This window comes from Ranitomeya variabilis, chromosome 5 (genome assembly GCF_051348905.1).
Source record: "Ranitomeya variabilis isolate aRanVar5 chromosome 5, aRanVar5.hap1, whole genome shotgun sequence".
NCBI lineage: Eukaryota > Metazoa > Chordata > Amphibia > Anura > Dendrobatidae > Ranitomeya > Ranitomeya variabilis.
The window spans coordinates 263,182,758-263,254,846 of NC_135236.1; positions in this window are offsets into that span (position 1 = coordinate 263,182,758).

The following is a 72,089-nucleotide window of genomic DNA, read 5'->3' on the forward strand; positions in this document are numbered from 1 at the left end:
GCGGAACCGTATACCATTCTGCCATCTGACTTCGACAACACGAAGGTCTGTCTCATCAGCAAGGACAGAGGGGAGACCTCGACAGCGGTATCCAGGGATCACCTTAAGGTCTGCCCCGATAAGTTGAGAGAGAGGGACACGGCCCCAAGAATCTCCCCGCCGGTGGAAGAGGAGAAGATGATCCATACCGTCCTTGGTGACTTTCCCCAGTCCTGGACTCAGATAAATCAGGCCATCGTGGCACCTGTTCTAACGTTTCAACAGCCGGACCCACCAGAAGCGATGGTGGTACCAGATCATCTGGCCCCGCAACCTCAACAAGCCCTACCTGAAGATGCCATGCCAACCGTTGAACCGGCAAATCCTCCCTCTGCTATCGGTGAATCTGCTGTACCCACTGTTGATAGCAGCAGCTCTGAGAGCCCCAACCTGCCAGTGCTACCCAGACTCACTAGAAGTGTAGCTAGAAGACAGTGCACTACACCAGCAGTAGCAAGCATAGCGGGCCCTGTTAGGCCAATAGCAACCCCTGCGCTGCGAAGGTCCACACGCAGCACTCAGAACCAAACTCCCCTCCGCTACAAAACTTGGAGGTATTAGCGAGGGCTGCTATTTAGTTGAAAATGTTTGTGTGCATATCTTTTGTTACAGGTTTTAAAATGGACAATAGAGTAATGGATGGTGAATTGCTCAAAAACTTTCAAAAGGGGGACCCCTTTGTTTACCCGGGGTCCCCGCTGTTTCAACCATTGAACTGAGAGTCCTAAACTGTGCATGACCTAACTTTTGCAGCTTTCAAGAGTCCTCACCTCCCATAAAGGGAAGCACTGTTATGTTTAATTGTTTATGCTATTTCAAAATTTTGTGTGTTTTCTGTTAACATGTATTGTTGTTCTTGTTTTCCCAGTCCGGGAGTACTGGATTTAACCGGGGGGGAGTGCAGCACCCCAGAGTCCTGGTCGTTGCAGTAATGTCGCTCTGCCACTAAGGGGAGTGATGTTACGTCTGATTGCACTAAAGGAGTTTCTCTGACCAGGTAACACTCACACTACACTTCACACTCCGGCCACCGGGGGGGGTGGTTCTATCTAGTAGGCCACTCCTCACACTCTGGTAAAACTGGGGGTTGGACAGGAAGACAGGGAGAGAAGTAACTGGGAAGAGCTAGTGAGAGGACCTGTCAGGGATGGGATCCTGGCAGACTCCTAAGAGCAGAACTAACCAGTGAACAACGGGAATACAGAAAAGAGGCATTAGGACCAGAAGGAGTCGTGCTGTTAGACCGAGGCAACATCCTTCTGAGGCGCAAACAGTCGGTGGCCGGAACGCCGAGCAAGTAAGAGACTCTAAGTACTACTGCAAACCACGGCCGGACAGCCAATTATAGGTTGGCTGTCTCACACAAATCACCTAAGCAGACAACGGAGGCAGCTGTGGGAGAGGGGCGACTCTAGGGTCCCGGAAGAACTCCAGGCCTACCCCGTCATACGGGTGCGTCCTACCATATCACCTGGGGGACGGAGAGAATGAACATCAGAGACAGACAGAATCAGTTGTGAGGACTATCCCGGGAGCTCAGCAGGGAAGGACTACAACACACAGCGCTAGAAGGTAGACACTGATTCCCACCTGTAAAGAGAACTCCTGATGTGCCTTTGGACTGGCCGGTCTCAAACAGCCCTGTTGACAGCGCTCTGGACTGAGGATTCTAAAACCTTCAGTAAAGAGGTAAAGAGACTGCAACCTGGTGTCCTCGTTATTTACTACGACCTACACTGCACCGCAATATCACCACCATTTACCACCACCTTTCACTGGATGCCCCTCAGCAGGGTCACGGACCGGGTCTAGCCACCGTGACAACCCCAGAACAGAGACTCAGAGGCCCGGTACCGGGTACCCCTCGGCCCTGCGGCAGTGGGGGCGCTCCAACTGTATAAATAAAGTTTTGTGAAAGTCAGATACCAGGAAGTATCAAAAACAACACAGTTTTATTTAAAACTTGACATGCTGAAAAGAGACAAGAACCGCGGTGTCAAAAACGCGATAAAAATGCATGTATAAAAGCATGTACTAAAAACGCAATGAAAAAATCACAAGTGACCTAATTTAGCCAATAGGCTTGAAAAAAAACCAGCACTCCGGCTTCCTTAAAGAGGTATGGAGCGCCCCCACGTGTAGGGCAATGTGGTACTCAGTACCGGGTCTATCTTTCTCTCGGTTCTGGGGATGTCACGGTGGCACGACCCAGTCTGTGGCCCTTCTGAGGGGCGTCCAATTAAAGGTGTAGTTTGGTGTTCGTGACGCCACCTGTGGTATTCGGTCAGGGTGACCGACGCTGCTTAGGGGTCCGCTGAGGTGATGGAATGGCAGCTAGATGGTATACCTTCCCACAGGTGAAGTATGTCCCCAGGGCTTCCCAGATGTGTAGGTGGTGATGGTGGACGATGTAAGGCGCAATGAATAACGAGGACACAAAGGTTGCAGTCTCTTTACCTTTTACTGAAGATTCAGCATCCACAGTCCAGAGTACCGTTCACAGGGCAGGCAGAATCCGGCCGGTCTGAAGGCACATCCAGAGTTCCCTTATCCAGGTGGAAATCAGTAGCCTTCCTACTAGCGCCTATGTGTTGTAGTACCTCCCTGCTGAGCACCATGGGATAGTCCTCACAACTTTCGTGGATGTTTCTGATGTTCTCTCTCTCTCTGTCCCCCAGATGGTATGGATAGGACAACCCGTATGATGGGGTAGGCCTGGAGCTTATTTATAGGGACCCTAGTGACGCCCCTCTCCCACAATTTGCCACCGTGTCTTCTTAGGTATTAAGGTCGGGCAGCCAACTTGGAATCAACTGTCCTGCCGGTTTCTGAAGTAATGCGTAGAGTCAATTACTCCCTCGGTGTCCCAGCCACCGGCTACGTGCCCCAATGGAGGCTGCCGATCTTGGGGCAGAACTCCTCCCGGTATTATCTCCTTGTGCTGTGACTTCGTTTCTCACTCTCCACAATACAATTCCTTTCTTGTCCTTCCTTAGGATGCTGCCGCATGTGGGGCAGGTGCAGCTCCGTATCTTTCTGTCTCGTGCTAGGCCTCTGTCAGGATCCCACCCCTGACAAGGGCCCTCTGTCTGCAGCTCAGATGTTCCTCCTTTCCCCCTGTCTGCCTGACAGGTCCTCTCTGGGTCAAACCCAGGCAGCTTCTCTCTCTCTTCCTAACCAACCCACCAGTTTTACCCGTGTGTGAGGAGTGCCCTAATAGATAGAAGCAAGGCTCCCACTGGTGGACTGGAGTGTGAGGTGTAGTGTGTGACTTGTGATACCTGGAAAGATGAACTCCTTTAGTACCATCAGACGTAATATCACTGATTTCTAGCACAGGAGTTGAATGACATGAAATTACCATTCAGGGTGCTTGCTGACACACAGAAAATCATTGCAAAATAAAGACATTCAGGATCCAGGGATAGCTGTGGATATTCACTGCATACCTTTCAGGGTGCTTGCTGACACACAGAAAATCATTGCAAAATAAAGACATTCAGGATCCAGGGAGAGCTGGGGATAATCACTGCATACCATTCAGGGTGCCTGCTGACACACAGAAAATCATTGCAAAATAAAGACATTCAGGATCCAGAGAGAGCTGGGGATATTCACTGCATACCATTCAGGGTGCTTGCCGACACACAGAAATTCATTGCAAAATAAAGACATTCAGGATCCAGGGAGAGCTGGGGATATTCACTGCATACCTGTGTGAAGAGAGGATAGGAGATGGATATTAGTTCTTTTCCATGGAATAACTGCTATAACTTGATGCTTAGCTAATGTGATGCTTTGCTGAATGCGTGCGACCCCACACATCATATAGAAAGGTGGCTATATTGGTCACTATTTTTGGGGGGGTTTTGTTTTTGCATGTCAGAAATGTTTATTTCTACATTTTGTGCAGTTATATTGGTTTACCTGGTGAAAATAAACAAGTGAGATGGGAATATATTTGGTTTATATTACGTTGCCTAATACTTCTGCACAGTAATAGTTACCTGCACAAACAGATATCCTCCTAAGATAGCCAAATCTAAAAAAAAAACACTCCAACTTCCAAAAATATTAAGCTTTGATATTTATGAGTCTTTTGGGTTGATTGAGAACATAGTTGTTGATCAATAATAAAAATAATCCTCTAAAATACAACTTGCCTAATAATTCTGCACACAGTGTAGATGGTTTGTGTCTCAGCTCTTTGGATCACTAAAATCAATCTGAAACACCTGTGATAATTAGTTTGCCAGGTGAGCCCAAGTAAAGGAAAACCACTTAAGAAGGACATTCCACATTATTAAGCTGGCCACAGGTTTTAAGCAATATGACAAAGAAAAAGATCTCTCTTCTGCCGAAAATCATCAAATAGTACAAAGCCTTGGACAAAGTATAAAACTGTAGTTATTTCTCTTAAATTTAAGCTTGATTATTGGACTGAAATTATCAGCAAACCGTTCATCAGAAAATGTAACTGATTTATCAATACCTTCTCGCGTACATCATTTCCTGCTGTTCGACCGCACAGTGTCCACATTGGAACGCACGCATTAACAGCTGTATCATTTCCGGTCCTTGGACCGCAAGATTCTCCTATCGGAGCACCTCTATTAAAATACCATGTACTCTCAGGTAAATTACATGATAGCTGCAAGCTCCATCATAACATACTCTTACCCATTCCCACTCTGGTTAGTCTGGATATATTAACACACGGGATATACTTGATAATCTAATTGCTACCACCAGTACATTTGGCAACTTGTCTCCACTTTTATCTGTCTCTCTTTTATTCCACAGTGGGTTCTGAGAGTGGGGGAGGGAGAAAAAGGAAAGGGGGTTATGGAGGATAGATTTATTTATATGCATGTAACACCGAGCTATCAGATAAACTAGCTCCAGATCCTATTATTTATTTTACAAAAAAACAACTAGAATTGAATTGCTCATTTAACCCATACGGTTGTTATGTATCCAACTGAAAAATCCATCGGGACTCTCTTTGCAGTATCATCTTGTCAAAGTTCCCCCCCACTGATGGTTTAACTTTGTCGATCCCCATAAATTTGATAACCGCAATGCTTCCTCCATGCTGTCCATTAATGTGTTTTGGCAAAGGTGTGTCTTTACCATTGTGAATATGTAGCGCCCCCACCGCCGCAGGGCCGAGGGGTACCCGGTACCGGGCCTACAAGTCTCTGCTCTGGGGTTGTCACGGCGGCTAGGCCCCGGTTCCGTGACCCTGCCGTGGGGCGCACAGTGAATGCTAGGTGTGGATGACGGATGATGTAATAGTGGTGCGGTGCAGTAAATAATGAGGACACCAGTTTGCAGTCTCTTTACCTCTTTACTGAAGATCTCTGGGTCCTCAGTCCAGAATACGGTTCACCAGGCTGCGCAAGTCCGGCCAGTCCAATGGCACCTCCAGAGTTCTCTTCACAGGTGGAAATCGGTGCCTTCCTTCTAGCGCTATGTGTTGCGGTCCTTCCCTGCTGTGCTTACGGAAAGTCCCCACAACCGTCGTGTCTGTTTCTTAAGTTCCCTCACAACTCGATTAAATGATGTTCTTCTAATCCTCCGTCCCTCCATGATATTCTGGTTGGAACGGCACCCGTTTGACGGGTAGGCTCGGAGCTCTTCCGGGACCCTAGAGTCGCCCCTCTCCACAGGTTGCCCCCCAAGACTTCATAGGTGATATGTGTTAGACAGCCCGCCTTAAACTGACTGTCCTGCCGCTGTTTAGAGTATTGCTTGAAGCTGATTATTATAATACTCCCTCGGCGTTCCGGCCACCGGTAATGCGCCTCAGTAGGGTGTTGCTCCGGTCTTACAGCATGACCCCTACTGGTATTCTCCTATCGCTTGATCTCGTTTCTCACTCAGCACAATCTATCTCGCTTCTAGTCCTTTCTTGGGTCCCGCCGCTTCCCGGAGCTGGCGCGGACCCGTTACGTTCTTTCAAGTTGCCAAGCCTCTGTCAGGATCCCACCCCTGACAGAGACCCTACTGTCTCTTCCTCCACAACACCCTCTGCCACCAGGTGTTGCTTCGTCCAATCCAGTCAGCTTTCTGATCTAACTTCCTGCCTGACCCCCAGTTTACCCACTATGGTGGGGAGTGGCCTAATGAATAGAACCCTTAGCTCCCCCCAGAGGCCCAGCTGTGAAATGTATTGGTGTCTGTGATACCTGATCAGATGAACTCCTTCAGTGCCATCGGACGCACCATGGCTCCCCATAGTGGCGGAGCCACAGTACTGCAACGACCAGGACTCTGGGGCGCTGCACTCCCCCCTGGTTAAACACAGTACTCCGGGACTGGGAAGAAAACAACAATACAAATTAGCAAAAAGACATACAATTTTGTTGAGTGCAATAACAATAAGCATATTTGAACAGAGCTTCCCTTTATGGGAGGTGAGGACACTTGAACGTTACAAACATGGTAAAATATCATAGCAACATGCTATAATTAACTTTTCTTACCCAACCGGGTATTCTACTAAGTGCAAAAATTGTTGAACAATAATTTAACTTTGCCTTTAAGGACATACACTCTTAATCCACTAAAGACCTTCCTATAATCACATTATAAGGTATTTTAACTTTTTCATTCTCCTTCTTTAAATCTGCAGGACCGCCTGTCCTATCGGCACCAGACCTACTGCCTCTCCTTTCCGTTACAGGACCGCCCCGTTCAGCCAGGGCCTACTGCCTTTTCAACTACTATACACAGTATAGAACATAACATTACTTTCAGTTTAAGAGCACTAAGTCATCTCTACATGACTCCTAGGAGGACTCAGGGTTTACCTTCTATCCTAACTATCTATCAGCATTATCAAAACATTTTCTATCGAACATTAAGCCTTCTCATTATCTTTCTTCCTTTCATGCATGCTGGACACCACGTCTATCCCTACGGGTCCACTGCATCCTTCTTCTTTCTTTCACCTTTTACTTCTCAGAGCACATCATCAGTATTTCTTCACATTTAACTAATTAAACACATATAACTTGCTCGTACAAACATTATCATCACTTTTCTCTCATCCACATTATTGCTACTTGTCTTAAGCAATATTACTATTGAAATGCGGCAAATGAACATCCCCTTTAAGAGGGGACCAAGTCTCTGTGAGGTAGGATATCTTCTCAAGCTACCAGTCCATACTCAGCAAAGGTTCCAGTGCGGTATCTTCGCAAAGAGTCCTTCTTTAAGTAAAACCAGTAGGGAGCGCCTTTAAGAAGGTGCAAACTATGTACAAGAAGTTCGGATCATGCACTGTTCATGATTTCAGCAGTTTTTAAATAACATAGAAAAATAGAAAATAACCAAAAACAATAGGGATCCCGGGTCAACAAAGAGATCCCTTTAAGAGTTTACCCTGAGCGGGTTTAGCAGCCAACAGGAAACAGTAACTATTTACAGATTCATGGTACCGAGGTTTATCTTCATAGTAAATCACAAGACATCAGCCGAAAGTGGGCACCTTCCGACTGTGCAGACTTTGATCCTAGGTCAGCAGCTGATGCTGCGCCGGTATCACCGATGGATTTCCCTGGTGCAGTCAGACCACCCGATGTCTGGACCCGAAGGCGGACTCTAGCCGCCAGCTCAGTCGCTGCAATGAGACGTACGGCAGCAATGTTGGTAAGATCCGTGATGTCTGGTTCCATCATGGTTGAAGTACCAGATGACGCTCCCCCAAGCTCACAACGGCGCACATCCCGGGCATACCACCCGTATGCATTCCGATGACGGGTGTAAGTCACCGGATCTCCCCTTTGTAGCGGATCACCACTTCGGCCACAGCAGGGAGCCTTCACGTTGCAGCTGGCAACGAAGACGTCAGTTGGTAGCCCCGGTTCCTGTATGGAGCCCCATCCTCTCTTCGGGTGGAAGGCCAACACAGTGCCCCGCCTCACCACGTCCCGGTCATCACCTGCAGGAGGTGGTTGTCGTACCCTCAGTGGGGCAGTCAGCTCTGCCTCTTTCTGCCTTTTCCAATGTAGGATCAAGCATTGTTTGTATTGCTCCCAGGTAAGCACAGCAAGGGTGAATCCTTCTTCCCGAACTCCATCTGGCCCAACCCGGGGGGTGTCCCACTGGAGGGTCACCCCGTCTGGGCCCACGTCTACGGGTTCCCCCATCCTAGTCGGCAGCGGTGGCACCAGCTTCCCCATTGCATCGGGGGGTAGCACCACTAGCTCTGCCGATAGTAGATGGCTTTTACTGGGGCGAGGGCCGGTCGTGGGAGCGGGATCGAGCAGGGGAGCAGGGGCGTCTTCCATACCTGCGCCTGATGTGGTTCCACCGATGTCGATCCGGTCCATTAACGAGAACGCTGGAGTCGGCCGCAGCCCGGACCGCGGCCCCTCCAATGGGGTCCCCGGATGCGGCTCCGCCCACCAGGGTTCCTCCTCCGCTAACTCCGAGGACGGGATGGGTAAGCTCAACTCCGCGGCCGGTTTCAAAGAATTCAGATCCTTCCGCTGCAGTGGACATAGGTCCGCCTCTGGTGAAGGAGGGCAAGCCGGAATCGCTCCTTCCTCGTTCAGGCACTTGCTGTTCGTCATCGCTGCCTGATACTCGGTGGCAGTGCATGCACCTAACTCCGCCATTTCTCCAGGGCCGGGCTCCTTCTTCACCTCGTTCCCGCCGTTGCAGATCAGGAGGCGGTTCTCCTCCGCTGCTGGGCAGGTCGTTCTCTCGCAGCAGGAGTCGGAGGGGGCGGTCGCTACTTCTGGCGCCGCTTTGGTAGTCTCCTCCCATGGCACGCCCTTCTTCTCCCTCTGCGCTCCCTGTGGCGCTGCAATGATGGCGACTTTTGGCGGGAGTTTTGGCGGTAAATGGCGCAGCACAGTCTTTACAATAAAGTACAGTACAAGCACAATAAATCACAGTTCCAAGGCACACATGACCTGATTCTTCAGGCTTAAGTAGATCCTGTTCGTGACGCCAAAATTTGTAGCGCCCCCACCGCCGCAGGGCCGAGGGGTACCCGGTACCGGGCCTACAAGTCTCTGCTCTGGGGTTGTCACGGCGGCTAGGCCCCGGTTCCGTGACCCTGCCGTGGGGCGCACAGTGAATGCTAGGTGTGGATGACGGATGATGGTAATAGTGGTGCGGTGCAGTAAATAACGAGGACACCAGTTTGCAGTCTCTTTACCTCTTTACTGAAGATCTCTGGGTCCTCAGTCCAGAATACGGGTCACCAGGCTGCGCAAGTCCGGCCGGTCCAATGGCACCTCCAGAGTTCTCTTCACAGGTGGAAATTGGTGCCTTCCTTCTAGCACTATGTGTTGCGGTCCTTCCCTGCTGTGCTTACGGAAAGTCCCCACAACCGTCGTGTCTGTTTCTTAAGTTCCCTCACAACTCGATTAAATGATGTTCTTCTAATCCTCCGTCCCTCCCTGATATTCTGGTTGGAACGGCACCCGTTTGACGGGTAGGCTCAGAGCTCTTCCGGGACCCTAGAGTCGCCCCTCTCCACAGGTTGCCCCCCAAGACTTCATAGGTGATATGTGTTAGACAGCCCGCCTTAAACTGACTGTCCTGCCGCTGTTTAGAGTATTGCTTGAAGCTGATTATTATAATACTCCCTCGGCGTTCCGGCCACCGGTAATGCGCCTCAGTAGGGTGTTGCTCCGGTCTTACAGCATGACCCCTACTGGTATTCTCCTATCGCTTGATCTCGTTTCTCACTCAGCACAATCTATCTCGCTTCTAGTCCTTTCTTGGGTCCCGCCGCTTCCCGGAGCTGGCGCGGACCCGTTACGTTCTTTCAAGTTGCCAAGCCTCTGTCAGGATCCCACCCCTGACAGAGACCCTACTGTCTCTTCCTCCACAACACCCTCTGCCACCAGGTGTTGCTTCGTCCAATCCAGTCAGCTTTCTGATCTAACTTCCTGCCTGACCCCCAGTTTACCCACTATGGTGGGGAGTGGCCTAATGAATAGAACCCTTAGCTCCCCCCGGAGGCCCAGCTGTGAAATGTATTGGTGTCTGTGATACCTGATCAGATGAACTCCTTCAGTGCCATCGGACGCACCATGGCTCCCCATAGTGGCGGAGCCACAGTACTGCAATGACCAGGACTCTGGGGCGCTGCAAATATCCCCCAGGTGCTCCCCCACCCTCCTCCTATATTCCCTTGTCTGGTCGTTTTCCCCACATAAGATTTACCACAGCCACACGTGGCTTTGTAATAATGCCCACAGTTTTACAATTGATAAAATGTTTCACCTGAAATTTCTCATTTGTACGGCCACTTAAAAATTCCTTGCCAGTTTGAATGAAGTCACAAGCCACACACATGCCACATTTATAACATCCCTTAGGTTTCTCCGGTAACCAAGTTCTACCACCACAGGGTTGTGCCAAATGACTATGTACTAGTGTGTCGCGTAATGACTTACATTTTTTGTATGTGATCTGTGGGGTTTCCCCATTCACAGCTGCAATCTCTCCACTGATCTGGAGAACCTCCAAAACTTTTTCAAGATGTTCCTAATCATAGGGGTCCCATTGTCAAACATGGAAATCAGATGGATAAACTTTCCTATATCTTTGGCTCCCTCTTGTGGCACCAGCAAGCTCTCCCTTTTCTGCCGCTGCGCATGGTAATTACTATTAGTAATAACTAAGTCCAAAAATGGTATACTGCCTCTATCTCAATGGTAAACCTGAGATCGATCTCATTGATGTTAAACAAAGCCACAAAGGCTTTAAATGTTTCCTTTGTGCCCCTCCAAAGAATTAAAACATCGTCAATAGATCTTAGCCAGACATCAATGCATCTAGTGTACTCCTTAAGGGTTTCCGAGAAAACCACAGTGTCCTCCCACCAGCCCAGGAACAAGTTTGCAAAGCTAGGTGCACATGGATTACCCATAGCTGTGCCTCTGAGCTGGTGGTAGGTTGTCCCATCAAAGGTGAAAAGGTTATTCCCTAGAATAAATTCTAGGAGGGTCATCACAAAGTTGTTAAGGTGTACGAACTGACATCCCCTTGCACTCAAAAAGTGTTTAACTCCTTTGACGCCTAACCCATGAGGAATAGAGGAGTACAGAGCCTCTACATCAATACTAGCAAGCATTGTTTCAGAGTCAATAGGGGTCCACTCCAGTTTACGAAAGAGATCCATGGTGTCTCTAATATGGGAAAGGAGTGTACTGACAAAGGGTCTTAAAATGTCATCCAAGTAGGTCCCTACAGGATTATTCCTCACCGTTTTATATGTTACACCATGTTATGTTATAGATATTCTTTTGCCTGGCCCTGCTGTAATCTCTCTGATTAATGGACTGTGAAGAGAGTTATGGCTGATACAGAGCACAGACAGGTTCCTGCAGATAAAGGCATAATGAGGAAGGTTTCGGCCAGACAATTTAATAAGCGACAAAAACTACAATAAACCAAATTGACAGTATTCCCTGCTGTAACTAAATAAGTAAAAAAACAGAAGTGCATATAAATAACATAGAGTTCTTAGTAAACACTGTTTTTGATCAGTGTTCGAATTGGTCCTATACTGTCAATTATTTAAAACCTCACCATATGTCACAGTTGACCTCAATGTGTATAAAGGCAGACAAAGGAATGGGTCCAAACTGTGGACACCAGCAATGGGAAGCTATTTAAGGACTCATACCCATCAGCTTTAATAAAATCAGTCCAATGTTGTTCCTGAAAAGTCGGACGTGTATCATGCAAGAGTCATGCGGGTGTTGTGTGAGTACACTGCGATTTTCCTCACATATCATTTGTATGACATCTGTATGACATGCATATGCAATCTGTATGTAATGCGATTTTAGCATTAGCTTTTACATAGAGTAAAGATAGTTTTCCAACAAAATGTTCTTCAATACATAGATAGAAAGGTAGAAAGGTGGAAATATGTGAGTGAGACAATGTGGAAGTCTCTATATTTCCATTGACAGATGACGGACCTGAGTGAGGACTTGCTTTTTTGTGGATTCAGTTGAAGCTTTTACTGGGAACATTTTACATAACATTTTGGATCACATTTATCCAGTGCTTTACGCTGAGCACTTGCATCGAGGTTTCCATCTAAATCTCCAAGTGACATAACTCAGATGAAACCCTTGTGGGATCCATTCACTATAATAAGGCATACAAAATTCGGACAATTGGAGTCAATGCTAGTGTCTTAGAATAAAAAGATAATATTTATTAAATAACAAAATCACATATTATGGTCACCATTTACAACAGTACATTAAGTACGTGTAGTCATCTCAAAGTAACTACATAAATGAAGGACACAGGTAACAATATCCAAAAATCCACACTAATAAAAGAAATCCAAACTGAGGTATCAAGTTCTTAAGGTATATAAGCCATATAGTAACAATCAGTGTATGTCCCAAAAGACACCTAATCACATAAGTAGATACAAGATTGATCCTCACCCATTGTGGTCGTAGTGTGGAAATGGACTGCCAGCCCCTACGCGCGTTTCGCATAGGCTTCTTCGGGGGGCCGTGTCAAAGTGTGTCACAAGTGGTGTTTTATGTGCCTAACCCACCTGATGCCAATTATGGGACAGATGAAGCGGTGCATGCGCACGCGACACAAGCGTCGGAAATTGCCGCTAGGCTTCCCACGTGACGCGAGGGGTCAGGGAGTCATTCCCATGGCAACCGTGACCCGCAAGCGCCATGCATCTGGCGCCAGCAGCGATGCTCCGGAACGCAAGCGTCACGGACATGCGCACAAGTCCAAGGCAGAGGAATCTGAGTGAAAAAGTAAGTGTGTGGAAAATGCTTGCTACAAGTGAATGCAGTCACATCATTAAGATTATAAAACATGAAATATAAAGTGCATAGTGCTGTGCATAGTAGGAATAGAAATATAATATACAATATAAAAGTACAAGCATAATATTCCATAGGTTATACGATATAAACAAGTGCATATATTGTCCAACAGTGGAAACATGAAAATGTGAGACAATAAATCAATCAATCCCTCCACAAATTATACATAATAGAGAATATAACACTAATGTACATCAATATTACAATACGACCACAATGGGTGAGGATCAATCTTGCATCTACTTATGTGATTAGGTAAAAGCAACATATTCTAATATGGAATACCATAGAAGAAAAGAAGTGAGGTAGGAACATGAATATAAAATAGTAAATTTATTGATAAATATTAAAACAAGTTTGACAAAAAACAAATTAAGATAAGAAGGGGGGAAAATACCACCAGAACAAACAATGAGGGAATTAGCAAGGTACAAAAACCAAACATAGGAATATCAGTAAATTAACCAGTACCCTTGTATGCAGTGCAGAGAAATGGCGGTTATATATTAGAAAATAAAATGTAATATAATAAATAAGGTAAATAACCAAAAATTAATATTAATTAACCAAAAGCCAAATATGCAAGGCAAAACAGGTGGTTGTGTCGGTAAATTATGGGGGCACAGCCAGATATAGATGAACCTATACCAACATTCTACCATATGTATGTGAATAAATCCCTAAGAGGTAACAATTTCTAAAAGAAAAGGCACCAGGAAAGATCATATGTCCAGAAAATGCAACACCAGGTTGCTAAAGTACTGGAAAGTAGAAGCTACATGTGTCAAAAAATGCCAGAAAATAAGGAAGGGAATCACATGGTAGAGGTAAATTACCTGGAGTGTGAGTGTGGATCAAGGAATGACCGTGCCTCAGAGTTGGAGTACCTGTGCTGATATCCCGAAGCCCGACGAGCGCCGTTTCGCTAATGCTTCTTCCGTTGGGACCTTTACCTTATTTATTATATTACATTTTATTTTCTAATATATAACCGCCATTTCTCTGCACTGCATACAAGGGTACTGGTTAATTTATTGATATTCCTATGTTTGGTTTTTGTACCTTGCTAATTCCCTCATTGTTTGTCCTGGTGGTATTCTCCACCCTTCTTATCTTAATTTGCTTTTTGTTAAACTTGTTTTAATATTTATCAATAAATTTACTATTTTATATTCATGTTCCTACCTCACTTCTTTTCTTCTATGGTATTCCATATTAGAATATGTTGTTTGTATTGCTGAAGTGATTTCGCCATTAGTGATCTAGGACTATGGGAATAATTATGTGATGTCTTTTGGGATATACACTGATTGTTACTATATGGCTTATATGCCTTAAGGACTTGATACCTCGGGTCAGATTTCTTTTATTAGTGTGGATTTTTGGATTTTGTTACCTGTGTCCTTCATTTATGTAGAAGACAGTAGTCTTGACTCCAATTGTCCGAATTTTGTATGTATTTGGGAGTTTTTGTCATGGTTTGCAGATTTTTCTAAATGATTGTGTTGCCCTGATCTATATAATTATATTAACTACTAGATTCTAACGCATCGGGTATTCTAGAATATGCATGTCCACGTAGTATATTGCACAGCCCACGTAGTATATTGGTCAGACACGTAGTATATTGCGCAGCGACGTAGTATATTGCCCAGCCACGTAGTATATAACCCAGCCACGCAGTATATAGCCCAGCCACGTAGTATATTGCCCAGTGACGTAGTATATTGCCCAGTGACGTAGTATATTGCACAGCGACGTAGTATACAGCACAGAGCCACGTAGTATATTACCCAGCCATGTAGTATATTGCCCAGTGACGTAGTATATTGCCCAGCGACATAGTATATAGCCCAGCCATGTAGTATATAGCCCAGCCATGTAGTATATAGCCCAGCCACGTAGTATATTGCCCAGCTGTGTAGTATATTGCCCAGTGACATAGTATATTGCCCAGTGACGTAGTATATTGCCCAGTAACGTAGTATATTGCCCAGTGACGTAGTATATTGCACAGCGATGTAGTATACAGCACTGAGCCAAGTAGTATATTGCCCAGCCACATACTATATTGCCCAGCCACATAGTATATTGCCTAGCTACGTAGTATATTGCCCAGCCACATAGTATATTGCCCAGCGACATAGTATATTGCCCAGCCACGTAGTATATTGCCCAGTGACGTAGTATATTGCACAGCGACGTAGTGTACAGCACAGAGCCACGTAGTATATTGGCCAGCCACATAGTAGATTATCCAGCCACGTATGTCACAGGTTAAAAAATAAAAAATAAACATACTCACCTTCCGATCCGAGGGCCCCTTGTAGTTCTAACATACTCACCATACTTGTAGTTTTGTCGCCTGTGCGCGGTACAGGCGGCAGCTTCCGGTCTCAGGGTGTGATGACGTCGTGGTCACATGACCGTGACGTCATGGCAGGTCCTGCTCGCACAGGTCCTTCTGCCATACGATACTTGGTACCGGAACCTGCTGCTTGCACAGAGCGGTTACCGGAGGGTGGCGAGGACCGGGAAAGGCAGCGGAAGGTGAGTATATAATGACTTTTTATTTTTTAAAATTATTTTTAACATTAGATCCTTTTACTATTGACGCTGCTTAGGCAGCGTCAATAGTAAAAACTTGGTCACACAGAGTTAATAGCGGCGGTAACGGAGTGAGTTACCCGCGGCATTATGCGGTCCGTTACCGCTGGCATTAACCCTGTGTGAGCCGTGACTGCGGGGAGTATGGAGCGGCCGGCCGGCACTGACTGCAGGGGAGTAGGGAGGGACTAATTGGACTGTGCCCGTCGCTGATTGGTCGCGGCAGCCATGACAGGCAGCTGGCGAGACCAATCAGCTAATGAATAACCGTTACGGAAGTTGCGGACAGACAGACGGAAGTGACCCTTAGACAATTATATAGTAGATAATAAGGCAGCAGAGTTACTCTGGCCTCTGTTCAGTGGTATCCTTTTCAGAAGGGCACAAAACTGTGGCTGAAGACACTTTTATGCAAGCCTAAAAAGACAGACACTGCCAAATCACAGGTCAGACGGCATCCATAGTACCTTCATCTGCCTCATTACAAGGAATCTTCTTCCAGGGGTTCCATCTGAATCACTTATTTCAGAGATTTTCATGGAAACCCCAGTGTAAGCACTCAGCGCAGAGTGCAGGGTAAATGTGAGCCGAGCCTTACTGCGATCTTTGAGAGGCAGAATGAAAAAATCAACAACAGGTGAAGAATTGGTTTTATTTATTTTTTACACCGTTCCTGGTATGGTATAAGTGATTAGATGACTTTATCCTTCAGGTTGGTGCGATTACAGCAATACCAGATTTATATCGGGTTTTTACATTCAGCTGCTGTCACACACTAAAAAACACTTTTTTAAAAAAAAAAACTGCATGGCCATATTTGGAGAGCTATAATTTTTCCATATTTTGGCTAACAGAGTCATGTGAGGGCTTGTTTTATGCGGAACGAGTTGACATTTTTATTGGTACTGTTTTTGAGCACATGACTATTTTTGACCACTTTCTACTAAGAATGAACAAAACCCAGCAGGAATTGTTTTGGGTTTTTTTTGCCATTCCTTGTGTGGTAAAATTGATAAGACAGCTTTATTCTACGAACTGTAGGATTACAGCGATACTACAATTATATAGTTTTTTGTTTTTTTTTGGCACTTTTACACAAGAAAAACTATTTTTTAGAAAAATTAATTAGTTTTGCATCGCTAGAACTGTTTTTTATTTTTCTGCTGATTCAGCTGTATGGTGGCTTGTTTTTTTGCCGGACAAGTTGACATTTTTAGCGATACCAATTTTGTTTTGTCTTTTTGATCACGCTTTATTCCACTTTTTGTTCGGTGGTATGATGAAAATGCAGTTTTTTGCCTCGTTTTTTATTTATTTAGTTTTTACAGTGTTTACTGAAGGGGGTAACTGGTGGGACAGTTTTATAGGTCAGATTGTTCCGGACGTGGTGATACCAAATATGTGTACTTTTTTTGTTTATTTTTTTCATAAAAATATTTATTTACGGGTACAATATATATATAGATAGATAGATAGATAGATAGATAGATAGATAGATAGATAGATAGATAGATAGATAGAGATATATAGTGGGAAATAAGTATTTGATCCCTTGCTGATTTTGTAAGTTTGCCTACTGACAAAGACATGAACAGTCTATAATTTAAAAGGTAGGTTCATTTTAACATTGAGAGAGTATGAAAATTAAAATCCAGAAAATCACATTGTATAAATTATATAAATTTATATGCATTTTGCATTGTGAAATAAGTATTTGATCCCTCTGACAAACAAGGCTAAATATTTGGTGACAAAACCTTTGTTGGCAAGCACAGCAGTCAGATTTTTTTTGTAGTTGATGATGAGGTTTGCCCACTTCAGGAGGAATTTTGGTTTGCTCCTCTTTGCAGATCATCTCTAAATCATTAAGATTTTGAGGCTGTGGGGTAGGGGTTGTGGTTAGGGTTGGGGTTGTGTTGGGGTTTGGGTTGTGTTGGGAATACAATTGTGGTTTGGGTTAGGCTTGGGGTTAGGGTTGGGTTGAGGTTAGGGTTGTGGTTTGGGTTGGGATTAGGGTTATGTGTGTGTTGGGGTTAATGTTGGGTTTAGGGCTGTGTTAGTGTTTGGTTTAGGGCTGTGTTAGGGTTGGAGTTAGAATTGGGGGTTTCTACTGTTTAGGCACATCAGGGTGTCTCAAAACGCGACACGGTGCCCACAATCGATTCCAGCCAATTTTGCGTTCAAAAAGTCAAACAATGCTCCCTCCATTCTGAGCCCTGCCATGCGCCTAAATGGTGTATTTCCCAACATATGGGGTATCAGTGTACTCAGGAGAAATTTCACAACAAATTTGGTGGTCCATTTTCTCCTGATACTCTTGTGAAAATAAAAATGTTTGGGCTTAAAGTAAATTTTTTGTGAAAAAAGTTCCACATTGCTTTAGTTCTCGTGAAGCACCTGAAGGTTTAATAAACTTTTTGAATGTGGTTTTGCACACCTTGAGGGGTTCAGTTTTTTGAATGGTGTCACTTTTCAGTATTTTCTGTCATATTGACCCCTCAAAGTCACTTCAAATTTGATGTGGTCCCTAAAACAATGGTTTTGTAAACATTGGTCAACTGATCAACTTTCAACCCTTATAACTGCTTAACAAAAAAAAGTTTCCAAAATTGAGCTGATGTAAAATAGACATGTAGACATGTTATTTATTAAATATTTTGTGTGACATGACTCTCTGATTGAAGGGCACACAAATTAAAAGTTTGAAAGTTGCAAAATTTTCAAAATGTTTGCCAAATTTCCATTTGTTTCACAAATAAACGCAGGTAATATCAAATAAATTTTACCACTAACATGAAGTACCATAAGTCATGAAAAAACATTCTCGGAATCAGTGGGATACGTTGAAGTGTTCCAGAGCTGTAACCTCATAAAATGACAGTGGTCAGAACTGTAAAAATTGGCTTGGTCATTAAGTACCAAATTGGCTCTGTCACTAAGGGGTTAAAGGATGGGCTGCTGGTCTGGAGACATGAATCTGACAGATACTATATTTCTTTATTATTTTTAACACTATAAAGCTTTGTAAAAATAAATAGGAAAAAAGAGAAAAAAAAACAATTGTTGACATGTACAAGTCTGAAAGGTGTCAGATACAGTACTATGTACATAATGCTTCAGTTCATATGCTCCTTTGCATTTTTGTGAATGTGTACACTTCATGAAGCTTATTTGCACTAAAAATGCCTTGTTATACACAGAGTAGTTTGCAGTACTTGTTTTGTGTGAAAGTATCAATTTGTTCTCCTGTGAAATTCCTGAGGCAGAAGGCATTTCTTTTTCTCTCACACTGGTAATGTTTGCAATAGATGTGATGGATAAATTGCTTCAGGGCATAGGAGTATGGAGTATAGAAATTACCATTAGAGAGGATCAAATCTTTTTGAAATGTGAAGTCATCAGCTTCTGTTAGCCAGCAGCAGGGATAAGCTCATACACTATGGCCTATGAAAGAGCAACAGGACCCCAACAAACACAGTGTGGCAAGATCAGTTTGGAAGTTGCTATTCTTCCTCCATTCCTTGTTGAATCCTTATCAGAGTTTTCCCAGTATAATGAAAGAGGACCTTTCATCAGTTTTGGCCGGTAGGTACTTCGGATTCTTTGAGGGTACAGGTCACCTTGGAGTTCCTAGCTAGGTTGCATGCTGCCGGGGTGTCAGGGGCGGTGGCCCGTAACCGCATATCGGGCGAAGCTTTTCATTTCAAGCTGCGCGGATGGTCCGATTCAACTAAGCACTTTTTGATCGGTCAATTACTGAAAGGATGGCGTCGGGTAAACACACGGAGCGACCGAAGAAGGCCCATTTCCTTCCCGCTCCTGGCCAACTTAGTGAGGGCCTCGAGAACAGTTTGTGATTCCGGTTACGAAGCCACGTTAATATCAGCGGCTTTCGGTCTGGCGTTTTTCGGGGCCATGCGGGTCAGCGAGATTCTTCCCTCGGCCCGCCACAAGGCAGGTGGCCTGCTGCTCGACGACATAGTGATTTGCGACGACGGTCTGAGGGTTAGAGTGCGCAGATCAAAAACCGACCAAGAAGATAGGGGTACCTGGTTCCCGCTGTTTGCCATAAAAGGAACGATTTGTCCATTGGCTTTAATCAACAGCTATATGCAGGTCAGGAGTACTGGGGCTCAATTTTTCATGCATGAGAACGGCTCTCCCTTATTTTTGGGACAGTTTCTTGCGGTCCTAAGGTGCACGTTGTCATTTTTAGGTCTTCCCGCGTCAGATTTCGGCACTCATTCCTTTAGGATCGGTGCGGCGACAGAAGCCTGCAGGGCGGGTTTGTTTGAATCAGGTATTCAAAGAGTTGGTAGATGGAGGTCCCGTTGTTTCACTAGGTATATCAGGCCTGAATTAGTCCTGTAAGAACATACCATTAGGGTTATACCTTTCTACAAGTTTTCCTGTTTTCTTTTCCCTGGCTCATACTCTGTTTTTCTTTAATAACAACTTTTAATTTGTTTCAGATGGTATGCGGCCCAGCATATGGCTGGTGGGTCATTGGTACATATATTGGGCAGCTCGGCGTGCTGAATTGTGCCCAGGAGGACGATCGCTTGGCTTCACGGGAATGGACGTCATCTGGTATGGCACGAGGGGTCTTACCTGGTCACAAGTCCTTCCGGAGGTTGTTCGCATCGCGAGAGTTGCGTCTTCCCCGACAGTGGTGGTCATAAATGCCGGAGGAAACGACCTGGCTTCATTTCCCCTCGCTGAACTGTTGACTCTTATGAGAGCTGATTTGGATAAATTTCCGGGTTTCTTTCCAGTAATGCGGTTGGTTTAGTCAGAGCTGATTCCTAGGCGGGTTTGGCGAGGCGCCCGGGAGCTGAACGCCATGGAAAGATCTAGACGTACTTTAAACCAGCGAATATCTCGTTTTATCAGATTTAAGAATGGTGTTGTGGTGAGACACCACCGGTTAGAGGGGGATAATTAGGGTTTTCTCCTACCAGATGGGGTGCATCTCAATGATGCTGGTTTGGATATTTTTCTGGATGGTCTTCGCGAAGGGGTGGTTCAGGCGCTTCATTCTTTGGGTGGGTCGTAGCTTGGGTCCCAGGCTACTCCGTGGCAGAATGGGTGGAGATTCTGGTGGTGAAGATACCTGCACCGGGAGACCGGAAGGCAGTCAATCTCCCTGCACCCGATTTGTTGGCAAATGTTGCCTGTGTTAAGCTGCGACCATAATTTTAAGCCAAAGAAAAGATGAAAGTTGTTTTTGAATAAATCTTTCCTAAATAAACAAGTTATATTTGAATAAGCAGGTGTGGCATCACTTTGTGGGAGAGGAGGTTTTCTGGGTCGCGGCAGTCTAATTCTACTCAATATCCCCCTCACAGCCCCTTATATATGGTAAGAACCCCCCTACAGCCTCTTCATATACAGAATGAGCCCCACACAGTCTCCCCCATATGCGGCATGAGCCCCACACAGCCTCCCTCATATGCGGCATGAGCCCCGCATAGCCTTCCCCATAGGCAGCATGAGCCCCACACAGCCTCCCCATATATAGCATGAGCCCCACACAGCCACCCCATATACAACATGAGCCCCATACAGCCTCCTTGTATACTGCATGAACCCCATGCAGCCTCCCCATATACAGCATGAGCTCCACACAGCCTCCCCATGTCCTGCACGACACCCCCATAGCCTCCCCATGTCCTGCACAACATCCTCATAGCCTCTCCATGTCCTGCACAACATCTCTATAGCCTCCTTATGTCCGACATGACACCTCCATAGGCTCCCCATCTGCAGCATGACACCCCCATAGCCTCCCCATGTGCAGCACGACACCTCCATAGCCTCCCCATGTGTAGCATGACACCTCCATAGCTCCCCATGTCCTGCACGATACGTCCATAGCCTCCCCATGTGCTGCATGACAACTCCATAGCCTCCCCATGTGCAGTACGAAACCCCCATAGCCTCTCCATGTCCTACACTACACCCACATAGCCACCCCATGTCCTGCACGACACCCCTATAGCCCCTCATGTGCATCATGACACCCCCATAGCCTTCCCATGTGCAGCATGACACCTCCAAAGCATCCACATTTGCAGCATGCCACCCCCATAGCCTCCCCATGTCCTGCACTACACCCCCATAGCCTCCCCATGTACTGAACTAAACCCCCATAGCCTCCTCATGTCCTCCACAACACCTCCATTGCCTCCCCATGTGCAGTATGACACCCCTATAGCCTCCCTATGTGCAGCATGACACCCCAAAGCCTCGCCATGCCCTGCACAACACCTCCAAAGCTTCCACATGTGCAGCATGACACCCCATAGCCTCCCCATGTGCATCATGACACCCCCATAGCCTCCCCATGTGCAGCATGACACCCCCGTAGCCTCCCCATGTGCAGCATGACACCTCCAAAGCCTCCTCATGTCCTGCACGACACCCCCATAGCCTCCTCATGTACAGAATGACACCCCCATAGCCTTCCCATGTCCTGCACTACACCACCATAGCCTCCCCATGTGTAGCATGACACCCCAATGGCCTCCCCATGTGCATCATGACACCCCCATAGCCTCCCCATGTGCAGCATGACACCCCCGTAGCCTCCCCATGTGCAGCATGACACCTCCAAAGCCTCCTCATGTCCTGCACGACACCCCTATAGCCTCCTCATGTACAGAATGACACCCCCATAGCCTTCCCATGTCCTGCACTACACCACCATAGCCTCCCCATGTGTAGCATGACACCCCAATGGCCTCCCCATGTGTAGAATGACACCCCCATAGCCTCCCCATGCCCACCCAAACATCCCATACACATGAAAATAAAGATCACCACATATGCATCTCGATCCCGTTCCCGGCACTCTGCTTCTGTTCCTGTCTCCAATGTGCTAACTCTCTGCAGTGCACAGCTGATGCGATGAAATGACGTCATCGCGTCAGCTATTTCACATGCTGATTGGTGGAGGAAGTGGCCGGAGGCCCCTACTCCACCAATGAAGTCACCACAGATGAAGACAGCGAGCAGGCAGACACATTGCCCAGATCTGCTCTAGAGCCATCTTGATTACCAGCAACTCTTGGTCACCAATCGAGTAGTTGCGTTCAGGAGCTGAAAAAATCTTGGAAAAGAACTCGCAAGTTACCATACGACTGGAGGAAGACTTCTGTGTGAGAACAGCCTTTGCTCCAGAGGGTGGCGCATCTACATCCAGGAAAAATTGTTTGCTTAGCTCGTGTCGGTAAAGCAAATGAGCAGAAGAAAAGACCTGTTTTAGAGAGAGAAATGCCTCCTCAGCCTCCAGAGTACAGATCTTGGGATTAGCACCCTTGCAGATCATTGCAGAAATGGGAGCCGATAAGGATGAAAAATGAGGAATATACTGGCTGTACTAGTTTGAAAATCCCAGGAACTGCTGAATAGCCTTAACATCATCAAGACATGGCCAATTGAGAATGGACGATACCTTCTCTGGATCCATATTCAGCCCCATATCCAAGCTAATATATCCTAGGAAAGGTAGAGAAGTCTGCTCAAATCCGCATTGCTCATACTTGGCATACTGGCAATTCTCTCTGAGTCTTTGCAAGACTAGACAAATATTTCTCCCATAAGAAGGCAGGTCAAGAGAGAAAACCAGGATATCGTCCAGGTACACCACCACACAGGAGTAGCGGAGATCTCTGAAGATATTGTTCACAAACTCCTGGAAGACAACAGGAGCGTTATTGAGCGTCACACGGTATTCGTAGTGACCATCTCGGGTGTTGAAATCTGTCTTCCACCTGTCTCCTTAGCGTATACGGATCAGATTGTATGCTCCTCTAAGATTCAACCTGGTGAAGATTCTGGCACCTATTAAGCGATCAAACAATTTCGAAATCAGGGGCAGCAGATATTTCTTTTTGATCGTGATCTGGTTGAGACCTGTGCAATTGATCCATGGTCAAATAAAACCATCCTTCTTCTTGATAAATAAAGAAGCAAGCTTCAGCCAGAGAAGAACACTTCTGGATGAATCCCCTAGCCAGATTCTCCGTTACATATTCAGACATGGCTAAGGTCTCAGCTTGCAAAAGAGTATATATGCAGCCTCGAAGAGGTAAATATCCCAGGGGCATCTTAATGGGACAATTGTTTGGCCTATGTGGAGGTAATATCTTGGGTGTTTTCTTATCAAAGACATCCGCTTCAGGCCAGTAAGCAGACGGCAGACCCGGGAGATTAGATGGTTTTGCCTGCGGCCACACAGGTCATGTAGGTACCAAGCCCTTTTTGTGGCAAGACTGTCCCTATCAGAGCACCTCTCCGGATCTCTAGTCTAGAACCGGCTTATGTCCTGGAAGCCACGGAAGGCCCAGGAGAAGAAGGTACAACAGCCCAGGAAGTACATAGAAATCAATCTTCATATACAGAGCTCCACCTCCTCAGTGACCACATGAACGGCTTGCTTCAGGCAGGACCCCCCATTGATGGATGATATCAACAAAGGATTCTCAAGGCGTCAAACGGGAATATGGTACCAATCTACCACTTGCTGCATGATGTTTACAGCCACAACGGGATGTAAACTAGGTAAGCTGTTTCAACAAAGTGTGAACCTCCACAAGATATTGATATGGTCAGAATTACTTTTGTTCAGGGAGGCCTATCCTACCGACCCTAAGCTTTGGAGTTTCACGACTTCTGGGGACTCAAACAGATCAGATGTTCCATGGTACCTCAATACTAGCACAGTCCATTGGCACGACGGTGTTTATGCCAATCTTTGGCATACTTAAGACAGTCCAGCTGTATGGGTTCAGAGGTAGTAGCCAACATAGACGGTCGATTAATAGGCTGATATATCTGACATAGCCAGATGATGCGTTTTCTTTTTACTTGCCAACTCTCTAGAACTTTCCTGGATCCAGAGGTCAATACGGATGGTCAAGCAAATTAGGTCATCCAATGTGGCGGGAATGTCTCAACTGGCTGTCATTGGTGTGTCACGTCCTCCTGGGAGATCTGGGGTTAGAAAATCATTACGTAGCCTGTGTGTTTAGTGTCCCATATTAAATGGATTTAGCTTCCTTTGGTGTTGAAGAGGTTAACAACCCTTTCCATGGTTGGAAATATTCAGCTCCATCTCACAGCTTCTCCCGACCTGGTCATTTCCTCTCTCTAAAAAATCTTGCCAGAACTTCTCTTCCTCGCCAGTGAAAAGTTTCCTTCCTTGTTTGCTGGAAATCGTTGTTGTATGCTTTCCTCATTGTCCTATTCCCATTTGGTTTGTACATTCCTACTCCTCCTTATATACCTCTCTACCTTTGGTGAGTTTTTTTGTATGCTAGTTGCTTTTTGTAATCCCTGTTCGTCTAACTTGTTTATACACTAGCAATTCTGTCCCAGGCCTCCTGGGGGAGTGGGAGGGGACAGCTTAGGGTATAACAGGAAAACAGTAAGGCTGATGGCCCAAACCTCCTCACCTTCAGAGATACCTTTGGGAGCAGGGATAGATAGGGCCCCAGCCCTAGGGACGGTGCAGAGCCTCTTTCCCTAGCATGTACAGTCACAGCGTGACACCGGCCAGTTCATTTTATTTAAAAAAATAATCCACAGGGTCTTTCGTAATCCAAAAGGATATCCCGCGATGATTCCCATCTACTTTATCTAGTGTTTGGACCTCCATTCAGAGAATGCAGCTCCATAGACTGGAGCAGCAGCGTCTTCTGGCTGCTGCGAACTGTGGTGACATCAGTAAAGCTACCTCAGTTCTCAGCGGCCAGTTCTCCCAATGGCAAAGCGAGTGCCGGACTGATAAGTGACCGCTAAGGTTACCATAGGCCTCCCTTAAAGGCTCCTTTAAGGTTTCCGGACCTCACTGCTGCTGGGAGACCCGGTGGCTGCGAGTTCAGGTAACCTAAAGGTGTGAACTGAGATGACTTCAGTAAGGTTACATTAGTTCACAGCGGCTGGTTCTCACAAGGGCAGCGCGAGTGCCGGACTGATGATGAGCGGTGACGTCAATGCTCATCAGTCCAGCACTAATGCTGCCCTTGTGAGAACAGGCCGCTGTGAACTGAGGTACCTAGCTGACATAACCTCAGTTCATAGTGGCCGGGTTTCGTGTAGTACTGTGTCAGACCCGGGAGTGGCTACTGCATCAATCTATGGAGCTGTGTTGTCTGAACGGAGCTTCATAGACTGGATGAAGAAAACAAGGATCATCGTGGAACCTCCATTTGGATTGCAGCAAACCCCTGTGGATTATTTTTTTATTTGGTAATAAATGGGTAAAAGAGGTAACTTGTAGGAGAGTGATTTTTTTTACATATAAAGGACTTTTCTGTGTGTGTGTGTGTGTTTATTTCTTTTGGCTACGAGGTTAGTAATTGTGGTGTGTCTGACAGTTGCCTTTCCATTACTAACCCCTTCCGTCACCTGTCTCTGTGGATGGTCAGACTATGAAGTGGAACGGATTGCGGGGACACCATGTTGTTTTTTTCATTTATTTATTTATTAACAAGTACAGTAAAATACACACACAAGGCACTGCTCCACTCCTCCACTTGGACCTCCACATCCTTGTTCAAGATTTCTTATTCTGTTATTTTAAGAAATTTTCCTATCCATATTTGTTTGTAGGGCAGTTATCCTGCTCTTACCCCCATTTTGCTTCTTTTTACAGCTGCCTAGCCCTTACTATGACCATTTTACAGCACCAAAGTATATTCTGGGCCCCCATTGACTTATATGGGGTTCGGGTCCGCGTTCAAGTTCTGGTCAAGTTCTGGTAAAGAAACACATTTTTTTTTTTCAAGGTTCAGCTGACCCGAACTTCCATGGGTACTATGATCCCTAGTAGGGAGACTCCTAGACTCAGAAAGCCTATGCACTAAGTGCATGAGCTGCTAACAATTAGAAGGAAGAGGGATGCCTATACACCCTATATTAGACAAAAAGGAGGGCCTCATACACATTCTATTGAAATTGTTAGGTAGTGGGACTCCTAAACTCAGAAAGCCTGTGCACTAAGTGAAAGGGCTGCCAAAAATTAGAAGGAAGAGGTACTCCGATACTCCCTGTATTAGACATAAATATTATTAGACATTTTTTTTACCATTTTGAAGTAGTCAACTCCTTCACTGGTTAATCCTATGCAGTAAGAGCAATGGCTGAAAAACATTTACCCCTAGAGGGTATACATACTGCATATCTATGTAGAGGTAGGCCTCTAAAAATGATAAAGAAGAGCATCATACACACCCTGTAAAAACTTAGAGTGAGGGTCCCCTGATGACCCTGTTAATATGGTGGACCATGAGGACACGAAAAAGAAGAAACCATGAACCATATACCCTTGTAAAGGGTATGCATGGGAATAGACCAAAAATGTTTAATTGGCTTTATGTTCCGCTGCTGTCATCCGGTGTTGTTGAGAAGTCTGGGCCAATGTAGCCTGTGTTCATTTTGTTAGAAATCAGCCCGTCAGCATTTTCAGTTTACGGGCAGATGCGCCTATCAGTTATTATGCCCCCGGTGGCACTAAAAAAACGCTGTGGCAAACGCTAGCAGCAGGGCAGGCCAGGTACTCCAAGGAGTAGAGACAGTTCATGCCACGTGTCTAGCTTGGATACCCAATTGTTGTACGGCACAGAGGAATCACGGCTTCCTTTGTGGATGACACCTATGTATGCCATTCCTCTGCAGTGTATGTGGTAATGTGTCATGGGAGACATTGGCACAACTTCTTTATGTAACTGCATTAACTTCTGTATCATTCATTCTCCATGGGACTGCTCTGTACTTATTTTATGCATTTATCCAGTTAGTAGGACTTAAAGGAATTATTGTGCATGTTACACATCACATCTGTAGATGCGCTTACTAATTAACTTTGGTTAGGGCAACGTTAAAATATAATAACAATAATAATGGTCCTGCCTAATGACAAGATTATTTTATAAGGCAACAACCGACAGCACTCAGATGACTAAGACGCACGCGCCAAAGTCCATGGATCCACTTGTTGTGAATTAGACTTTTTTGGCTCCCTCTTGTGGTCACTAGTGATATTACTCTGGGATTGTCTTTCCTCAGTTTGGCACCCACCTGGGTCGTTAGTCCAGGGGTGTTGCTATATGAACTTCCTGAATTCTTAGTCTGGTGCCTGGCATCGTTGTAATCAGTCCTTTCTGTTTGCTCCTGTCTGCTGGTCCTGGTTCTTGCAAAATTAAGCTAAGTCCTGCTTCCTTGTTTTTTGGTTATTTGCATTACTCTTAGTTTTTGTCCAGCTAGTACTAAATGTGATTCCTGATTTTGCTGGAAGCTCTAGGGGGCTGGTATTCTCCCCCCGGGCCGTTAGACGGTTCGGGGGTTCTTGAATATCCAGCGTGGAAATTTTGATAGGGTTTTTGCTGACCGTATAAGTCATCTTACTATATTCTGCTATTAGTCAGTGGGCCTCTCTTTGCTAAATACTTAGTTCATTCTTACGTTTGTCTTTTCTTCTTACCTCACCGTTATTATTTGTTGGGGGCTTGTATCCAACTTTTGGGGTCTTTTCTCTGGAGGCAAGAAAGGTCTATCTTTTCCCTTCTAGGGTTAGTTAGTTCTCCGGCTGGCGCGAGACGTCTAGAACCAACGTAGGCACGTTCCCCGGCTGCTGCTATTTGTGGTGTTAGGATTAGATATATGGTCAGCCCAGTTACCACTGCCTTATGAGCTGGTTTTTTGTGTTTGCAGACTTGGTATTTACTTCTGAGACCCTCTGCCATTGGGGTCTTAACAGTATGCCAGGCCAAAGTTGAATGTTTAATGCATTGCAGAAGTGGGATAATAAGAAAGGAAATTCTGAGTTTTTTTTTTTTCCTCTCTTTCTTCCTCCCCTTTACCTCTGAGTGGCTTAAGCTTGCTGCAGACATGAATGTCCAGACTTTGATTACAAGTGTGGATCAGCTTGCTGCTCGTGTGCAGGGCATACAAGATTTTGTTACCAGTAGTCCAATGTCTGAACCTAAAATACCTATTCCTGAACTGTTCTCTGGAGACCGATTTAAGTTTAGGAATTTCAGGAATAATTGTAAATTGTTTCTATCTCTGAGACCCCGTTTGTCTGGAGACTCAGCTCAGCAAGTTAAAATTGTTATCTCTTTCTTGCGGGGCGACCCTCAGGATTACGCTTTCTCGCTAGTGCCAGGAGATCCGGCATTGGCGAATATTGATGCGTTTTTTCTGGCGCTCGGATTGCTTTACGAGGAACCCAATCTTGAAATTCAGGCAGAAAAAGCCTTGCTGGCTATTTCTCAGGGCCAGGATGAAGCTGAAGTGTATTGCCAAAAATTTCGGAAATGGTCCGTGCTTACTCAGTGGAATGAGTGTGCTCTGGCCGCAAATTTCAGAACTGGCCTTTCTGATGCCATTAAGAATGTGATGGTGGGTTTCTCCATTCCTACAAGTCTGAATGATTCCATGGCGCTGGCTATTCAAATTGACCGGCGTTTGCGGGAGCGCAAAACTGCTAATCCTCTGGTGGTGTTGTCTGAACAAACACCTGATTTAATGCAATGTGATAGAATTCAGACTAGAAATGAACGGAAAAATCATAGACGCCAGAATGGGTTGTGTTTTTACTGTGGTGATTCTACACATGTTATATCAGCATGCTCTAAACGCCTAACAAGGGTTGTTAGCCCTGTCGCCATTGGTAATTTGCAACCTAAATTTATTTTGTCTGTGACTTTAATTTGCTCATTGTCTTCCTACCCTGTTATGGCGTTTGTGGATTCAGGTGCTGCCCTGAGTCTTATGGATCTGTCATTTGCCAAGCGCTGTGGTTTTGTTCTTGAACCGTTGGTAAATCCTATCCCTCTTAGAGGTATTGATGCTACGCCATTGGCGGAAAATAAACCGCAGTTTTGGACACAGGTAACCATGCGCATGACTCCTGAACATCGGGAGGTGATTCGTTTTCTTGTTCTGCATAAAATGCATGATTTGGTCGTTTTGGGTCTGCCATGGTTACAGACCCATAATCCAGTCTTGGATTGGAAGGCAATGTCTGTGTCAAGTTGGGGCTGTCAGGGAATTCATGGTGATTCCCCGCCGGTGTCTATTGCTTCCTCTACTCCTTTGGAAGTTCCTGAGTATTTGTCTGATTATCAGGATGTATTCAGCGAGTCCAGGTCCAGTGCTCTTCCTCCTCATAGGGACTGTGACTGCGCTATAGATTTGATTCCAGGTAGTAAATTTCCTAAGGGAATATTATTTAATCTGTCTGTACCTGAGCATACCGCAATGCGTTCGTATATCAAGGAATCTCTGGAGAAGGGGCATATCCGTCCATCCTCTTCCCCTCTTGGTGCGGGATTCTTTTTTGTGGCCAAGAAGGACGGATCTTTGAGACCTTGTATTGACTATCGGCTTCTGAATAAAATCACTGTTAAATTTCAGTATCCTTTGCCTCTGTTGTCGGACTTGTTTGCCCGGATTAAAGGTGCCAAGTGGTTCACCAAGATAGATCTTCGTGGTGCGTACAACCTTGTGCGCATTAAGCAAGGAGATGAATGGAAAACTGCATTTAATACGCCCGAAGGTCATTTTGAGTACTTGGTGATGCCTTTTGGGCTCTCTAATGCTCCTTCAGTGTTTCAGTCCTTTATGCATGATATTTTCCGGAAGTATCTGGATAAATTTATGATTGTTTATCTGGATGATATTCTGGTTTTTTCTGATGATTGGGACTCGCATGTGGAGCAGGTCAGGATGGTGTTTCAGGTTTTGCGTGAGAATGCTTTGTTTGTTAAGGGCTCAAAGTGTCTCTTTGGAGTACAGAAGGTTCCCTTTTTGGGTTTTATTTTTTCCCCTTCTGCGGTGGAGATGGACCCAGTCAAGGTCCGAGCTATTCATGATTGGACTCAACCCACGTCAGTTAAGAGTCTTCAGAAGTTTTTGGGTTTTGCTAACTTCTACCGTCGTTTTATCGCTAATTTTTCTAGCGTTGTTAAACCTTTGACGGATTTGACCAAGAAAGGTTCTGATGTTGCTAACTGGGCTCCTGTAGCCGTGGAAGCTTTCCAAGAGTTAAAGCGCCGATTTACTTCGGCGCCTGTTTTGTGCCAGCCTGATGTCTCACTTCCCTTTCAGGTTGAAGTGGATGCTTCTGAGATTGGGGCAGGGGCCGTTTTGTCGCAGAGAGGCCCTGGTTGCCTTTGTGCCTTTTTCTCTAGGAAGTTTTCGCCTGCTGAGCGGAATTATGATGTTGGCAATCGGGAGTTGTTGGCCATGAAGTGGGCATTTGAGGAGTGGCGTCATTGGCTCGAGGGTGCTAAGCATCGTGTGGTGGTCTTGACTGATCACAAAAATCTGATGTATCTCGAGTCTGCTAAACGCCTGAATCCTAGACAGGCCCGTTGGTCATTGTTTTTCTCCCGTTTTGACTTTGTGGTCTCGTATTTACCAGGTTCAAAGAATGTGAAGGCTGATGCTCTTTCAAGAAGCTTTGTGCCTGACTCTCCTGGAGTCGCAGAACCAGTTGGTATTCTTAAAGAGGGAGTAATCTTGTCAGCCATTTCTCCGGATTTGCGACGTGTGTTGCAGAGATTTCAGGCTGGTAGACCTGACTCTTGTCCACCTGACAGACTGTTTGTTCCTGATAAGTGGACCAGCAGAGTCATTTCCGAGGTTCATTCCTCGGTGTTGGCAGGGCATCCGGGAATTTTTGGCACCAGAGATTTGGTGGCTAGGTCCTTTTGGTGGCCTCCCTTGTCACGGGATGTGCGGTCATTTGTGCAGTCCTGTGGGACTTGTGCTCGAGCTAAGCCTTGCTGTTCTCGTGCCAGCGGGTTGCTCTTGCCCTTGCCTGTCCCGAAGAGGCCTTGGACACACATTTCTATGGATTTCATTTCAGATCTTCCGGTGTCTCAGGGCATGTCTGTCATCTGGGTGGTATGTGATCGCTTTTCCAAGATGGTCCATTTGGTATCTTTGCCTAAGCTGCCTTCCTCTTCCGATCTGGTTCCTTTGTTCTTTCAGAATGTGGTTCGCTTACACGGCATTCCTGAGAATATCGTGTCTGACAGAGGATCCCAGTTTGTTTCCAGGTTCTGGCGATCCTTTTGTGCTAAGATGGGCATTGATTTGTCGTTTTCGTCTGCCTTTCATCCTCAGACTAATGGACAAACGGAGCGAACTAATCAGACTCTGGAGGCTTATTTGAGGTGTTTTGTTTCTGCAGATCAGGATGATTGGGTGACCTTCTTGCCGTTGGCTGAGTTTGCCCTTAATAATCGGGCTAGTTCCGCTACTTTGGTTTCGCCATTTTTCTGCAACTCTGGTTTCCATCCTCGTTTTTCCTCGGGACATGTGGAACCTTCTGACTGTCCTGGGGTAGATTCTGTGGTGGATAGGTTGCAGCAGATTTGGAATCATGTGGTGGACAACTTAAAGTTGTCACAGGAGAAGGCTCAGCGTTTTTCCAACCGCCGCCGCGGTGTGGGTCCCAGACTTCGTGTTGGGGATTTGGTATGGCTGTCTTCTCGATTTGTTCCTATGAAGGTCTCCTCTCCTAAATTTAAGCCTCGCTTTATCGGTCCTTACAAGATATTGGAAATCCTTAATCCTGTGTCCTTTCGCTTGGATCTTCCGGTGTCGTTTGCCATTCACAACGTGTTCCATAGGTCTTTGTTGCGGCGGTACGTTGTACCTGTGGTTCCTTCTATTGAGCCTCCTGCTCCGGTGTTGGTTGAGGGCGAGTTGGAGTACGTGGTGGAGAAGATCTTGGATTCTCGTCTCTCCAGGCGGAGGCTTCAGTATCTGGTCAAGTGGAAGGGCTATGGTCAGGAGGATAATTCCTGGGTGGTTGCCTCTGATGTGCATGCGGCCGATTTAGTTCGTGCCTTTCACGCTGCTCATCCTGATCGCCCTGGTGGTCTTGGTGAGGGTTCGGTGACCCCTCCTTAAAGGGGGGGTACTGTTGTGAATTAGACTTTTTTGGCTCCCTCTTGTGGTCACTAGTGATATTACTCTGGGATTGTCTTTCCTCAGTTTGGCACCCACCTGGGTCGTTAGTCCAGGGGTGTTGCTATATGAACTTCCTGAATTCTTAGTCTGGTGCCTGGCATCGTTGTAATCAGTCCTTTCTGTTTGCTCCTGTCTGCTGGTCCTGGTTCTTGCAAAATTAAGCTAAGTCCTGCTTCCTTGTTTTTTGGTTATTTGCATTACTCTTAGTTTTTGTCCAGCTTGTACTAAATGTGATTCCTGATTTTGCTGGAAGCTCTAGGGGGCTGGTATTCTCCCCCCGGGCCGTTAGACGGTTCGGGGGTTCTTGAATATCCAGCGTGGAAATTTTGATAGGGTTTTTGCTGACCGTATAAGTCATCTTACTATATTCTGCTATTAGTCAGTGGGCCTCTCTTTGCTAAATACTTAGTTCATTCTTACGTTTGTCTTTTCTTCTTACCTCACCGTTATTATTTGTTGGGGGCTTGTATCCAACTTTTGGGGTCTTTTCTCTGGAGGCAAGAAAGGTCTATCTTTTCCCTTCTAGGGTTAGTTAGTTCTCCGGCTGGCGCGAGACGTCTAGAACCAACGTAGGCACGTTCCCCGGCTGCTGCTATTTGTGGTGTTAGGATTAGATATATGGTCAGCCCAGTTACCACTGCCCTATGAGCTGGTTTTTTGTGTTTGCAGACTTGGTATTTACTTCTGAGACCCTCTGCCATTGGGGTCATAACACCACTGGACCAAAACTCACAAATATTGAAGAAGGAGCAGCATCCGTTCCAGGTGAAAAATGTAACAAAATCTTTATTCTGCCATCACATCATACAACGTTTCGGCCAAGTCTGGCCTTTGTCAAGTATACAATATGATATAAATGGCCACCTTAAATAGTGTGGAGCCAAATCAAGCACCAATCACCATCAAGGGGCGGCCTTTATTAAATCTCATAAAAAGCAGAATAATATGTGTATAGAATAATTATACAATGAAATACAAACAATTTGACAAACAGTGCCCTATACGACATATAAATAATACACATAGTGTGCAAAAGGAGTGTAATTTTCAAACAAGTGCCCCAATCCTAGCACGGCTATCTGGTTGCCATGGTGATGTTAATATATCTTTAATATGTTATTATATATATACACCTGTTCTATGTGTATGTATGTAATCTATCTTTTCTATTGTAACCTGTCAGTGTGTTTTTACATTAGCTGCATATGAAATGCCAGCTTTTCAAAGGACACCACTGATGTGTAAAAATCGGACATGGTGCGTGGTGCGAGTGCTGTGAGATTTTTTTCTCGCAGCCATTGACTTCTTTTGTGGGATGCAATCCGTTTTCTGATTACATTCGCAGCCTGCTGCGATTTTTTTCCAGCTCGATCGTGATCCGATCCGAGCTGAAAAAAAAAAAACGCAGATGAGCACACAATCATAGATTAACATTGGTCCGAATTCAATCTGATTTTTTTCGGATTGAATTCGTCCGATTTCATCATAAGTGGGCATGAGCCTTCGGGATTGGCTCACATTTATCCTGCGCACTACACTGAGCACTTACACCGGGGTTTCCGTGTAAATCTCTGAAAAATGTGATTCAGATGGAATCCCTGGAGGAAGATTCCCTATAATGAGCCAGATGGAAGCATTGTGTATGCTGTGTGGCTGCCTGTGATCCAGCGGTATTCATCTTTTTAGGCAGTCGACAACAGTTGTGACATTGCTCAACAGAAGCCAGACGGAGTCCAGAGTAACTCTGCTGCCGCATTATAGTAAATTAATCCCTCGAGGGGTTTATCTGAATCACGTGACTCAGGTATTTAGATATAAACCCCGATGTAGGTGCTCTGGTAGAGCGCACTATAAATGTGATCCTAAACGTTATGTAAAATGTTCCCTACAAAAGCTTCGAATCAATCCACAAAAAAAATCAAGTACCGTATTTTTCCGACTATAAGACGCACTTTTTCCCCAAAAAAATTGTGAGGAAAATGGGGGGTGCGTCTTATATTTGGAATGCAGACTTACCGGCATTGTGGCGGCGACAGTGGTGCGGGGATCATGTGGCGCGGTGAGCTGTATGGCGTGAGCAGGGTCCCGTCCACATTTGAGGTGAATCCGCGGCCCGGTATTGATGGAGAACAGCAGAGCAGGGTGAGTTACGGTATGTTCCGGTGGCGGCGGCCATCTTGCTGAGGCCGCGCGTGCGCAGATTCACTACTCTGCGTCCCAGGGCTTCAGGAAAATGGCCACGGGAGGCCGCGCGTGCGCAGATGGAGATCGCGGCGGCCATTTTCCTGAAGCCGAGTTCGCAGATTGAGATCTCGGCTTCAGGAAAGAAGCATGAGTTGGGCAACACCACACCACGTACTGATCACTACAACATACAGGTACCACAATGGCAGTTTGCAATTTTCACTCAGCAACATCCACTGCTGCTTGTTTCTGGAAAAACACTGAGTCAAAATCATCACTACATCTGTAGATAAATTCCCAAAGGGGTATAACTTCCAAAATGGGGTCACTTGAGGTGGTATTCTGCTCTTCTATCACTTAGGGGTTCTGTATATGAAGTCTGCAAACTATTCTAGCAACCATGGACTTCTTCAATGTCCGTAGCCTTTAAGAAACACCAAATATGGCTTAAGGTCTCATTCAGATGTTTGTGTTGCACGTAAGTGTTCTATCAGTGTTTGTCATGGATACAACATGTACCCATTGTAGTCTATGGGGCTATTGCATGTCGTCCATTTGGGTTTGATCTTAATCTGCATTTCCACAGTTTTTATCACTACTAATAAATATTATGTTATTGACTCTTGTGGAATAGCAGTTTGCTTGCATGTAAGGCAACAACTTTGACGTGTTTTTCAAAGATAAAAGGATGACACATCTAATCCTTTCCATCATGCCCGCTGCTTGCTTTAAGCAAGGCATTAAAATATCAGGAAAACCTTTGTTTTCCCAATCACATTATAGACTATAAATTACATATGATCAGACAAGTGTATGAATTGTACGAAGCTGAAATGATTCACGCTACACACATATATATGCATACCAACCACAATATTAAAAAATTATTCTCTTTGTAGAAGACTATTTTCTTTATGACATCACCAACTCTGTTGCTTTGAACTCCTTCTTTTCAAAAATTGGGTGCTCCACCTGAGTTATAATAGTGGGTGTGAGTGGAGTGTCACACCCAAGAGTGATTACAAGCCACTAAAGACTTTTTCATGGCATTAACAATATGAGATTGTCGTTATATAATCCATTAGAAAATTAAATGTATCCTATGTTTAAAAATGTGAACAAGTACTATAGGCTGGACAGCTGCAGACAACCACAGAAATACTCAGCACTGATCATAAAGAGAAGATCTTTACAATACACCAGCAGGTTTCCTGTAGTCACGTTGTGCCTGTGGCCCTGCGCTTAGTAACCTGATGTTTACCCTGGTTACCCTGTGACAGCTCTCCAGCGACCACGCAACGTCGAAACAGCGACGCTGCAGCGATCGGCATCGATGTCTAGATCGCTGCAGCGTCGCTAAATGTGACGGTACCTTTAGACCTAAATAAGCACCACAACCTAAGATAAAAACAAAGTGAGCAGATATCCAGCAGTTAATAAATAGCAATAGTGCATGAAAATAACATAGGGTGCTTGATTAACATAATTTTGACCAAAAAAAGTAAAACCCATCCCACTACCTCATGGTGACCCTACTCGGGATGGGCCTAACCTCTAGCATTAATAACCTTGACATGTCAAATGACGTAAATGTGAATAAGGGACGAGCAGATCCGAGGCTGAGACTAAATAAGCGCCAGTAGAAATGCATTAGGGAAAGTTAAGTACAGACATCATGCCTCCTTTTCAACTGATATTTTTGTAAGTATTTTTATGTCTTTTTGCATACATTACATTTCCATTTTTTATGTTTTTATTTTTATTTAGATTCTACAGTAATTATACAGATTATACATAACCTCCCACTCCCGTCTCCAAGACTTTACACGTGCTGCGCCGATTCTTTGGAATGCACTACCCAGGTTAATACGATTAATCCCCAATCCCCACAGTTTTAAGCGTGCCCTGAAAACTAATTTGTTCAGATTGGCCTACCGCCTCAACGCATTAACCTAACTATCCCTGTGTGGCCTATTAAAAAAAAATAAAAATCAGGTTCCTCGCATCATGTTCTCATACACTTTATGCAGTTAATAGCACTCTGTGTCTGTACTGCTACATACTTAGGCTGATAACTGGTTCATGCAGCTTTACATGAACACCCGAGCCTTACACTATGGCTGGTCCAAATAACTAAAGCAATTGTTACCACCCACCTCTCGTGTCTCCCCTTTTCCTCATAGTTTGTAAGCTTGCGAGCAGGGCCCTCATTCCTCCTGGTATCTATTTTGAACTGTGATTTCTGTTATGCTGTAATGTCTATTGTCTGTACAAGTCCCCTCTATAATTGTAAAGCGCTGCGGAATATGTTGGCCCTATATAAATAAAAATAATAATAATAATTATTATTATTATTATACAGTATATGCCATTTTAAAATCCTATGAAGTAGCCTATAGAGAAATCCCCCAGAAAAAAACTAAGTTAATGCATTATTAAATATCACTGACCCTTAAAAAAAAAAAAAACACTATTGCCCCTATTCATTAAACAGTTTGCCACAGAAAACTGTTGCAAGACTATGGCAAATGTAGAGAAATTTATGTGAACCGTGCATTTACTAAAAAATTAGTCGATTTTTGGTGTTTCCACACCAGCTCCGACAACTTTGCAATGAAATGGGCAGAGCTTATCTATAGGGGAATTGCCTAGGATGATCCAACAAATTAATTATAATAATGACACAAAAAGAATGTGAACAATAGCAGAAATTTACTCTAGCACATCCGCCAGATGTTGATGCCAGGGGACCAGCAGGGAATACAATGCTGATAACATATGATCTATGGGGTATCATTTTGGTATTGTTTTTTCACATTACTATGCGCCTTTAATATGGAATTTTTATACTAATAGCTATCTGTGGTGGGTTTTTTTGTCACACTTGGTGGGGCCCTCGAAGCTATCACGATCCTGGTCTGGTGATTGTTCCGTCGGCACTGCCTCTTCCCTCCCAGCCTTACTTCCAGACGCGTTTTTTCCAAGGCTCGGAAGCACAATGAGTTGAGGGAAGAGGTTGCCTCCACACCGTTAACCTCTACCCGACGTCCGTCATCGGGTACCCACCCATCGTTACCGCGCACCCGACCTCCAACGTCGGGTGGCCCCCCGGGTCTCATAATAATGTGACCCCGACTTGCCTCGTCGGGTATCACCCAAGTCTCACCAGATCACCAACAACCCATAACCATAACCATCCAATGAAGGGGATCCCCGCAATGCAAGAATCCCCCTTTCCATAATTTTTTGCCAGCTTCGAGGACCCACCAATGCAACACCAAGAGCAACTTGACCCCCCTTCCAAGTGCTCGAGACCCCACCAACCAGCCCTGCTGTGGCCCTCTGTATCCCCTCCCATAATCCCTCGATGCACAAATCCATGCCCAGTGTGTTTAAATGCACCCCATCTGCTAATCAGTAATCTTTTTCCTTAAAATCTAACCCTGCATGACGTATCGCCACTTCCCCGTTCCGCGCCACAAACTTGGATACCACTTTGACCTTAACCCGAGCTTTGTTAATCTTTTCCACTGAACGTGCCCCCCACCATTTCCTTCTAGGTACCATGTCAGACCACACTACTCTCATGCTTGGGCACGTCAATCCCAGCTGCCTTACATCCCTTCTGATGTTGATACTCAGTCCCTTTCCAGAGCTAGACCCCTAATCATTACCCCCTACATACAGTATAAGACTAATACATTTGGGACTCCATAGAGGTACACTGCCCGATAAAACTTGTGGAGCACCCGGCCCCATGTCAAACCCCTATACCCAAGCCACCTAATCACCACCCTTTCCCTTGTGAAGCCTAACTGCCTCCTGTCCGTCCGTCTGTCAGCCCGCTGTGCTCCCCAGAAAACGTAAGAATGTCCTAAAATCCAAATAACGATTGGGACTGTCCTGCAACAAACCAAAGAAAAATTAGTGAGGTGTACTATATCCTGGATGGATCGGCTGCCTCGTATCTTTGAGGTCATACGTATGACCTGTATCATTGTGACTCCCATCGGCCAATCCTCTTTACTATTTCAGGGCTCATCCCACCCACCACTGCCTCAGTTGCTGCTCTGATCCGGAAATAATGGCCTGTATAATTGCCCGGATCAATGCCTGTCCTTACCAAGCACATCTGTAATACTCTAATAAATTGGTACTTGGGCAAGAAGTACTCGTCCTCGTGACATAGCAGCAGTCCACCCTGTCGAGGCCTGGTGGCCATGAATCACACAAAACATCTCCAAGGACACATGACAGAACCGCTCACCTTTCCCAATAGCACCCTTTTTCCTTTTCCCTCCTGATCCAAAATTCGAATCCCTTTTGCATATCCCTGATGTCTTTGGCTAAAATGCCCCCTGTTATCTCTTTGCCTGGTGCTAATTCCCCTATCCTCATCGCCCCGAAGAATGCCAGTGAAAATGCTAGCCTAAACAGGCCCACCTCAAAACATGACCTGCACACCGTCTCTAACTGTAATCCTAGTTTCTCCAACAAACTGATTGACACTGGCCGCCTCCTATCCTTCCTACCTTTCCCTTTCCTGTAACCTTTAATAGCCTGTCTTACTAAAAAATTCTTTGTCAAGTCCGTTCTGTTCCTCAATTTAAACCCGAACGCTAGCCCTGAAATTAATTGGCTCATCTTTGCTGTAGACCACCTACTATCCGCGGCCTGCCTAATTCCCATCAATAAGACCCAAATTTGTTCTTCCTCAGTCAAGTCCTCCCTCCCTTTCCCTAACCATTGTTCCCACAGTTGCCATGTCCGTAAATAAGCTGCCCATGTGCAGCTTGCTAAGGATGACTAGATCAGCAGCTCGGCAGCCCTGATGCTACGCTCCAGAGTCCGGGAGGGCAGGGTAGGCCCTTTTCTTCCGCTTCGGGTGCCAACGCCCGAAACCACTCCCACTGGAAATGTGCGTCAGCTACAGAGTTAAATTCGCCTGGGACATGCGATGCTGCAAAATGAGCGTTAATAGACAAGCATTCTAACACCAGCTGACACAATACTCGAACTACTGGCGGTGAAGACGCGGTGATATTATTTATGGCCATAACCACGCCCATGTTATCACACTTAAACCACACCTTTTTGTTTTTTAGCCTCCCCTCATAGTATTACCGCAACTAGGATAGGAAAAACCTCAAGTAATGCAATGTTTCTGACCAGCCCCGAGCGCATCCATTCCAATGGCCATTCAGCCTCACACCACTGCCCCTGACAGTATGCTCTGAAACCATAACTGCCCGCTGCATCCGTGTATAAGTCAATGTCTGAATTACAACATCCCCCCTCCATTATCAAGGATTGCCCATTGTACTTCTCCAGGAATGTATCTCAGGTCCGCTTTATTATCCGCTGTCAGGCGCACATAATGATGCGGCGACTTCACGCCCGCCATTGCCCCCGCTAATCTCCTTGTGAAGACTCTGCTCATAGGCATGACCCGGCATGCAAAGTTTAAACTCCCTAGCAAGGACTGAACCTCTTGTAGCCTCAGTTTTTTAACCTTCAATGCTCTGCCTATTTCTGCTTTTAAGGCTGCCAATTTTTCTTCCGGAAAATGACACTCCCATCGGATTGTATGGATCGCAATCGCAAGGAAGGAAATACACGACGTGGGCCCGACCGTCTTTTCGGGCACTAATGAAACCCCAAACTCTTTTGCAACCCGCTGCAGACTCTTTAGGATAGTATCGCACACTTCCGATTGCGGGGGGGCCTACGCACCAAAAATCATCTAAGTAATGGATCAGCGAGCCCAGCCCAGTGACGTATTTTACTACCCACTCCAGGAAGGTGCTAAAGGCCTCAAACAGCGAGCATGACAAAGAGCATCCCATCGGTAGGCACCTATCTACAAAGTACTCTCCCTCCCAATAGCACCCGAGCAACCGCTGACTATCCGGATGTACCGGCAATAACCAAGCTGACTCAACGTCAGTTTTGGCCATCAGCGCCCCTCTTCCATATTTGCTCACCCATTTTACTGCCTCATGAAACAATGCGTATAGCTCCGAACATAACTCCGGATCAATGCCGTCATTGACGGACTTACCAACAGGGTATGACAGGTGATGGATCATTCAGTACTTGTTTGGTTCCTTCTTCGGGACAATGCCCAAAGAAGAAACCACCAAGCCCGATATGGGTGGGAACTTAAAAGGACCCGCCATTCGACCCACCAGCACCACTTTCCTCAGTTTTTCTTTCATCACACTGGGCTGCTGATAGGCCGAACTTAGATTCTTCAATTTCCTTGGTCTTTGGAACGCCGGGAAGGTATGACAAACCCGTCTCTGAAGCCCCTGGATAATAAGTCCGCTTTTTTTCTATCTGGGTACCTATTTAGGTAGGGGAGCATCACGTGTAGTTTGACTGGTGTTTGCCCCCTGACCGTGGCCGGCTCCTACCACCCTACCACTGTACTTTCTGGCACACCTATTGGCCCCATGTGACGCTCCATTACAGGTGGAACACAGGTGCCTAAATTTAAAACCTGTTCCAAATTTACATTGCCCTCATTGAATTGCCAGCACAACCCGTGTTTCTGATTCCCGCCCCGGCTCTGAAAGCTTCCCGCTGCCTGACCTCCTGTGCTGTACCCTGTTTGGCGGGCATTACCGCACCCCCATGAAAGGAGTTCCCATAGCTGTGGTTCAGGGACATAATCTTAAGCCACAGGCCTATATCCTTTCGGTCCCATCTAATGGATGGTCGAACGGCCTTATGCTGACGAGATTGTTCATCATACCGCAGCCACGCTTGCCCCCCATACGCCTTGTAAGCCTCTCCAATGGAGTCCATTTAGCAAAACAATTGAGAGCAGTTCTCAGGCCCTTTTTCCCCTAGGACACTAGCTAAGATCGTAAAGGCGTGGAACCAGTTTGAAAACGTTTGCGGTACCACTGTACTCTGTCGCTCCTCCTTTTTTTCCCCCACTTTCCTGCACTCAACCTATCTAGTGGCAACAACAAAAAAATGTCCACATACTCATCATTCCAGATTTTTTCCTTCACTTCTTTTTTAAGGTGGGCACCTAAGAGACCTGAGAAGCAAATATAAACCTCTCCCCGCGCCTTGTCATCTAACTGACTGTTCTCCTCTTCCCTCGTTGACATTGTTTCGGAACCCGATTATACCTTTCTTCCCCCTTTGGCACCGGGAGGAGCGTATTGGCTCGTCTAAGCTGCTAAATGTGCCGGCCCATGTCCCTCTAGGTGGTCCATGCTGTCTGTTAAACTCCTTAACATTGCATTCATTTCCCTGGTGGTGGACTCTAGGGACTCTATTTTACGCTATCCCCCTGTGATCCCTGACTCCCTCCTCCCCCTTGTAGTGGGTCTGCATAAGGGGACGAACAAAACATGGAATCATAATTACCAGGCCACGTGGGAGTCATCGTCCCCCCCCCCAGCCACTGTGGTCCTGGAATCCTCCCCGTCGTCGTCATCATTGTCCACATCCAGGGATGGGAGCCATGTTGGTCCTTGCGATAGGCGCCTGTCCTCCTCGCCCTCGTTGCCTCGTGGTCCTCTTTGCCTCCTCGGTGGTTTCCTATTACCGCACCCCATAGTGGCCTCACTGTCCCTTATTCTCATTGACTGCCCAGCCGCCCCTCCGCTTTCCTGGTGACGGCTTTGGCCCTGCCACCCTAAGGGGCCACCTAGCTGCCTGGGGTCACTATCCGCCTGGGGCCGGCGCATCCTGTTATGGCCCAGGCTCTCTTGAGGGGCTCCTTCCCCTTTGCTGCTGCGCCCTGACTAACATTTTGAGGGACAGCCTTTCAGGGGGCCTAGTCCTGCGGGCCGGTATCCTGGCCCTTTCCTCCCCCTCAGGCTTATCCCTGGAGAGCCCCGCATTTTTAATTTTTTCGCCAGTGTCTTGTTAGACAGCCTGGCTTCCAGGGTCCTTTGTGAAGGACCCCGGAAACAAGATGGCGCCGCACATGTGCCGCGGCTCTCCCGCTCTGCCGGGGGGAATCGCTGTCCCCGACCGCCTGTACAGTGGGAACTGCTGCTGGATGCTCTCCCGCTCTGCCAGGGGGAATCGCTGTCCCCGACCGCCTGTACAGTGGGAACTGCTGCTGGATACCCCCCAGAGATCCCTGGCCCTGTTGCTGCGATACGGGGGCTGCAGCGGTCTCCCTCCTGTACCCGCTGGTTCCTGACCTTGTGATCCCACGCGCTCCACATCCGCCGGCTGGCGCCTGCCCACCGATACCCTCCTCCTGCTGTTGTCTGTGAGGGGACCCCCTGCCTTCCTCCTCCGGGACCCTGCTCCCCGCTCACTCTTAGACCTCGGACCTGCTCCCCCTGCAGCCGCCCATGTGTCCTGGCCAGGACCACCACCGCCCACCCCAGGATATCTTCCGCTATGCTCTCCAGCCATCCCGGGGGGTGAACGCTGGCAGCCGCCTAAAGCCTGGAAATAACATCCATTCCGGTAAGGAAAAGAGGGCCTGCGTGGTGGGGGAGTGTGGTGGGTGACTTGTTGTCTGGACGTCTTGGGAACAAAGAGAGCTATGGCCCCTCCCACATCCTTTTTGTTCTCCTCTCCACTCTTCCTAGGTCACTTCCCCCAAGTAATTTCCCCTATGTAATTTCCTTCTCAACCTTTCCTTCCCTTGCTTCTGTCCCCAATAGCTTTTCCAATTTCCCTATACCACCGTCACCTGCTCCCTGCCCCGGGTCATGTCCGCCTCCTTCCCACCATCCGGGTCTCATCCGGCGGCTACTTGAAGTTGTCAGTATTTCGCTTTGCACCAAGCATATGCCAATAGGATGGCTGTTTTACATGTGCTAGTCTGGTATGTCACTTTATTTTAGATTATAGGAAAACGTTGTCTACCACTCTATTTTTTTAAGTAAGAAACACAATATAAAAAGACCACACTGTTGAATCATTTTAATTTCCATAGATTCAACTTCTGGTTTTTAGCACCAGGAGCAATTTTGTTTAGTCTTTGGGGAACACAAATATGAAAATACTTCTACAGAATGCTTGCATACTCGGGGGAAAAACATTTATGTTGCTCACAGGAACAAATGTGAAGTGTCTCATAAAAATCCTAATGCTTAACTAGATGCAAACGATTTAACTATATGGGACTGGTCTTGTCTGGAGATGATTGAATCTACTAAGGTTCAAATTTTCCAAATTGCACAAATTTTACACAAAAATTAAATTTGCAGCAAAGTTATTCTCTGCGAACTAAATTTTCCTTATAATGCTCAGGGATTTGTCTAGACTCCAGAGTGTGATAACTGTAGGATGTAAAAGAAAATAAAAAATACCTCACTGCTCACCAGTCCTGCTGCCCCCACACACTGACATATGGTACTCTATGACTCTTCGCCTTCTGCCGTCTTGCGAATCTCCTTCACTTCAGGCTCTGGCTTCTGACTCGACTAGGCCTTTGACGTCACCATGCGCCATGTTGTCACTTGGGCAACGCACATTATAACAGCATGATGTACAATGACATCTGAGGCCTAGTCGAGCTGGAAGCCAGGGCTTGGAGTGTAGACGTTTGAGAAGGTGGGTGCGACAGAAGAAAAGGAAAATGTAATGCAACTGCGGAGCAGTTGCGCTAAGCCACCACCAGGAGGCACTGTTATGGGAAAAAGGGTCACACTTACTGTGTAGCACTTCGGTGCAGAAGTGCAGGCCACCACCAGTAGGCGGCAGAGTAGTCAGACAGGCTGAAGTCAGCAACAAACAGGGAGATGAAGTACCAGAGGTCACATCAAAGCACGAGGTCAGAGACAAGCCAAAAGTCAGAGCCAGATGGGAGAGCGGTATCCAAAGCGTGAGGCAGAAAGTGGAGTCAAGGTACGAGCCAGAGGGTCAAAAGCCAGTTGGGGAACACAGTACCAGAGACAGAAAAACCAAAGGCGGAGTTCAGAGTTCAAGCCGAGTCATACACTGAGTCAGGGATAGGGAACAGGTCAGACACACACACGGGAAGTCAGAGGCAGAAGGATCACTAAGGTATACGGATCAGCTGCTCTTGTCAAGGACCAGAACTATCACTGACAAAGGCTACCAGAAATAGCACCAATAAATAGCCACTCAAGAACCAAAGAGAGGCAGGAAAGGTTAACCCCTCCATGACCAGGCCAGAGAAAGAGAAGCAAGAAGCAAACCCCGACCTGGATCATGACAGAAAAGAAGAGGCTTGAAAGAGCAGACTTTGAACTATGGGTGTAGCAGGATAGGTGACTGGTGGGGTATTATTTTTTTTTTAACCTTTTGTCAGCCTTCTATGGTTTTACAAAATGGTGGCCACAGCTGGCTGTCATATTGCTAAGATAGCACACAGTAAATTACAAAAAATCTGTATACTGGAAAATGATTTCTTTAATTCAAGGAGAATTCAGTTTTACTCAATTAAACTTACTCACTTCTAGTCTTGTCTTTAAAATGTAAGTTACCAAATGTGACACTAAAAATTAACCATAGAATGAATTTAATGGCAGCCTGGCTTCATTTATGGTAATCCTTGAGTCAAGTAGAATACTACTTTTCACTGTCGTTTAACTAAATTGAACTTGGCCATGGTTACTGAGCTCTGCATGTGCACAACTGCAAACTTTTAGGTCGGCCATGAACATTTAGATAAATGTGCTTTTTTTAGCTGATACCTATTTCTTCTCAACTCTTCATAAACACACTCCCGGTCAAAGAACACCTCATTCTGAGGACAGCCATAGAAATTGAAGGGAAAGTGTCACGTCCCCAAAAGCTAATAAACTGCAGATATGGGGTTAATCCGCAGGCTAATAGAATCCCAAAGCTGACCGGCTGCTGCACTGAGAGACCAGCTACTGGGAGGAAATTAACTTTGTTTTTTCCAGCAGCCTCCGGATTTCAGTTATAGAGGTGTGGACAGCATGGCTTCAGTCATCACTCCGTACATAGAGAGCAATGGTTGTAACCACTGACTGAAATTTGGCTCAGCAGTGCATCAGTTTAGAGCTGTCTGTCAATCAATTATCAATATAGGGGCCTGGTTACAGACGACTCTCATTATGTACTGAGCGGTGACTGAAGCCATGCCGGAGTGAAGCCGTGCCTATGACTGTAAGCCAGATGCTGCAGGGAGAAGTAAAATCCATTTCCTCCCGGCAGGCGAGCTTTCAGTGTAGCAGATGGGCAGCTTTGGAATGCTGTTAATCACATATTTGCAGGTTATTAGCATTTTTGGATGTTAATAGCAGGAACATATAATCTCCATAATCTTTCACATTGTAATAGTAAATGTCTAAAAAGCAGATAAAAAATTGTCACATCAGATTTCAATCCATGTAATATTTTTCTTTTTCAATAGCGACTCCCAATTCATGTAACAAATGTAAATATGCAAATTGCCTCTTTAGCGTGGAAGAGAACTAGAACTCTAGCGCCACCCATAGGAAGTAGCAATCCTAAAAGTAAATTTCAACTCCCTAAAGAGCCTTGTGATATGACTTAGGATAAAAGCTAAAACCAAAATCTCAATTTGTAGACACTGTATTTCGGAGTTGCTGCCCCTTATCAGTGCAAAGCGTGAGATCTGCTTTGGCTAGGTGAGAGGCACCTGACCAGGATCCAAGGGTAACGTTTCTCCTTGCGGAGAGTGACATGTGAAGCCTGACATGCCAAGGTGTCAGTCTTTTTAGATTTGTATACATACGAACTCTGACTGAGAATGCCACCCCTCAGCCTCTGGTGGCTTTAATTACAGCAGGATCTTACCTTCTGATATAAATGTAGGCCATGAGAGGAGTCACCACAGGATAGGTCCCAAGAACGAGAATCACCTTACCGTGGCTGCCGTGTACACATGAATTGGTCAACTTATGCGCTAAGTATTCTCAAGATTTCATATTTTCTAGTGCAGTAATGCAAGCCAAATTTAACATATTTCATGTTTACATACTATAGTGCTACAGAGTGCAACTTCATAATGTTGATTATATATGGAGATGGCTTCTCTCAGTAAGCACCTGTTCACACATGATTTCTGTGTGGAAGTGAGAGTCCTAAGTCCTGGACATATCCTTTTATTAATAATGACAAGTCATTCGAAAATAAACATCTCCAGAAGGCAAGCTTCATGGTAGACAATTACACAGAGATGTCTTAATGCAGGTTTTTTTGTATTTACACATTTAAAAGTATTATCAACTATTAAAAATAATGTAACAAAGAATAACATTTCTACATAGAAACACTTTCAAAGCAACATTAATGATGCCATCCATAGTAATAAAACTACTCGTATGTGCCCATTTACTTTGCTTAGTAGAGCAGGGAAAATACTGTAATGTAAGCATTTCTGCTCGTACAAGTCCTTTATAGATAATTTGTGCAGGTGAACATAGAATATCCAACTATGGTTTCTTGAACCATATTGTCTCCTGTGGGGAAGTATTGTAAATGTTAAAAGTGCAGTATGAATTGGAGCATATCAGCCAGTACATCTGAATGCACAGCATCCCGCATTGTCCATAAGCATGGGCACTGGCTGCCCCTTTGCCTCCAAGCTCCAGCTCCACATGCAAGCTTCTCAGGATATGCTGCTTCTCCTTCTGCTCTGAATCACTGGTCTTCTTTCTGTGTTATCCTCCACATCACTTTCACAGTTTCTCTAAAATGCAATATACAAGAACAGAAAGTCAAATATATAAGAACAGATATATTTCATGTATCTTCTGCCATTATAATGAATGCTGTTATTCTATTAATGTTACTTTATATAAATCTCTATTTTAAAGTTAACAGCTGTTGATGACGTCCCCTATGTAACCATTGCTACCTACTGGGGGGGGGGGGAAGAATCTAGCAAACATACAACTCAATATTTCCAAAGACTTCAGTTAATAAATAATTTATTGTTTAACCCAAAATATGTTTAGGCTCATAAGAAGGATGATTTGAGTTTAAACTACTTGGCTTGGCAACCCCTTATTTACAGAAAATATATCCTTGAACTGTTCTGAGCCAGTGAACTAACTGGCCACACTAGTTATGATTTGCCATGTTATGTTTTCTGTTTGTTACTGGCCCTTTAAGTGTCTGCCATTTATTGTAGAATACCTGTGCACTGCTCTGATGAGTAATAGTGGAACAGGCAAATATTCTTGTTATGTCATATTCGCTGTTACACTTTAGGATTGAAGTAAAAAGTTTTAAGTACCAAACCTTGTATTACAATTTGTAGGCCATGTCAGTTCTAACTGTGTCATCCTTGAGAGGAGGACTGTATTTGGGGTCAAAAGCTACAAACAAAAACGTACTAATTTACAGGCTACTGCACAGCAACACTAGGTGTGGTGTGTAGACAGATTCAGACCTCCATATTCATTGGGAAAAATGCATGCATCACCTATAGCCACTGAAATTGGTGGCAGGGATAGAGTCCATTCTCGATCCAGTGCCCGAGAAGTGGTAAGATCAGGGGCGGACATATGATTGGTGCAATAATAATAATAATAATAATTTTTATTTATATAGCGCCAACATATTCCGCAGCGCTTTACAACTTATAGAGGGGACTTGTACAGACAATAGACATTACAGCATAACAGAAATCACAGTTCAAAACAGATACCAGGAGGAGTGAGGGCCCTGCTCGCAAGCTTACAAACTATGAGGAAAAGGGGAGACACGAGAGGTGGATGGTGACAATTGCTTTAGTTATTTGGACCAGCCATAGTGTAAGGCTCGGGTGTTCATGTAAAGCTGCATGAACCAGTTATCAGCCTAAGTATGTAGCAGTACAGACACAGAGTGCTATTAACTGCATAAAGTGTATGAGAACACGATGCAAGGAACCTGATTATGTGTTTTTTGTTTTTTTTTCTATTTTTAATAGGCCACACAGGGATAGTTAGGTTAATGCGTTGAGGCGGTAGGCCAGTCTGAACAAATGCGTTTTTAGGGCACGCTTAAAACTGTGGGGATTGGGGATTAATCGTATTAACCTAGGTAGTGCATTCCAAAGAATCGGCGCAGCACGTGTAAAGTCTTGGAGACGGGAGTGGGCGGTTATCTGTGCAGTCTGTGCAATCTGTGCAGCCACACAAGGGCACAAGAGTAAAAGGGGCCCAGTGCCACCTCCAAAGTAGGTGAAATTTGCATTATGATGAGCTTTTGGACTGCAAATGGCCTATATAATATTCCTGCACTGGGGCCCTTTTTGGTCTGCCAGTGAGTAAGACGACCATAACTCTGCAGCGGTTGAGACAAAGGATTCCAGAAAGTGACTTTATGACTTACTGATGCCATTTTACTTTAAGGGCTCCTCTGGGAATAGAAAATAAATAACTAAACTAAATGTTATTATAAATTCCTAAATATCTTTAATTATCAAATTAAATACATTTTGTCAAGGGATGTAATCATTATAAAACATCAACAACATCATGGTTGTCATCTTTTTACACTGATAGAAATCTGTCTTAGGCTGGAATCAGATGAGCGTATTACATTGGATGCAAGAGCATGGGATGCGATATGTTAATGACCCTTGGCTCCAGCTCTGCTGCGAGCGTGAGCCGAGTGTCAGTGCTCTGTGCTCTGATTGTCTCGCATGAGATAATCACAGCACAGGTCCAAAGGAGACAGAAAGAGTAATTTCTCCATCTCCTCCATCGCGTGTCTTGGTGTATATCGGACTGCACTGGGATGACATCCGAGAGCAGTCCTATGTTTCACTCGCACCCAAAGACTTGTATGGGTGCGTGTGAGACGAGTTCACTGCATGCTGCCCAATCGGCATGAGAAATAATCGCAGATGTGAGCTGCCCCATAGTAACACTGGCCCGAGTGCTATCTCATCACATAGCAGTCAGCCGTATTAAATGCTCGTGTGACCCCGGCCTTAGAATGTTAAAGGAGTTGGCTGTTTCAACATGTTGGGGCAGTGGCACCATTGTCTGAGCATTTAGGTAAGGCATCATTATTCACGATCTGGTTACCCTACCTGCCATGTGCTACCATGCGACTGCCATTTTTTCTTATTAAGTGATTTATGTAGCGTCTATGCTTATTTACTATAGATTACTGTGGCAGGGTAGTTTATTTGACTCCTGAGTGTGGGAGTGTAGCCCTGTTTTTGTATCATTTGGTACTGGGCTCCTATATTTTGGACATGGCGGAGTAGGATTTAACCACATACATTTCATTGTTGCTCTATTATGTATATTTGCTCAGTCTGGTGCCACGTCAATTTACTTTGACTCATCTGTATACTGGTGGCTCTTAGGTTTTATGTGTTTTTACAGTATATTGGGATTATATCCCCCTGTTCTGGTATCTGTTTCTAATAAAGATTATTGTACTATTTTCTGTTCTTATACGCAATTTCTTTATATGATTATATCTATATTCAGCGTTGAACATACATGGAGTATTATATATTTGGGACGGAGAATATTTGTATAGCTGGTAGCTATTAACTAGTATATATGTACGTCCTTTTCTGTTGAGGGTAACTATTTGATATCCTTCAACATGTTAGTGAGCTTTCTTCACAAACTGCACTTCTGTCCATAAATTAGTTACTGATGGAGGAGCATGGGACAAGACTAGTCCATCTGCCTCTTACAATTGTTAAACACCTCACATGAGAAAGCGGCGTTCCTATTGGAAAAGACTGATTGACTACATGCTTTTCCATAAACTACAATTTTATGGACAGAAGTGCTTTGTTTGTGAGGAAGGATGCACTAACAAGGTAAAGTGGCCAACCCCTTTAATTTGATAAGAGTCAAAAGCATGTGCAGTAGTAAACTCCATTGTGTGAGCTGGAGATAGCTTGATACAACATGGTATAGGAAATCTATAATTCATAGCAGCCACTATTTGTTTAGATAAGAGGGGTACACAGCAGTGTGAGCAGCCTATTTTGACCTCAGCACCCCTGATATCTCTAGTATTAGGTCAGACATGGTGGACAGCAGTGTGAGCAGTATCTTCTTACCTCAGTACTCATGATATCTCCTATATTAGGTCAGACAGACCTGGTGGACAGCGGTGTGAGCAGCCTATTCTTACCTCTGCACCCCTGATATCTCCTGAATTAGGTCAGGCAGACATGGTTGACAGCAGTGTGAGCAGCCTATTCTTACCCCTACACCCCTGATATCTCCTGTATTAGGTCAGGCAGACATGGTGGACAGCAGTGTGAGCAGCCTATTCTTACCCCTGCACCCCTGATATCTCCTGTATTAGGTCAGGCAGACATGGTGGACAGCAGTGTGAGCAGCATATTCTTACCTCTGCACCCCTGATATCTCCTGTATTAGATCAGATAGATTTGGTGGACAGCAGTGTGAGCAGACTATTCTTACCTCTGCACCCCTGGTATCTCCTGTATTAGATCAGACAGACCTAGTGGACAGCAGTGTGAGCAGCCTATTCTTACCTCTGCACCCCTGATATCTCCTGTATTAGGTCAGACAGACATGGTGGACAGCAGTGTGAGCAGCCTATTCTTACCTCAGCACCCCTGGTATATCCAGTATTAGGTCAGACAGACATGGTGGACAGCAGTGTGAGCAGCCTATTCTTACCTCAGCACCCCTGGTATTGCCAGTATTATATTTGAAGGGCATGGTGGACAGTAGTGGGAGCAGCCGCTTTTTACCTCAGCAACTCTGGTATCTCCAGTATAAGGTCATACAGACATGGTGGACAGCAGTGTGAGCAGCCTCTTTTTACCTCAGCACCTCTGATTTCTCCAGTAATAGATCATAAAATCTAGAGGGAGGACATCATCCTGCACATGAATGGAGGAGGTCAGCGCTCTCTGCTGCACAGGGTCGCAGGCACCTGGGCCTACTAACTTTATACAGGTTTCTGTCAGTGTAACAGCTAGTGGCCATTTTAATGTACAATGTTGATTACTTCCCAAGAGAAAACAAGTTATTTCCTGAATAAATTGTTAACGAGCCTTTTATTCCACTGCAGAAATCTTAATAAACAGAATATTTTTAAAGTCTGAGAAAATGAATAAAGGGTAAAAACAAATTCTGCATCATTTCATGGAACATTCACTAATAAAACCAGAAGATGTGTGGGTGTTTTTCATTTCTTGAGTACGGTAATTAAAAATGGTTTATGATGCGCTTTTTAATGAGGCACTTTTGGGCAAAAGGCAGTTATGTTTTTCACTCTTAGGAAGCCATATAAGAGTTATAACTTCTATAAAAAAAAAAAGCAGAAATTCCCTTATCGCTTTCTATAATTTACTCTAGAACAATCTGTACAAGAGCAGACACAGACAGAAGAGGCCCCTGTAGAAGAACAGTATATGGGCCCTTCGCAGTCCAATAGCTCATCATTTGCATTCTGCTATGGAGGCAGAAGTGGGACCCTTACATCTTGGTCCCTGGTGCAGATGCACAACTTACACCAAAGGTATTTCCGCTCCTGATTCTGTCGTTACCTAATGTGCTCCATAGTTTATTATAAGGATGTAAGGATGTAAATAACTGGATAATAGAGGGCACAACCCTATATAAAGGGATCAACCTTCAGCATAGCAGAGAAACTGCATGAAAATAAAGAGAGGTATGCAAAAAGGGATCACCTAAAATAATTCAAGTTTATTGTACATGAAACCAAAGACAACATTAAAATCACTTAAAAAGCCAAGTGGCTGTTGATCACATAAACCCATATTAGAGTTTAATTCTGCCCTATCAAACAATCAAATAGTCAACTAATTGGTAAAAACCATTAAATAAAATTCTTGGTGCTGGAAATGCAAAACAATAGCAATAAAGACAAACCGTGTTCAATGATAATATGGAACTGATAAGCAAATACATAGAGCAGATTAATACAATATATGTCACCTAAGGTGAGTGTGTATAAAAATCACATGACCCCGATAGACGTAACATACAGTATGCAAATAAACAATATGTATCACATGAGGTGAACGTATGGTAAAAATCACCTAACCCTAATAGGCATATTAACCAAACTAATAATATCTAATATTGCAAATGAGAAAACAACATAAATATAAACTATGGGTCAAAAAATGTACGTACTGCCAGCAAAACTAATTATATGGAATGCATGAGTCTGTTCACGTATGAAACAAGACGTTCTAAGGTAACATGGATCGTAAAGAATGCAACGATAGGGAAAGTGATCCCCCACGCATATCGCCACTTATTGTAAGGTTATGATACTGTGATGAAAGTGTTGGAGTTGCGATCACATCATTAAAGAGTTGGATGAGTTTCCCATGGACCCAATGTAGTATTGCTAAGCATCAAACAATTTTACAGCTGTTAGTCATCAGTGTTAAAGGGGTGATCTGGGACTATTTTAGTTTTCCTTATGGGCCTAAGACATTACAAGCAGGTAGCCTAAATGCCAGGAGCCAGTTGTCAATCAGCACGATGTCAGCAGTCATTTCGGCAAGCAGCAGAATCACTGGCAGGAGCGGTCTGTGATCACTATGAACTGGCACCAGGGAGAACCGTCATGTAATTAGCAACTATGTGCCCGGCAGTTCTTAGGTCCATAAGAAAAGTTAATATAATCCCAGATAGCCTCTTTAAATGTGTGGTACTCTAACTAATAGAAATCTGCTCCTTCATTTACAAAAACTAATTGCTCCTGCTACAAAATATTTCTTAGTTATCAGTGGTAAAGGTACCATCACATTAAGCGACGCTGCAGCGATATCGACAACGATGCCGATCGCTGCAGCGTCGCTGTGTGGTCGCTGGAGAGCTGTCACACAGACCGCTCTCCAGCGACCAACGATGCCGAAGTCCCCGGGTAACCAGGGTAAACATCGGGTTACTAAGCGCAGGGCCGCGCTTAGTAACCCGATGTTTACCCTGGTTACCAGTGTAAATGTAAAAAAAAAAACAGTACATACCTTCTGATGTCCGTCAGGTCCCTGGCCGTCTGCTTCCCGCACTGACTGTGAGCGCCGGCCGGCCGTAAAGTAAAAAGCAGAGCACAGCGGTGACGTCACAGTCAGAACGGGAAGCAGACGGCCAGGGACTTGACGGACATCAGAAGGTGAGTATGTAGTGTTTTTTTTTTACATTTACAATGGTAACCAGGGTAAATATCGGGTTACTAAGTGCGGCCCTGCGCTTAGTAATCCAATATTTACCCTGGTTACCATTGTAAAACATTGCTGGCATCGTTGCTTTTGCTGTCAAACACGACGATACACGCCGATCTGACGACCAAATAAAGTTCTGGAAAGTTCTTTCAGCAACGACCAGCGATATCACAGCAGGATCCAGATCGCTGCTGCATGTCAAACACAACGATATCGCTATCCAGGACGCTGCAACGTCACGGATCGCTATCGTTATCGTTGCAAAGTCGTTTAGTGTGAAGGTACCTTAAGATCATTAAGATCATAACATTTACTTTACTGTGATTTGAGATGAATACATCTCCTAGATTTCTATCTAGAAGATATTGGTAGGACACATGATATAAAGCGAAATTACCAGTGTAATCTTTTCTTCCTCGAGAACTTTCTTCTTAAGGGAGCGACTTAGGTGATTGCATAGAGATACTACACTGTAAGAAAGCTAGAGAGGAAAATACATATTAAATAGGACATCTCATCTAATATTATGCAACAGCAGCTATTGTATATCACATGTAATAACGCTACAGGATGCCGAAGCAAGAATATTCAAGTAGAAATAAAGGCACCAAAAATGCATTAACTCAGAAACAGACAGAGAAGTGGGCCCTTTGCCTCTTGTGTAAATATGTGGCTGCATGGGTTGCACCAATGGTATGTCCACCCCTGCATTAATTATCAAACTCACAATCACAAAGGAGACTGTTCTCCATGCATCTTCAATTTGTGGATATTTCAAAACAAATTTTGTATTCCACCTAAACTTGTTTTTGTTCTTTTACATGGACTACTGTTAAAGTGAAGTAGTACTAGTGACATTCTGTGCCATTTTAATTATATTCTTCCTTATACAGCTGTGTGAAAAAAGTGTTTGCCCCCTTCCTGATTTCCTATTATTTTGCATGTTTGTCACACTTAAATGTTTCAGATCACAAAACAAATATAAATATTAGCCAATGGTAACAAAAGTAAACACAAAATGCAGTTGTTTTAAATGAAATCTTTATTATTAAGAGAAAAAGAAACTCAAACCTACAGAGCTCTGTGTGAAAATGTGATTGCCCCTAAGCCTAATACCTGGTTGGGCCACCCTTAAGAGCAACAACTCCAATCAAGCGTTTGCGATAATTGGCAATGAGTCTTTTACAATGCTCTGGAGGAATTTTGGCCCACTCATCTTTGAAGAATTGTAGTTCAGCCACACTGGAGAGTGTCTGAGCATGAACTGCCTTTTTAACATTATGCTTCAGGATTTCAATTGGATTAAAGTCAGGACTTTGACTAGGCCACTCCAAAGTCTTAATTTGGTTTTTCGTAAGTCATTCAGAGATGGTCTTGCTGGTGTGTTTTGGATCATTGTCCAATATCATTGTCCTGCATTGTACTGCTGCTTAACGCAAGAATAGGAAATCAGGAAGGAGCAAATACTTTTTCACACAACTGTACTACTTGTACATCTGATAACACAATGCAAATAGCGCAAAATGCTTTGCTGTACCATTATACAGTGATTCCCAAAAAGGGGTCCTGAGGAGACAGCAGAAAAAGCTTTCATTATTCAACAGGGATGGCATATTATTATTATTAATTATTATTATAGCGCCATTTATTCCATGGCGCTTTACATGTGAGGAGGGGTATACATAATAAAAACAGGTACAATAATCTTGAACAATACAAGTCACAACTGGTACAGGAGGAGAGAGGGCCCTGCCCGCGAGGGCTCACAATCTACAAGGGATGGGTGAGGATACAGTAGGTAAAGATAGAGCTGGTCGTGCAATGGTTTGGTTGATCGGTGATTACTGCAGGTTGTAGGCTTGTTGGAAGAGGTGGGTCTTCAGGTTCTTTTTGAAGGTTTCAATGGTAGGCGAGAGTCTGATGTGTTGTGGTAGAGAGTTCAAGAGTAGGGGGGATGCATGAGAGAAATCTTGTATGCGATTGTGGGAAGAGGAGATAACAGGTGAGTAGAGAAGGAGATCTTGTGAGGATCGGAGGTTGCGTGCAGGAAAGTACCGGGAGACGAGGTCACAGATGTATGGAGGAGACAGTTTGTGGATGGCTTTGTATGTCATGGTTAGGCTTTTGTACTGGAGTCTCTGGGTAATGGGGAGCCAGTGAAGGGATTGACAGAGGGGAGAGGCCGGGGAATAGCGGGGGGACAGGTGGATTAGTCGGGCAGCTGAGTTAAGAATAGATTGGAGGGGTGCGAGAGTGTTCGAGGGGAGGCCACAGAGCAGGAGGTTACAGTAGTCGAGGCGGGAGATGATGAGCGCATGGACTAGAGTTTTTGCAGATTCTTGGTTTAGGAATGTACAGATCCGTGAAATATTTTTGAGTTGAAGGCGGCAGGAAGTGGAAAGGGCTTGGATATGCGGTTTGAAGGAGAGATCAGTGTCAAGGATTACCCCGAGACAGCGAGCTTGTGGGACTGGGGATATGATGCTTGACCATAGAGGCTTGCTATGGGTACAGTTATGGCAGTCAACAAATATTTTCCAAATTATAAACCATTTTATACAAGTTTTTTAGGCAGGAATGAGAGCAGAGATCCCCCAAAATACGTAAATAATAAGGGTTTTCAATACAGTGATATGGTTGGAAATCAATGACCACATACATTGCAGGTCCTCCAGTGATGGAGCATCACTGAGGAAAGCACTGAATTCTCCTTCTTAGTAACAATCTACATATTGTAGCATAGCGCATACTACGTGTCTTGGGGAACACTCGCTTGGCACGGGATTAAAGCACTCGGGCACGGTTTTCTATCAAAACACAGTCTCTTAGGTTTATTTTACACAACATAAACCACATCCACAGGAACTTAGTAACAGCTTGAACAGTATCTGGACATATTCAACTTTACCACAGTTCGTCTCTGACCCCGGTCAGCATTATACACGGTTTTCAGACCGTTACCCGTTAGCAACCTTCACGGATTCCTGGACACCTCTTGGCCTCTGAGGTGCCCATACACAATGTCTCTCACTCTGACCCCGGTCAGTACAATATACGAATCTCCATTCGTTACCTGTTGGTGCCGCACAGGTTCTCGGATACCTCTCTCCACTAGAGGCATCCTTCAGACGTTTCCACTCAGCCTTCCCTTTTCTCTGACCCCGGTCAGTAATATACACGAATCTCCATTCGTTACCTGCCATTGCTGCACAGGCTGTCGGATACCTCTCTCCACTAGAGGCATCCTTCCGACATTATCACACTGACCCCGGCCAGTACAAACACGGATCTCCACCCGTTCCAGAGTCTGGTCTGTGCGAGGTCCAGAGCCCCTGCCATGTGCTCTTCAGGGAGCCGCCACTCCCAACACATGGGGCTCTCTCCAGGACCTTCCAGCACAAACCACTCGGATCCACACTCAGAGCCCCTGTGACCAAACCTCAGTCACATTATATGCTACTAACCACTCCCCTAGATGGGAGTCTGTTTGGCTAGTCTGACCCTCCCATCTCTCAGATCTAGCCCTGCCAATCTCCCTAGCTAAACAACACACACAATTCACTTGTCATCATCATCATCATCCTTGCTTCAGATTGACAGTGCAGAGTGTCTCCCTCTGCGACACACACACCGGCCATTCACCATAATGCCGGACTTTGACTCACCACCACACTTATATCTGTTATTATCATGCATTCCTATGGCCTCCATACGCCTCTACGCACACTCTGGGAAGCTCATACAGCGCCCCCTACCTACAACGTAGGTCACTATACTACAATATATACACTTGAGAGTGCTGTTAGCTGAACACTGGTTCACCTGACAGCTGTATCATTTGACTTCCCTATCAACATGTACACTCGGTACATCTGAGAATCTATGCTTTTTTTCCAATGGTGAAAAGAAAATAAACCACTGGTAGACCTCTGGTAGGGGCTTATCTCTTACGGGAGCAGGACATTTGGCGTGACAAATTCCAATTCACCAGGTGGTTCTCTCCTCTAATAGCTGTCATCAGGGGAGAGTTGAGCGAACCACATTTATGTAATGGTCCCATCATACAAAATTGGATCATGTCAACTATTATTTAATGTACAGTACATGGGCAGCTTCTAATTAGCCTTTCCACAATCTGTTAACACTAAGATGTCTTGTAAAAAAATACTAGTGAGGTCACCAGCTTGACATCACAATGAAATGACGCTTAACCCCCCCCCCCCCCACACACACACACTTTAAATAGCTGTTGGCTGAATGATGGTTTAGTCAACCGCTCGGCTGGTAGCTATCTTGTCTGACTTTACCATACACAGGAGCCCTCCTGCGGTCTCTATGAGAGAGCCGCTGCCAGATATCTCTGGAGCAGTGTATCTCTTATAGAACAAAGAATCTGCAGTCTGAAATCGGAAGTGGCAGTTCCTGATTTCCCAGACAATCATCTATCAGGGCCTCCCATACACATTAGACTGACATCAACAGGTTTTGTTGATACTGATAGGGGTTTTTAAACAAGGATATGCTTAATTCATGTTATTGTTTGACAATCACAATGATAAAACATAAAACAGCTAACGACAAAGAGTTAAGCGCTGATCATGTGAAAACTGATGTATTCATATTTTTTAAAGTAATATTTTAAAATGCCCTATTACTTTTCCATCGGACCTATTTATATTAGATGTCAGCAAAGCAATGTGGTCACTACTGCTTAACCATTGAACTTTACTGTCAAACTGAATCCGCCCCCATACTGCACCTCAGAATACAGTTCCCATAACTATTAAAGTGTACTAATGTACCAGAGTACAGCAGTTTTCTTACATGTGTCATTTAACTACTTACTTGATAAACTAGAAAAAATAACTCATAATCAATTTGATACAGACAGTAAATTGGAGAACAGTCCTGGATTTGTGAGAAAACCATGTCACACAAGAAGTTCATAAAGCAATACATGAGAAGGCTCCACATCAAGGTTTGGATGTTTTGTTGTGCAGCATAAGAATATTTTGACAGACAAGCCTTCCTCAAGCTTGGGAAAGTTCTTCATTCCAAAATATCACAGTTATGTGCTTTTTCACTCCATGCCACGATGTACCTTGGACCCTTCTTGCATACTGGACTTGTTGAGTAGTTTAGAATCATAGAATAATAGAATGTTAGCGTTGGAAGGGACCTCAAGGCTCATTGTGTCCCCCCCCCCCCCGCTCAATGAACCACAGGATTCACGAAACCATATCAATCAGACAGATGTCTGTCCAGCCTCTGTTTGAAGATTTCCAATGAAGGAGATCTCATCACCTCTCGTGGCAGCCTGTTCCACGAAGTGATCACCCTCACTGTCAAAATGTATTTTTCTAACATCTAATCTGTATCTTCTCAATTTCAGTTTCATTCCAATGCTTCTTGACAGAGGCGTAGCTAGGGGTTCAGCTCAGGGGGGGCGAAACATGTGAGTGGGCCCCTAACAGGCGGACATATCATTAGTGCAAACTATGCGGCAGCACATGGGCCCATTTCTACCTCTAAATAAGGTGCAATTTTGTATTTTTAGAAGTTCTTGGGCTGCAAAGGGCCCATATATTGTTCTTGCACATGGGCCCTTTTCTGTCTGTGCCCACCTGTGGCCCTTAACCAGGTAACCATGATTGTAAGTACGGTGGGTATAGGGGAACCTCAGGAGATGACCGCACTGTTATTGAAAATAAATCTCTATACAATAACCAGCACTGATATTACCGCCATACGGTAACACCATATAGTGGTAGATCCCAGTCCTGCATGACATAGAGATCACAGGATAGTTATAGATGGTGACTTACAGAAGACGTTCTTTCCGGTGGAGCCATTCACTTTTCCCATCTTTTCCGCCTGGCCCAGACTGACAAACTGTGTATACTATTACTTCAACATTTTTCAGTCACCGCTCTGTGTATAGAGAGTGGCGGCTGTAACTGATGCCCCGGGACAGACTGACAGCTGGTACAGCACTATCTGCCACCCAGTAGCTAGGCTTTAATGCTTTGTAAGTGCCTACTTAATATTTAGGAGTCCCCCTATGTACAGTAATAATGGCCCCAGCATCGCTGATGAGAGCAGGAGGTCATGTGACGATTTTCTTCTATTGAGAGAAGTCAAACTTGTCTAGTCAACACGTGCAAATAGCAAACGTGGTCGCATGACCGCCTGATCGCACCAGTGGTCTTGGGGTCTCATGACGCCAGGTGCACCCCATCATGATTTGGCAGTCTGTAGAGTGACTGCAGACAATTATCCCAAGCCTTTAATAACTTAAAGGGAACCTGTCACCCCCCAGGGCCTATTAAGGTAAAAGAGCCACCTTCTTCAGCACAAAGGCTGCATTCTGTGAAGGTGGCTCTTATGTTTTTTATCCCAAATAACGCTGAAATATTCACTTTTAGAAATTGTGCGCCATACCTGTATTGAGTCCGGGGGGTACGTTTTCTCCCCCTGACTCGCAGCCGTTCATCATCGCTCCGAGCACCGCCTCCTTTCTGTCTTGTGCCGTCACCGGCGATCTGCAATTATTTCTCGGGCATGCACAGTGCGCGCTGCCCTGGAACTCATATCAAGTGATGTAAGTAGATGGCACCTGCGCACAGCGCCAGATTCCCAGCCCTGCAGTGTGAATAAATCATAACACACTGCGGGTCGGGATCTCGGTCCTCCGCTACACGCAGGCGCGATATCAGTACATCAGCTGATGTGAGTTCCAGGGCAGCGCACACGGCACATGCCCGAAAAATGAGAGCCTAGCACAGGCATCGGCGCCCGGTGGGATGAAGGACGGCTGGGAGGCGGTTGTGTCCGGGGACAAAAGACGTACCTCTCAGACTCAATACAGGTATGGCACGCAATTTATAAAAGTGAATATTTCAGCGTTATTAGGGATCAAAAACATAAGAGCCGCCTTCACAGAATGCAGCCTTAGTGCTGCTGAAGGTGGCAGGCTCTATTACCTTAATAGGCCCTGGGGGGGTGACAGGTTCCCTTCAATAATTTAATTATAAGCAATTTATTCTTATAACATACACTCACCGGCCACTTTATTAGGTACACCATGCTAGTAATGGGTTGGACCCCCTTTTGCCTTCAGAACTGCCTCAATTCTTCGTGGCATAGATTCAACAAGGTGCTGGAAGCATTCCTCAGAGATTTTGGTCCATATTGACATGATGGCATCACACAGTTGCCGCAGATTTGTCGGCTGCACATCCCAAAGATGCTCCATACAAGGCAGGATGGATCCATGCTTTCATGTTGTTTACGCCAAATTCTGACCCTACCATCTGAATGTCGCAGCAGAAATCGAGACTCATCAGACCAAGCAACGTTTTTCCAATCTTCTACTGTCCAATTTCGATGAGCTTGTACAAATTGTAGCCTCAGTTTCCTGTTCTTAGCTGAAAGGAGTGGTACCCGGTGTGGTCTTCTGCTGCTGTAGCCCATCTGCCTCAAAGTTCGACGCACTGTGCGTTCAGAGATGCTCTTAGGCCTACCTTGGTTGTAACGGGTGGCGATTTGAGTCACTGTTGCCTTTCTATCAGCTCGAACCAGTCTGCCCATTCTCCTCTGACCTCTGGCATCAACAAGGCATTTCCGCCCACAGAACTGCCGCTCACTGGATTTTTTTTCTTTTTCGGACCATTCTCTGTAAACCCTAGAGATGGTTGTGCGTGAAAATCCCAGTAGATCAGCAGTTTCTGAAATACTCAGACCAGCCCTTCTGGCACCAACAACCATGCCACGTTCAAAGGCACTCAAATCACCTTTCTTCCCCATACTGATGCTCGGTTTGAACTGCAGGAGATTGTCTTGACCATGTCTACATGCCTAAATGCACTGAGTTGCTGCCATGTGATTGGCTGATTAGAAATTAAGTGTTAACAAGAAGTTGGACAGGTGTACCTAATAAAGTGGCCGGTGAGTGTAGAATGCAGACCGTGGTTACTGTATTGTTATACTTTTTAGGGGGCAGACAGACGGACATATTTCTCATGTGAGGATCGCATCGCAATCCTTGGACTGACCGTCGGCTCTCCTGACCTGAGGCTGGCAGTTGCATAGTAATTTATCACGCTGTCAAGCTTACAGGTCCTTCTCAAAAAATTAGCATATAGTGTTAAATTTCATTATTTACCATAATGTAATGATTACAATTAAACTTTCATATATTATAGATTCATTATCCACCAACTGAAATTTGTCAGGTCTTTTATTGTTTTAATACTGATGATTTTGGCATACAACTCCTGATAACCCAAAAAACCTGTCTCAATAAATTAGCATATCAAGAAAAGGTTCTCTAAACGACCTATTACCCTAATCTTCTGAATCAACTAATTAACTCTAAACACATGCAAAAGATACCTGAGGCTTTTAAAAACTCCCTGCCTGGTTCATTACTCAAAACCCCCATCATGGGTAAGACTAGCGACCTGACAGATGTCAAGAAGGCCATCATTGACACCCTCAAGCAAGAGGGTAAGACCCAGAAAGAAATTTCTCAACAAATAGGCTGTTCCCAGAGTGCTGTGTCAAGGCACCTCAATGGTAAGTCTGTTGGAAGGAAACAATGTGGCAGAAAACGCTGTACAAGGAGAAGAGGTGACCGGACCCTGAGGAAGATTGTGGAGAAGGACCGATTCCAGACCTTGGGGAACCTGAGGAAGCAGTGGACTGAGTCTGGTGTGGAAACATCCAGAGCCACCGTGCACAGGCGTGTGCAGGAAATGGGCTACAGGTGCCGCATTCCCCAGGTAAAGCCACTTTTGAACCATAAACAGCGGCAGAAGCGCTTGACCTGGGCTACAGAGAAGCAGCACTGGACTGTTGCTAAGTGGTCCCAAGTACTTTTTTCTGATGAAAGCAAATTTTGCATGTCATTCGGAAATCAAGGTGCCAGAGTCTGGAGGAAGACTGGGGAGAAGGAAATGCCAAAATGCCTGAAGTCCAGTGTCAAGTACCCACAGTCAGTGATGGTGTGGGGTGCCATGTCAGCTGCTGGTGTTGGTCCACTGTGTTTCATCAAGGGCAGGGTCAATGCAGCTAGCTATCAGGAGATTTTGGAGCACTTCATGCTTCCATCGGCTGAAATGCTTTATGGAGATGAAGATTTCATTTTTCAGCACAACCTGGCACCTGCTCACAGTGCCAAAACCACTGGTAAATGGTTTACTGACCATGGTATTACTGTGCTCAATTGGCCTGCCAACTCTCCTGACCTGAACCCCATAGAGAATCTGTGGGATATTGTGAAGAGAAAGTTGAGAGACGCAAGACCCAACACTCTGGATGAGCTTAAGGCCGCTATTGAAGCATCCTGGGCCTCCATAACATCTCAGCAGTGTCTCAGGCTGATTGCCTCCATGCCACGCCGCATTGAAGCAGTCATTTCTGCCAAAGGATTCCCGACCAAGTATTGAGTGCATAACTGAACATTATTATTTGATGTTTTTTTTGTTTGTTATTAAAAAACACTTTTATTTGATTGGACGGGTGAAATATGCTAATTTATTGAGACAGGTTTTTTGGGTTATCAGGAGTTGTATGCCAAAATCATCAGTATTAAAACAATAAAAGACCTGACAAATTTCAGTTGGTGGATAATGAATCTATAATATATGAAAGTTTAATTGTAATCATTACATTATGGTAAATAATGAAATTTAACACTATATGCTAATTTTTTGAGAAGGACCTGTATGTCAGGAGAGGTGTCAGGGCCAGTCCGAGGATTGCAATGCGATCGTCACATGAGTTATACAGCATCTGTCTGCGCCCTTATGTTAATACTTATCCTTGTTATAGTAACATTAACCTCCCCATCTCCAGCCCCCAAGACAGCAACTGTTAGGGTATGTTTCCAAGGGGCGTATTGCTTGGGTTTTTGCTGGCTGGGGATTGGACACTGTGTACATCCGCAGCGTCGAAACTGCAGCTTCCAGATATTACAGCATAGTGGAGGGGATTTTATGAAATCCCATCTCCACTATGCGTACATAGATGCAGGTGGCAGACCTGCGTAACCGGACATGTGGCGCGTCTTTCTAGACAGCAGCATGTCTATTTATCTTGTGGAGATGCTCCGTCTCCACAAGATAAATAAAACAGTCTATGATTAGGATGCGGTGATTCCACCTGTAGTCAATGAATATATGCAGAATAACCGCGCGTACAAACAGGGGGCAGCGCTTTGGGCTGATGATGATGGAGTGAATATCTCATAACATTAAACAGTATAATAATAATAATAATAATAATCAGCCGCCCAGTGCCCCCTCACCCACGTCAGCCCTCACAATACCCTCAAACTCTCCCATTCACCCCCAGTACCCTGTCCCCCTCCCACAATACCACCATCCTCTCTTTCACCGCCACAGTGCCCTGTCCCCCTGCACACCCACAACAACCCCCATCGTTTCACATTTACCCCACAGTGCCCTGTCCTCCTCTCCCACTTCAGCCCCACACAATACCACAATCCTCTCACATTCACCCCCACAGTGACCATGATATGCCTAAATCGAATTACCATCCCCACTTACTGATAAAGTTTTCAGGCAGACAGTGAGGAGAACCAGGAAGTGTCCAGATAGCTGCACGGAGGGCACTAGGACCCAGCGTGCCTCAGCCAAACCAAGCGTGCACACACTGCACAGCCAGAAAGTAACTGCAACTGCTGCTGCCAGTCCGGAAGAGATTCCTCAGGTGAGACCACATTGCACTCTGCACGGAGGGAGGCTCTGCAGCCGGCATTGTGCTGCTCTCTCCCTGACACCTCAGACTCTGCAGTGGATCTCCCGGTGGGCCCCTTCAGGTGTCTGGGCCCGGGGCAATGGCCCCCTCTGTCCCCCCAGTAGCTATGCTACTGCTTCTTGAGTTTCCATGTGCAAATGAGAATAAGGATGACCCCTATACACTGTGACATTCCTTCAGATAGTTGTAGACCCCTATTCAGTCTCCTCTTAGCCTTCTTTTTTGCAAGCTAAACATTCCAAGATCCTTTAGCCATTCCTTGTAGGACATACTCTGCAGTCCACTCACCATCCTGGTAGCTTGTCTCTGAACTTGCTCCAGTTTTTCAATGTCTTTTTTAAAATGTGGTGCCCAGAACTGGACACAATATTCCAGATGGGGCCTGACCACGGAGGAGTAGAGGGGGGTAATTTTGTCATGTGATCTAGACTCTATGCTTCTCTTAATACATCCTAGAACTGTGTTTGCCTTTTTTTGCTGCTGCATCACACTGTTGACTCATGTGCAGTCTGTGATCTATTAGTATAACAAAAGTCTTTTTCACACATGCTGTTGCTTTGTTCTATTCCTCCCATTCTGTAGATGTAATTTGTGCTTTTCTTGCCCAGATGTAGAATCTTGCATTTCTCCCTGTTAAATGCCATTCTAGTCGCTGCCCATTGTTCAAGTTTATCTTGATCCTTATGAATCCTTTCTCTGTCTTCTCTAGTGTAAAGCCCCCGTCACACTAAGCGAGGTCGCTAGCGAGATCGCTGCTGAGTCACAAGTTTTTGTGACGCAACAGCGACCTCAGTAGCAATCTCGCTATGTTTGACACGTAGCAGCGACCAGGCCCCTGCTGTGAGATCGCTGGTCATGTCGGAATAGCCTGGACCTTTTTTTGATCGTTGAGGTCCCGCTGGGTAGCACACATCGCTGTGTTTGACACCTTACCAACGACCTCGTTGACTACAACGTCACACAGGACGTCCCTCATCGAGGTCTGAATCGTCATAATAGCTGCCATGTGACAGGGTCACAACGACCAACGACATCGTTGTACAGGTCGCTACAGGTCGCCGCATCGCTGCTGCGTCGTTGGGAAGATCTCACTGTTTGACATCTCACCAGCGACCACATAGCGACGCAGCAACGATCCCTGACAGGTCGTATCGTTGTCGGGATCGCTTTAGCGTCGCTAAGTGTGACGGGGCCTTTAGCTATCCCTCCTAGCTTTTCATTGTCTGCAAATTTGATTAGTTTACCTTCAGTTCCCTTATCTAGATCATTTGTAAAAATGTTGAACAACACTGGGGCCAGGACAGAGCCTTGTGGTACGCCACTTGAAATACTGTTCCATTTGGATGTGAACCATTTATTACCACTCTTTGAGTATGATCACTGAGCCAGTTATGAATCTACCACCTAACCGTAGCCTTGTCAATCCCATATTTGGTCATTTTTTCAATGAGGAAAGTATAAGATACCTTATCAAATGCTTTGCTGAAATCGAGATGTACTATGTTCATCGCATTTCCCTGATCTACCCAGTCAGTAATTCCATCATAGAAGGAAATTACATTAGTCTTGCATGACTTGATTGCTACAAAACCATGCTGACTATGGTTAATTACTGTATTCTTATCCAAGTACTTGCATACATCCTGTTTAATAATTTGTTCAAAGATCTTTTCAGGTATAGAAGTAAAGGCCCCGTCACACACAGCGACGCTGCAGCGATACAGACAACGATGCTGATCGCTGCAGCGTCGCTGTTTTGTCGCTGTGTGGTCGCTGGGGAGCTGTCACACAGACAGCTCTCTCCAGCGACCAATGATCAGGGGAACGACTTCGGCATCGTTGAAACTGTCTTCAACGATGCCGAAGTCCCCCCTGCAGCACCCGGGTAACCAGGGTAAACATCGGGTTACTAAGCGCAGGGCCGCGCTTAGTAACCCGATGTTTACCCTGGTTACCAAAAAAAAACAAACAGTACATACTCACCATCTGATGTCCGTCAGGTCCCTTGCCGTCTGCTTCCTGCTCTGACTGAGCCGCCGTACAGTGAGAGCAGAGCGCAGCGGTGACGTCACCGCTCTGCTGTGCTCTCACTGTACGGTCGGATCTCAGTCAGAGCAGGAAGCGGACGGCAAGGGACCTGACGGACATCAGATGGTGAGTATGTACTGTTTGTTTTTTTTGGTAACCAGGGTAAACATCGGGTTACTAAGCGCGGCCCTGCGCTTAGTAACCCGATGTTTACCCTGGTTACCAGTGAAGACATCGCTGGATCGGTGTCACACACACCGATTCAGCGATGTCAGCGGGACCTCAACGACCAAAAAACGGTCCAGGCCATTCCGACACGACCAGCGATCTCGCAGCAGGGGCCTGATCGCTGGTACGTGTCACACATAGCGAGATCGCTACTGAGGTCGCTGTTGCGTCACAAAACTTGTGACTCAGCAGCGATCTCGCTAGCGATCTCGCTATGTGTGACGGGGCCTTTAGGCTCACTGGCCTGTAATTTCCTGACTCCATCAGCTTTCTTCTTTTGAAAACAAGGAAAACAATTGCCCTTCTCCAATCTTCTGGGACTTCTCCAGTTCCCCAGGATTTGTTAAAGATTCTGGCTAGTGGTTCTGCAATTTCCTCTGATAACACTTAGATTAGATAAGTGTTCCTTCATCATCTCTCTGTTTATAGATAGTGTGGATTATTTTATTCCTTTGATGGCACTGTTAAGATCAGTTGATGTTACAATTGCTTTCTTAGAGAACACAGATGCAAAATAGGAATTTAAAACTCCGGCCTTCTCAACATCATTTTTGACTACTTCACCCTTTTCATCCTGTAAAAACCCTATAGCATCTTTGACTTTTCTTTGGCTTTTGATATACCCCCCAAATCCTCATTTACTGCTGTTGGCATCACTTGCAAGCCTCACTTCATTACTGACTTTAGCTCTTCTAACACTGGCCCTGCATTCCCAGCAAACAGCATCATATTCTTCTTTAGATATGCCCCCCTCTTTCCGTTTAATATATATTTATTTTTTCCTTCTTAACAAGTGATTAAGTTCCTTGTTCATCCATCTTGGTGTCTTTAAATTCTTCCTTCTTTTTGGGATTGTTACCCATTGTGCAGTGAAAATATCATTTAGCAAAATCTCCTATCCTTATTGGATATTTCTGTCCTTTAGAACATCCAGCTATTGGACCTTTCCTACCTTCTTTCTAAGTCCATTAAAATCTGCCTTCCTGAAGTCCAACCTTAAAGTCTGAGTCCTTGCTTGTCTTCCTCCTCTTGTAATCCAAAATTTGTGGATAGCATGATCGCTGCCTCCTAAATTCTCAGCCACCTTTACTTCCTCAACTATTTCCTCCCTGTTGGTAAGAATTAGGTCCAAGAATGCAGATCCTCTTGTTCTCTCTTCTACCCTTTGAAACATAAAGTTGTCAGCAAGAGAAGTTAAGAATTTTCTGGACCAATTACTTTTGCCTGAGAGAGATTCCCAACAAATATCTGGATAGTTAAAATATCACGTGATCACTAAGTCGTACTTATTTAAGAACAGAGACATGTGATGTAAAAAGAGTTTATCCCTATCTTCAGTCTGTCCAGGTGGCCTATAGTAAACACCTACAATACTGTCTTTTCTGTTCTTCTACTTGAATTCTTACCCAAACAGTTTATACAGCGCTGCCAGTCTCTGAAGCTTAGATCTCTGTGCAGATATACATTATCTTAACATACAATGCAAAACCTCCTCCCCTCTTGTTAATCCTGTTTCTAACAAATACCATACTTTTCGTACTATAAGACGCACCGGACCATAAGACACACCACAATTTTTCAGAAGAAAAATAGGGAAAAAAATTAATGTGTCAAATGAGGGTCCGTCTTGCAGTCCGAATTATTCAGCTTACTGGGGGGTAGGGTGTGATCGGGAGTGCTGGTGGAGCAGGGTCACAGGTGTTCAGTGGTCTGGCAATGATCTGACTTATCCTAGGCTGGTGCGGAGGTTCGGTGGTGCAGGGGCTCTGCCATTTTGTGAAAGCCCCCACACATCCATCTCAGGATGGTGCATGGCAGATTCACAGATGCTTGGTGGTGCGGGGGCTCAGCCGACATTTTGTTCAATCCTGGAGCCCCCACACATCCATCCCAGGCAGGAGCACCGCAGTTTTGGAAAAGCTTAGTGGTGCGGGGACTCTGCTGACATTTTGTGAAAGCCCGGAGTCCCCGCACTTCCATTGCTGTAATGCTGTGGTCTCCAGGAAAATGGCCGTTAGAGGCGGCGCATGCGCAAAGTGAGATCTCAGCAGCGAGATCTCATCTCCAGAGATCTCAATCTACACATACGCTGCCTCCGGCGGCCATTTTCCTGGAGGCCAATGCATTACAGCAAAGGAAGTGAGGGGGCACAACCGAGCATCTGCGAAACTGCTGCGCATCAGCCTGGGATTAGACTCCTGGTAAGTACATCCGGACTATACTCACCCCCATGTTCCTCCAAAAAATTTTGGGAAAAAATTGCGTCTTATGGTCCAAAATTATGGTAAGTTGTATCTTTCAAGGTTTGTATTCCAATCATGTTTATGTAGGAACCCATATCCAAGATAACACATCCCTACCTTACATAGCACACACAATACCTACCACAAGCTCATACAGACAAGTTCTGCATGTAATATCCTAACTAAAAGGAGTTGTCCACTAGCATTGTGTTATACCATATGAGCCTTGCAGTCAATCAGTGGTTGCTATTGGGCTACAAACTGAAAAAAATGAGATCGCTGCAGTACAATAGTGACCACTAAATATCTGCAGGGCTCACATGACATAATAATGCCACACAAACCCTGGCAGACCTGGCACCGATACTACTTGAGTGGCTTGGGTGCATGATGTGATTATCTGTTATTTTTATTATACCCCTTTAAAGGGAACCTGTCACCCCCAAAATCGAAGTTGAGCTAAGCCCACCGGCATCAGGGGCTTATCTACAGCATTCTGTAATGCTGTAGATAAGCCCCCGATGTAACCTGAAAGATGAGAAAAAGAGGTTAGATTATACTCACCTGGGCGGGTGGTCTGATCCGATGGGCGTCGCGGTCCTGTCCGAGGCCTCCCATCTTCATAGGATGACGTCTTCTTCTAGTCTTCACGCTGCGGCTCTGGCACCGGGCCTCTCTGACCTTTCTCGGCGCCTGCGCACTGCAGTACTTTGCTCTGCCCTCAACAGGGCAGACAAAGTACGCCTGCGCCGGAGCCGCAGGGTGAAGACCAGAAGAGGACGTCATCCTATGAAGATGGGAGGCGCTGGACCGGACCGCGACGCCCATTGGACCGGACCACAATGGGACCGCCCCTAGGGGAGTATAATCTAACCTCTTTTTCTCATCTTTCAGGATACATCGGGGGCTTATCTACAGCATTCCAGAATGCTGTAGATAAACCCCTGATGCCGGTGGGCTTAGCTCACCTTCGATTTTGGGGTGACAGGTGTTAGGGTTGGCGGAACGCACCGAATATATTTATTAATGAGATAGGTGCGTTCGCAACTCGGGATCCACCGTGCAGGAAAGAACCTGCTGCTAAGTAAGGCGGTGAAGTAAATTAGAATAAATGAACTCTGTTACTTCACAGAGCCCGTAGTAAAGAGAATGCTGTGCCCTGTTTAGCTCACAGGGAACACAGCTACTGAGTAGAGCCGACAGTGGTCATGCAGTCCCAACCAAACACGCTGCTCCTCTCCGGTGGAGCCGGAATTCTAATGGCTATTAGCCAGCCCTGAATTCACTCATGATAAACTCCTCGCCGGAGGTGCCAGCATTCTAGGGGCTTATTTCAGCCGGGTCCCTGACTGCATACACACAAAAACTCCTCGCCGGAGGTGCCAGTATTCTAGGGGCTTATTTCAGCCGGGTCCCTGACCAAACACACGACCACACTGGCGCTGAGCTCGTACATATTTGATACTAGCGCATGGCCGTGCGGTCATGAGAACCTTTTATAGTTGTAGCACCTACAGGACCTTCCAAGAAGGACCAATGGAAGTTGCTGTAGTACCTGAGCATGTGACCCTAGATCTCCACTGAGAGAATTTTCCCTGGGCATGCTCAGTGTGTGCAAGGCAAGACTTAGTCCTAGCACCTGTTATGACCTGGTGGTTAAGGAGCAACACTGATATGACCTGGTGGTTAAAGAGCAACATGGGACGAGCTCTGAGGAGGTGGCATCAATACTGACCGCAGTTCCTAATCCTAACACCAACACTAGTAATAGCCGTGGGATGTTCCTGTCTCTCCCTAGACACCTCGTCACAGCCTGAGAACTAACTACCCCTCAAGATGGAAACAGAAAGCTATCTTGCCTCAGAGAAAGCCCCAAAGGAAGGATAGCCCCCCAAAAATATTGACTGTGAGTGGAGAGGGAAATGACATACACAGAAATGAAAACAGATTTTAGCAAAGGAGGCCAATACTAATCTAGATAGACAGAATAGGAAAGGTTACTGTGCGGTCAGTATTAAAAACTAAAAATCCACGCAGAGTTTACAAAAATGATCTCCACACGACTCACGGTGTGGAGGGCAAATCTGCTTCCCCAGAGCTTCCAGCTAGCCTGAATAAATCATAATGACAAGCTGGACAAAAAGAAACATAACATGAACTGAGCAATAAAGTCCACAGCAAATGGACAACAAAGAACTAGCAAAAACCTATCTTTTGCTGAAATGGACAGGCCATAAGAGAAATCCAAGGAGAGATCTGAATCCAACCCAGAAACATTGACAGCTGGCATGAACTGAAGAGCAGAGCCAGGTTAAATAGCAAGGCCAGGAGAGACGATCAGTGAAAGCAGCTGCTACAGCTAAACTCAAGGAGCATCAGTTCCACTCGAAACCACCAGATGGAGCCCAAGGGCAGAACTCACAAAAGTACCATTCACAACCACAGGAGGGAGCCCAAAAACGGAATTCACAACAGTACCCCCCCCTTGAGGAGGGGTCACCAAACCCTCGCCAGAGCCCCCAGGCCGATCAGGACGAGCCAAATGAAAAGCACGAACCAAATCGGCAGCATGGACATCGGAGGCAACAACCCAAGAATTATCCTCCTGGCCATAACCCTTCCACTTGACCAGATACTGAAGCTTCCGCCTCAAAAGACGAGAATCCAAAATCTTCTCCACCACATATTCCAACTCCCCCTCAACCAACACCGGAGCAGGAGGATCAACAGAGGGAACCATGGGCACCACATATCTCCGCAACAAAGATCTATGGAAAACATTATGGATGGAAAAAGAAGCTGGAAGGGCCAAACGAAAAGACACCGGATTGATAATTTCAGAAATCTTATAAGGACCAATAAAGCGAGGCTTGAACTTAGGGGAAGAAACCTTCATAGGAACATGACGAGAAGACAACCAGACCAAATCCCCAAAACGAAGCCGGGGACCAACACACCGACGACGGTTAGCAAAACGTTGAGCCTTTTCCTGAGACAACGTTAAATTGTCCACCACATGAGTCCAAATCTGCTGTAACCTAT